At 38.1% G+C, this 72,089-nt stretch overlaps 2 protein-coding genes across 4 annotated transcripts; both read right to left on the bottom strand.

Moving 5' to 3' along the window:
- Window positions 1-3,716: 3,716 nt before the first annotated feature.
- Window positions 3,717-22,763, bottom strand: LOC310726778 (desmoglein-2-like protein). The gene is made up of 14 exons (XM_083542654.1): window positions 22,672-22,763; window positions 22,449-22,574; window positions 17,908-18,054; window positions 16,694-16,835; window positions 15,967-16,133; window positions 14,215-14,364; window positions 13,819-14,004; window positions 11,856-12,121; window positions 11,000-11,136; window positions 10,097-10,318; window positions 9,788-10,018; window positions 7,437-7,558; window positions 5,864-6,124; window positions 3,717-5,740 (listed from the first exon to the last, which is right to left on the bottom strand). The coding sequence occupies exons 1-14, from the start codon at window positions 22,720-22,722 to the stop codon at window positions 4,871-4,873; spliced, it is 3,078 nt and encodes a 1,025-aa protein (XP_083398780.1). The 5' UTR covers window positions 22,723-22,763; the 3' UTR covers window positions 3,717-4,870.
- Window positions 22,764-28,445: 5,682 nt separating this feature from the next.
- Window positions 28,446-54,951, bottom strand: dsg2l (desmoglein 2 like). 3 transcript variants are annotated; one of them, XR_014533828.1, is made up of 15 exons: window positions 54,779-54,951; window positions 53,304-53,429; window positions 47,881-48,027; window positions 45,923-46,064; window positions 45,363-45,529; window positions 44,190-44,339; window positions 43,814-43,999; window positions 41,879-42,144; window positions 39,793-39,935; window positions 37,764-37,985; window positions 37,438-37,668; window positions 35,134-35,261; window positions 32,908-33,177; window positions 29,369-32,780; window positions 28,446-29,119 (listed from the first exon to the last, which is right to left on the bottom strand). XR_014533828.1 is itself a non-coding variant. In XM_083542632.1 (15 exons), the coding sequence occupies exons 1-15, from the start codon at window positions 54,827-54,829 to the stop codon at window positions 31,779-31,781; spliced, it is 3,201 nt and encodes a 1,066-aa protein (XP_083398758.1). In that variant the 5' UTR covers window positions 54,830-54,951; the 3' UTR covers window positions 28,446-31,778. The 3 variants fall into 3 exon arrangements, 2 of the variants coding, with proteins under 2 accessions (XP_083398758.1, XP_083398757.1); XM_083542632.1 differs by having other exon boundaries at window positions 28,446-32,478; window positions 32,509-32,780; XM_083542631.1 differs by having other exon boundaries at window positions 28,446-32,780.
- Window positions 54,952-72,089: the final 17,138 nt, after the last annotated feature.

Genomic DNA, 72,089 nt, shown 5'->3' with positions numbered 1-72,089 from the left:
ATGGTACAGATTGTGCAAATTTAGTGATTATTTTAGCCATGGTGACAGAAATATTTTAGGAGATATTTTTTTATTGAAGCTGCGATTAAAAAAAACTCTGAAAGCATTTAATCAGATTCTTTAAATATTCACCTCCACTTTTTTTTTTCTCACTTTCACAAGTCCCTTCATCTCACACTATTATTATTGCGGTTTAAAATAAGTATCAAATGTTATTTTTGGTGGTGGGATTGATGTATGCCCTTTTCACAAGATAGACAGAGAGTGTGATCAGGATCTACAATAAAAAAAACAACAACACATAATTATGTAAAAAATCTCGAATAAGCCACATTTGTAGTTAATTGGATAAAATGGCCCAGAAAATTAGGAGATAATCACAAACGTTTGTAACTTTTGGCCATGTAGGTGAAGGGAACGGAGGTGATGAGGAGGTGATGGTAGGTATGGTTTTAAGGAGAGGAATGTGGAAGGGCAGATGTTGGTAGATTTGCTAAAAGGATGGAAATGGCAGTGGTGAACACTTATTTTAAGAAGAAGAAGGAGCATAGGGTGACATATAAGAGTGGGGGAAGGTGCACACAGGTGGTCTATATTCTAAGTAGGAGATGCAATCTGGAGTAGATTGGAGACTGTAAGGTGTTGGCAGGGGACAGTGTAGCTAGACATCATCAGATGGTGGTCTGTAGGATAGTTTCGAAGATGAAGAAGAGGAGAAGAGTGAGGACTGAAAGAAGAATAAGATGGTGGAAGCTGAAGGAGGAAGAGTGTAGTGAGGTTCAGGGAAGAGGTCAGACAGGAGCTCGGTGGTGGTGAAGAGATGCTGGATGATTGGGCAACTACTGCAGAAGTGATAAGGGAGACAGCTAGAAAGGTACTTGGTGTGACATCTGGTAATAGAAAGGAAGACAAAGAGACATGGTGGTGGAATGAGGAAGTGCAAGAGAGCATAAGGAGAAAGAGGTTGGCAAAACAGAATTGGGATCGACAGAGTGATGAGAAAAGTAGGCAGGTATTTTGAGCAGCTGATGAATGAAGAAAATGAGAGAGATTGGTGGATGATGTGGAGATGAAAATGCAGAAAGTGAATAGGATTAGTAAGCAGAAAGAGAGAGAATTTGATCAATCACACCAAGAAGTTATGGGAAAGAGTAGTGAAAGTCAGCCTGGGAGAACAGGTGACCATCCATGAGCAACAGTATGATTTCAGGCTGAGGAAGAACACTACAGTTGCAATATTTGCTTTGAGAATGTTGACGGAGAAGTATAGAGAAGGTCAGAAGGAGTTGCATTGTGTGTTTGTGGATTTAGAGAAAGCGTACGACAAGAGAGGAGTTGTGGTATTGTATGAGGAAGTCAGGTGTGGGAGAGAAGTATGTGAGGTGGTTCAGGACATGTATGAGGACAGTGTGAGAATACTGTACAGAAATGTGCAGTAGTATGACAGACTGGTCCAAGTTGGAGGTGGAACTGCATCAAGGATCAACTCTGAGTCCTTTCCTGTTTGCAGTGGTGATGGACAGATTGACAGACGAGGTCAGACAGGAGTCTGGAAAGAGTGCAGGCAGGGTGGAGTGGGTGGAAAAGAGTGGCAGGAGTCATTTGTGATAAAAGGGTATCAACAAGAAGGGAAAGTTTTTAGGACTGTGGTGAGACCTGCAATGTTTTATGGTTTAGAGACAGTGGCATTGAGTAAAAGACAGGAGGTGGAGCTGAAGGTAGCAGAGCTGAAGAAGCTGAGATTTTATTTGCGAGTGATGACGATGGACAGGATTAGAAATGAGTCTATTAGAGGGACAGTGCATGTAGGTCATTTTGTAGACGATGTAAGGGAGGCGAGATTGAGATGGTTTGGACATATGCAGAGGAGGGACATGGGGTATATCGGTAGGAGAATGCTGAGGATGGAGCCACCAGGAAGTCCAAAGAGGAGTTTTTTGGATGTGTTCAGGGAAGACATGCAGGTAGTTGGTTTTAAAGAGGTAGATGTAGAGAACAGGGGGGTATGAAGACGTATAATCTGCTGTGGCGCCCCCTAATGGGAGCAACTAAAAGGAGAAGAAGAAGATTCTAGAACAGGGGTCACCAACGTGTTGCCCGCAAGGAGCACGAGTTGCCCGCGAGCCTTTTCTAAAAGTAGCTGTTACCTACCTTGTTAAATCATTGTTGATAATTATTGAGAGAAATCATTAACATGATCAGTGTCTTTACATAGATTAGGGGTGTCAAACTCAAGGCCCGCGGGCCAAATCCAACCCGACGTATAATTATATCCGGCCCGCGAGATGATTTTATAAAGATCTATTATTATTGTTATTAATGTCCCGGCGATATGAAGCGCTGATAAACACAAACTACAGTTTCCATAATGCAGCGCTTCAGCTGCCTTACCGAACTCTAGACTACCTGGGAACATTCCAGCGTCAATCAAATCGAGCTTCTGTTGATGTATTTAACCCTATTGTACAGTTATTGTGAAACAGCGCCTCACAGTGGTGAAGAGAAAAGTTGATTCTAAAAACAGAGCCTTTCAAAACCGATGGGATTCTGAGTAGATGTTTACTGACACTGCTGGTAAACACGTGTGTCTTATTAGTGGAGTGAATGTGACTGTAATTAAGGAATTGAATCTCAGACGGAACTACGAGACAAAACATCAGGAGAAGCTGAAAAACCTGAATGCAGAGCAGAAGATCCAGAAAGGAGAAGAGTTAAAGAAGAATCTGACATTTCAGCAGATGTTTTTCACCACAGCAAAATCACAAAGTGAAGCTGGTGTGAAAACAGAGGAGAAATCAGAGTCACATCAGCCGGTTATTTACTGAGGGAGAGTTTCTGAAGAGCTACATGATGAAGCTGTGAGACGTCTGGTGTTTGACTGGAGATATTTTTATGGAGAGCAAAATATTTTAAGTAATTAAAATTTTAAGTTTATTTATTCTGGAATAATATTCCTGTCTGTTTTTTTTTTTTTCATATTTATGTTTAAAAAACATTGTTTAAATGTGTTCAATAAATGTTTATCCTATTCGGCCCGTGCCCTAAAGTGTGCTTTGAGTTTTGGCCTTCTGTGCAATTGAGTTTGACACCCTGATGTAGATAAATATTAATTATTAATAATAACATATAATTAAAGGTAAATTGAGCAAATTTGTTATTTCAGAAGTGTGTGTCAAACTGGTAGCCCACATTCACATTAGTCGGTACTCAAGAAGTAGCTCTGTGTCAAAAAGTTTGGTGACCCCTGTTGTAGAATATTCAAACACACTGCAGTACAAACAGATTCCTAATTAATTATTAAATGCTCATTATGTCTTTCAACAAACAGCCTAGCATATGTGCAACATTTTTTTTGTTCAGTTTAATAGAATAATAGAGTTTCGCAAATGTATTGCAACAACTTAAAACAAAATAAAAGCTGTTTTCATGTTTCTGCTTTCTTGATCAAATCAATAACTTTTTTCTGACCGACTGAATGCATTCTTCTAATTATTTTACTCTTTGTTTATAGGCAAAAGCTAAAGCGGGAGAAAGAAATCCAAAGTGCAAATAAACAACCATTCATTGATCCCACAGGCTGATTATAGTATCAAACAACCAAACAAGGTTCTCTGGATTAAAACAATGCATATAAAAGAAAATGGGACCAATTTGTATATATACAACCCCAACTCTAAAAGAGTTGACACTGTGTAAACTGAACACTGATTTGCAAATCTTGTAAACACATATTTTATTCAGAACAGAATGTAAAATGTCAAAAAATGTTTAAACTGAGGAAATGTTTCAAATGCACAAACAAAGAAGGTATTTAAAAAAAAAAAAAAAGTTGGGACAGGGCAACAAAAGTATGGAAAAAAAGTGTTAATACAATTAAACAGTTGGAGAAACATTTCACAACTAATTAGGTTAATTGACAACAGGTCAGTAAGATGACTGGGTATAGTGTATCTTAGAGAGGCAGAGTTTCTTAAAAGTAAAGATGGCTAGAGCTTCACCAATCTATGAAAAACTGTACCTACAAATTATTAAACAATTTTCAGAATAATTTTCCTCAACATTAAATTGCAAAAACAGTTGAATATCTCATCATCCACAATATATAATAGACTTGAAAGTTCAAATAATCTGGAGAAATCTCTGTACACAATGTACAAGGGACAAAAATGAATATTGGATGCCCATGATCTTTTGGCCACCAGGTGGCACTGCATTTAAAACAGTCATGATTCTGTAATAAAATCACTGGGCTTATTAACACTTCCAGAAATGATTATCTGTGAACACAGTTTGCCATACCATCCACAAATTCAGATTAAATCTCTATCATGCAAAGAAAAAGGCATGTGTGAACATGATCCAGAAATGCCACTATCCTCTCTGCCAAAGCTCATTTAGAAAAAATGTGCAGAGAAAAAACTTTTGCAAATAATTGCATTCTTTTTTTATTTACATTTTGCCCAGCATCCAAACTTTTTTGGAATTGCAGTTGTAATCCAGAGGCCAGAGTTATAATAAAGATGTAAAAAAGTTTTACAGATACTATTCCCATACAAATGTATGGGAATACTCTTTTACACACCACACTGTGTAATATACAGCAGGTTTACTGGCTGCGCTATTTTGTGTTTTGGTATTTGTCCTACACTGTCTTGTGTTGTCTTGCACTGTCTTGTGTTGTCTGTCTTGTATATTTGTATAGCACTTATCAATTGACATTGTCCTGAAGAAGCAACTAGGCATATTTTGCACAGATCTACAGATGGACAGATGGCTAAATTCATGAAAATACGTCATGTGTTTGAAATGGGTGTGAGTTTGTGGGTGCATTAGGAGGTGAAGCTTGACTTTAAACTGTAAACCTTTTCACCTACATCTCATTGTGTGTGATACCATTTGGTACAAAAATGAGAGGCACATCTTGCTGGGCTAATGAAAGGGAATTAGGGATGACTGATGAGTTTCCTAAAACCATGATCTCTCCACTTTGATCTTTCACTAGCTCAGTCTGAGTTTGCATTAGTTGGTTTTTGATGACATGAATGGTACCAGATGCAGCTCCTTGAGTCTCAAGGTGACCTGAGAACCCTTGTACCACTGTGCCTTCAATACCCTGATCCACCTCTACTGTGGCGTTTGCTTGCTGCAGCCTCAGCCAGGGAAGGGTGTTCTGGTGAGTGATTGTCATATTGGAATGCCCGTTCTCCACCAGTGCCATGTTTCTTTCACCCATTATTGGACCAGAGGCCAGATACAATGTGGGTTGATGCTGTTGCTCCATTATGTACATAGGGGTAGAGGAAAGGTAAACATTAGGCTGCTGGACAAGCAGGGTTTGACCTGCATTGGCTGTTGTTGTTGCACCTTCACTGTTAATATTCTCTCCATAATTTGTAGATGTGATTTCCGTGGTGGTGGATGAACTGGATGCAGAGACAGAGATCACCTCACTCTGGACACCACCACCATCACTTTCCACTTTGATGCCAACTTGTGAACTGGATGAGATTGTTTTGGGAGGTGTATGAGTGGACCTGACCTCAGGTATGATGACTGATCCACAGCAAATCTCGGCAAGCACCTTGTACTGCGGCCCGAGGTCATCAAGGAAATCCAGATTGTGTTCTTCATATAAACAGCCAAGACAGTCTGTAGAGCTTGTGACTGAACCACACGTTTCATAGTCAGACACCAGCAGCTCATCTGTACTACCTTCCTGAATCATCAGCTCCAGTGTTTTCTGCAACAACACACAATACATTAGAACACTTTTAATACACACCCGCCATCTTGGATTCTATGTTTGTGGTTGTCCCCTTATATAGAGTTTCTGTTCTCCTTCTAGGTGTGAAAACGTACCAACCTTTTCATAGTAGTTGTGAAAGAAAGTTTGCGGCAGAGCCATGCCTGCGAGGGTGCCAACATGTTCAAAAGGTCCTCCACTTAGAGTAGTTGCATTTTTATCAACATAGTCACCCTCATATTGGTTGATTAACAAATGGTTATTTATGTATTCCTTTTGAGATTCCCATCCATATTTCCTCCAGTCTTCACATGCATCTGTACATTGCCTACTGCTGCCAGCAGCTACATTCACAGGCAACTGAGATATCAGTTCTAGTTCCTGAGGAAACAGAAAGAAAAACACTGCAGTTTACTATTTTGGTGGAATTTGAGCAACTCTTACACAACCAGAACAACAAAGTCAGTTCTTTCAAGAGCAAGGGCAGTTGTGTGTTCCTGGACTCCCAGTGATGGATGGCCTTGGCATTGGGGAGATAACAGAAATCTGCTAACCATGGTGCAGCTTGCATCACTCACAGCAACTTTCCCTCAGATAGTGTGGCTGGGTTTAACTGAATGCAAAGTCCTTTATACAACCTACTTGCCCTGTATTTGTTTAGCTTTATTGCAAGGTCTCCTGTGAGCTGAACATAGACACATGCTAAAGGTAGTATAGCACATCGAATGGTCTAACGTAGACACAGACATAACAATTAATGTATCTGCCTAAAATTGTATATCCACCATCTTAAATAATTTATCTTTCTATCTTTTGAGTGATTTGCCGCCCATCCTCTGTGCCAAAACCTGTATGACTTCCTGTTGATTGGCATTTGAAAAATAGGGTAAAATGCTACACAAAGGCATTAGAAAAATAAGGAGAAATACCGTAAAAAGGAGTTCGAAATTTGAACAAAAAAAAAAGTGTCCAGATGTTTAGTTGATAGTGTTAACATTTATAAATTCTTTTCAAATCTTTTCCTTTTTTAAAAGAGTAATTCACAGCTCACTTGGTGGTCACAATATTTTTCTTTTTTTGTTGATCCCTTGATGCAATTACTAGTTGTTACGACTAGAGGGAGCACTGCAATACATATAGTTGAATCTAAAATCTTTCATTCAGATAATAATATAAAAACCAGTCCCAATTCATGTATTTCTATGGGTTCAGAATGTCACTTAAAGCTGAAAGGTTTGGAAATGATCTATTTTTGCATTCTTACTTTCTTATCAAAGGAAAAATAGTTATATTGCACATTTTTTAAGCTATTTATTTCAAGGTGCAGGCAATCTTTAACAGTTATAGTTTTTACTTTTGTTGTCCATGCTATTTTGTTAATTCATTAAAGTTTAGACCACAAGTAGCCACTTTAGCCCCTTTATTAACATTTACCTATTCAATAAAAAACAATTCGGTAGCCATAGGTGTCCTGACTAGAATAAAGCACTAAATCAATAAATACATTTTCTTATTTGTGCCTATAAATTTAACCTTCAGAAAAAAAACTCTTCGTAAACTAAAAAGAATATGCGTAGTTCTAAGTTTAGCTTTCTTGCCAAGCCACCTCAACCTAGACTGCTTGCAGAAAAAGAAGTGCTTTTAGACAGCTGCTCTACTTGAGAGCCTAAAATAAAGTAATAACACACACTACCTGATCTTCTCCTTGACCTTCGATGTGATAGATGATGTGTCGCTGTTCTTCTTCAAAGGGAAAGGCCTGGAATTTCCTAAAACCTCTTCGACAGTCGCACAACAGCAAAATCATCAGAATTGCTGCAAAATCATTGAACAGCTTTTATTGTTTCAGGCAGTTAAAACTTGACTAAAACAGCATACAGTACATCCTCCTTTTCCACTAACTTCCCTTACTCTAATATAGCTTTCTGTCTAATTTTGATTAGTAAAACAGTAGAACTCTATACTCCAATATTAAAAAAAAAATGCAATGGACAATGGACTCACCATATTTCATTTTAATTGTTTGCAAATATATATATATATATATATATATATATATATATATATATATATATATATATATATATATATATATATATACACATAAATATATTTTTACACAGTACACAGACATTTCCAAACCGTGTTTCAAACACATTTCACATTAATGTCTATTTTGTAGACTATGTCTATTTTTATTATCACAAAATCTTTTTCAACTAGGAACCTGTGGGTAAGAGAAGGTAAGTCCTAAACCACGTTGTTCTTCAGGTTGGCCAGTCACCTCCTCCTAAAGGATTGTGGATACCACTGCAATTCAAGACACCACCCAGAGTGAATATGAATGTGTGATCTTCAGAATCATCACAGATGATGAATACATGTAGTGGAATCACTCTGCAGTAATGGCATCTTGGAATAATCTACAATAAGCCAGATGCCAGAAAGCATTCTTGAGTACACAGACCCAAGACATAATTAAAGACACCAAGGAGATGTAGAACTAGGCCTAGATAAGGAAGTGAGCCTACTGCAGTGAAACCCACAATCTACACTAAAAGACTAAATGGGGCTCACTAGCCTGAGAATAAACACTGTGCACAAATGCAAAAAAAGTGGAAGATGAAGTGTCTTTTGTAGATTCTGCCAATTTTTGTTTTTAATAAAAGTAAGGATGTAAAGTGGTCAGAATTCTGGTGTAGTCTCCATTCCTGCTAAAACAAGGAAGTAGGAATAAATAAAAAATTACTTCCAGAGGACACTAGCAATAACAAGAATGACTGTCTATGCCCTGCAGACACTATGAAGGTCCACAAAATACAGCCCCATGATAAAGCTCAAGTGTAGTATCCCCCCAAAAAATTGGAGGTTGAGTTCAATTCCTGGCCACACCAAGCTGCCAAAACTGCTCAGTTGTATGAATGAGATAAAACGTAAGTCACCCTGGAAAAGGACATCTGCCAAATGCCATAAATGTAAACGATGGCCTTTCAGGGATCCACCAGCCAGACCTTCACCTAACCCACCTATCACTTCAAGCAGCTCTCCTACCTACTAATCATCTACACCTGGCACTTACCAGCCTTTACGCTATATAACCTCAGTTTCCCCACCAGTCTTTTGTTCTTCATTAAACATTGTGCATTGCACTTCAAAACAGGGGCCAACTTGTTAAAGGTCCAGTGCTGGGTCCTTCAATTTCTGCTTGCATCTATATTTTGATAGGGTGTTATTGCTTTGACCTATAACTTTGCCTAAGGAAAATCCTAAGACTGCATTAGCCCAGGTGAAGGAGGTACACAGGACACATAATATAAAAACTTTCTTTTGGGTTCTCCCGTTAGGGGTCGCCACAGCGGATCCTCCGCACGTTTGATTTGGCATATGTTTTTATGCTGGATGCCCTTCCTAACGCAACCCTCCCAATTTATCTGGGCTTGGGCCCGGCATTGAAAGTGGCTGGGGTTGGTTCCCTGACCGGGGATCGAATCCAGGCGGCAGCGGTGAGAGCGCCGCATCCTAACCACTAGACCACCTACACAGGAACCTACACAGGACACATAATATAATAATGAATAATCCCAATGGCCAAACTCACATGGACCAGCGGGTTCAAGTACTTAGGTGGCCTCCCTGAGGTTGCAAGGTTGCAGCTAAATAAAAAAAAGTGGTGGAAGAGGGCACGTAGTGGCCTTACGCTTCTTAAAAGCCTGTTTTCTCCTTTTATTGGTTTGCTATCTAATTGCGTCTACCTGTTTTGTTCTAGTTTTTGACTCTCTATATCCACCTTACTCTTTGATGTCGTCGTGCTTACAGTATTTCTATTTTTAAATCCAACCTCTGGTTTACTAAAACACTTGCATCCTTCCTGTCATTGCATATTATTTATTTTATATATTTGCACATTTCTTTTTCTTTGCTGCTGTAACAGAGAGATTTCCCCACTGTGGGACGAATAAAGGTATATCTTATCTTATCATCAAACTCAATGCAAATTCACAGAACTGAAAGGAACATGAAAAAAGCTGAGATGATGGTACTTACCAGAGAGAAGCAGGATTACTAGCAGAAATACCAGAACTCCACCTATTCCCAGCACAGCACTGGTGCCAGACTGTCTCGCATATTGGCACACTTTTGCTTCAGTGCATGTGCACACGGTTATCTGAAGCTTTTGAACTTCACAGGACTTTTCCTCTCGATTTTGTACAACAATTCCCACTGTGTAGTATCCTGGCCACAGGATCTCCTGGCTGTGCAAAATGACTGTTGTTGCTGTAAACAATTATGAGGTGTTAAATTAAGTGTTTCATTATATTAGTTTTACTGCATGAAAAGAGCTTTTTACTTAACTATTGTGCTTCTCACAGCTCCAATTCTCTTTTGTGCCCTTGGAAACCATTTTGTATTTAAAACTGTTTGCATTGGTGTATTTCCCCTCATCCTTGGCTGTGACGTACACCACACTGTCTCCATAACACATTTTTCCATGTGGGCTGATCTGAATAGGACAGTGGTTTTTAAAATCCTGCACCTGAATTACCAGTGTTCCAGTTGCAGTTTTTGGTGAAACATCTGTGAATATGTGTGAAACATGAAATACAGGGCAATATACAGTATTATTACATCTAAAACATTATTAACTAGGTTTCTAATGTATCTCCCTTCTAATGTAGTTATAATGTACTAATGTTTTATGCATAATAATTATAATTGCATTCTCTCCATATATGATTAAAACCCCCAGAAATTTGTTGAATTCTCTGTTCGGATATGGCAGAAAGTGCTAATGCATTTTAAATAAGAGCAACTCCTGCAGAAGTGCAGCTGCCATTCTCAGATTGATATTAATGAGACCAGTCTACAGCAACATTGGGACTTAAAATGATTATCGAAGTAATCAAAATCTAATAATTAATATATTTGATATTGTTTTTTAATTGGGGAAAATATATATTAACTTGTATGTTAAAGTTATTTGTAAGGAGACATTTTAAATGTATGGAAGGAGTCTCCAGTTTCAGAACATTGTGACTAGCAGAAAAAGAGCTGTATGATCAGGATGGAAAGTTTTCTCGGTAACTGCTTATTGGTGTTGTCACTTGAAGTAGAATAACAATATCATTTACTAATAAATTCAATAATACTAACAAAATCATCATTTGTTAATTCTTTGTATATTTCATTTGTATAGTTATAGTCACCCGATCCAGTTATCTATATAACTTGATTCCATGTTACACATTCTGAACTTACCATTGGTGATACATACGATTTTGGCGGTGTATTCTCCATTTTTCAAGAACTTGTGTTCTGGATATTTGTTCAGTCTGACCTCAGCTGTTTGCTCATTAATGCTCACCAAATTGTTCACATCTTCTCCTTTTAAATACCTACAAAAAAAAATAAAATAAGGATTAATAATAATAATTTTGATCATTATTATTATCCTCTACTCTTCTGGGAAGATGGTCCACTAGATTTTGAAGTGCGTTTGTGGAGATTTGTGCTTGTACAGCCACAAGGGTGTTAGTAAAAGTCAGATACTGATGTAGGTGAGGCCTGGTGTGAAGGCAGCATTCCAATTCATCTTAGTAAGATTGAGGTCAGAGCTTTATAGCAGGCCACTATAGCAGATCTTCATTAAATTGGCTTTTTGAACAAGGGTATTATTATGCTGGAACAGGTTTGGGTCTCTTAGTTCAAGTAAAGGGAGAAAGAACATCAGCTCTCTTATCAGTGTCTGAGTAGATATTTATGATTTGGGGTTTTTTTATTTCCTTGATAAACCCGTAATAGTAACAAATGGTTACATAAATGTCAATGAAAAGAAGAAGCTAAAGAAGAAGAAGAATCATTTATCACATACAGTAGATTAATATACAGTTCATACCTTCTGATCTGTAAACCAGAGCTTTTAACAACTGAACCAAAATGAAGTCTTTACATTTTCATTGATAAATTCCACCATTCCCATCAATTCCATTGGAGATCAATAAAGGATATGCTAATGTTTTATATATTGCTTTTAGTAGGTCATGTAAGAATTTTAAAGATACCTATATTTGCATGTATTTAACACTTTCCAGAAATTTGAGTTGATATTTCTCACCTGACATCAGTGGCAGTTAACAGCGTATCACTGTCCGTGGCTGTGAATGTGACGATGACCTTCTTCAGGTCAATAGTGGTGCGGTTTTCAGGGATGGAGATGACTTTCACCGGATGTTGGAAAAAAGGTGCTTCAAGCTCGTTCAACACTTTGATCTTAATGGGGTAGGTCTTCTGCTTGCCAAGAACCACTGATTTGTGATAAGGTGCCTTGTTGTTGACCACCACTACCAGGTCGATCTTTTTCATGGTCTCATAGTCCAGCTCCTTTTAGTAGAGAAATAAATGCTATAGGTATTGGCTGACATTGTGATGAGTAGATTTAGTCATGATTTGTGGTTTTGCACTTTGTATGTAGTTTAATGCTAACAGTTATGGCAAATTTTAATGGTCAAATAAGGTCACACTCCACAGTATCAAGGCAGAATTTTTATAAATTAATCAGTAAAAAGTGAGAATTCAATTAATTTTATATAAACACACTATGATAACTTTTATAAATTGGCCTTATTCTTTGACAATATAATGTTAAAATATTTTGACTTTTATTTCACGTTATAGATTAAAAATCACAATGAAATTAAAGTTGGAGGCAGACAGTTGTGAAGGATTTCCCTTAATGCAGTAGCATTACGTTTTCCCTTCATTTGAACTATGAGACCTGACCCTGTTCCAGCATGACAATACCCCTATGCACAAAAGTCAGATCCAAGAAGATATGCCTTACATGGGTTGCAGTGGAGCAGTGGCACACCTGCTTTAGACCTCAGGCCTCAACCCTACTGAACCCTACTGAACCTTTGGGCTGAACTATAATGCTGACTGCACCCCAGGCCTCCTCAACTCACCTACAAAAACTTTTGTCTATAAAGTATATACAATTATAGGAAAAATACATATATATAAAATATATGTATATAAATATATAAATATACTTATATATTAGGGGTGTAACGATACATGTATTCGTCCCGAACCATCATGGTACAGGTTCATGGTACAGGCGTCACGGTTTGGTTTGTGTACTCCCAAAAATACACTCAGTCACAGGCTCCCAGAAGGGGGCACGTGTGATAATTCAATGTTAACTATCACATCAGGAAAAGCTCGAAGACTTGTTTTAAATCCGTAGTGTGATACATTTTTGGGTACGGCAGTAAAGGAGAGCGAGTCGTAGATAGCACGATAACAGTGCGTCTGCTTTGTAAGGCAGCTGTACAGTACGTGAGTGGAAATACGACCAATATGCTAACACAACGCCAGGTGACGTTGTTACCACCACATAATCTTCACTCACTACTGAAAACCACCTGCATGTCTTCCTTCACCACATCCATAAACCTTTTCTTTGGCCTTCCTCCTCCTCCTGCCTGGTGGCTCAAACCTCAGAATTTTGTTTCTGATCCTAACCTCCACACTTCAATGCTTCTCTTTTCCCTGCTGTCTTTCTGGAATTTAAGTTTGTAATCCACATATTTGATTTACCATGTTTTACACTGGATGCCCTTCCTAACACAACCCTCCCCATTATCCGGATATGGGATTTAGTGAACACTGGCTTTGCGCAACCATAATGGCTGGGTTATTGTATATACATTTAAGTAATGAGCCTTATATTTGAAATGTGTACATTAAGAAAATATATACAGAAAGGGTCAGAATTGTATAACTTTTTTTTTTTATAGTTAAAGGGTTTAATTATTGCAAAAGAAAATCAGAGATAATCTAACACATTCTATGCTCACCAAATTTAGCCAAAATGACAGAATACTTGTACAAATAAAGATTATTATGTCATTAAACCTTCAGTTCCAGCAACATTTCAGTCTTTAATAACTGCAATAAATACCTCCAGTATTTCCAGTTTTAGATTCACTTAGGACTGTCATGTGAAAAAAGGTTTTTAAGGATGGACAGTGTGTTCATCAGTTCTGCCACTGGTGTAAATTGTCTACTTATCTTACCTTAGTGACTATCAGGATTCCCTCATTAGTTTTGGGGTCGGTGGTGATGTTAAAGTAACCATTCTTATTTCCTGAGATGATTGTGTACACAGCCTCCCAGTTTTCCGTGTAGGGCTTATCCTTGTCTGTGGCCTTAAGCCGAATCGCTTCCACATTCCTGATAGTCTCTTTAACAGTACAGTTGTACTGCAAAACACCAAACGCGAATGGTGAGAAGAAGGATTCAACCATTTATTTCCGTGTGAACGGTTGAAACATTGCTGTGCTACAAATGCTTGTGCCAGGATGCTTATATTCAATGAATGAAAGTTGCTGTCAATAGCTGCATGTAAATTTTATTAATTTTTTTGCTAATAGTCATGACACATATGAATTCATAGGAAAAAAATCACTTACAGAGCTCTTCTCTAATTCAGGTACGTTGTCATTAACATCACGAATGTTGATGGTTACAGTTCCTGTTCCTGTCAATGGTCTGTTTTGAGGATCAGAATTATATCCATCCATGTCTGTACCAATGATGATCAGTTTGTACGTTTCTTGTTTCTTTGCAAAAACAGAAAACAGAAAAATAAAATAGATAGCCTGTAAATATTAACAATATAAAATATGATTTTGACTTCTGTTTTGTTTAAATACTCAATTCAAAAATATCAGTGAATCAGTAGAACTTCTGTACAGCCTTGAGGATGTGATTCAGGATTATAATGCTTTTGGGAGAACATGGATTTCTCCAACAGAAAAGGGCATTTAAAGGACTGTCTACAACATTTCCTCTGGCTGTGTGAGTAATACACACTGGGTATTTCTAGTTCTATGTGAAACATTTAGCATAAAATCTATCAGCATAAGGAACCTGAAGGTGTTGAGCTGAAGGAACAGTGCATTGATAATACTTTTAGGTCCAAAGCTACAATTATATACCAACTTTATGCAAAAATAAACCAATTTGGAAGATATACAAGAAGAACTAAAAAAAGTACTACTACCTAGAAGTCAAAGGGCACAGACATTGCTTCTGAAAGCGAGTTGTATGATCAGATGAGACAAAAGTTTGCTTGAAGTCAAAAATGAGAATTAGTTATATTGAAATGAACCTAATTGCAATTACTTATGCAGTTAAACTAATAGGAGCCATGAAAATTTTCAATAAAAATCTGGCTGCAACTGCCGAAACCCGAATCATGATCTCCAAGCAAGGCAATGATACACAGTTACCACGTAAACTGTGAGCTCATACCACTGTTTACCACTGTTGCCCATGAGCTACCAACTAAGCTACCAACTGAACTATCCTATCCTATATCCAAACAATAATGCTTTAATGATGGCAGAATCAAGTTTCTGACATGTTCATTCTAGTCACCTGTGAATCTTGTGGTGTGAAGCTGAACAACCCCCCAAAAAAACAGTTCCCTGGAAGATGTTGAGATATTGTGTATGGAGGTGTGCCACAGATTTCTCACAGTGTTTTTCAATATGCATAAAAATCTTTTTATCTAAGTTTGCAAATGGGCTGTGGTAGTAGGTGTTAAATGCACAGGTTGCTTAATACTTTATTTTTGTCATATAATAAAATAACTTTGAAAGTTTAAAGTTAGATTTCACTCATACCCTCACGTTAGTATGAGATAAAGCCGAACAATTTTAAAAAATTTTTCTTAATCCAGGTAAATCTTTTTCTTCTTCTTCTTCTTCTTCTTCTTCTTCTTCTTCTTCTTCTTCTTCTTTAGGCTTCTCCCATTAGGGGTCGCCACAGCGGATCATCCTTCTCTGTCCTCTACATCTCTTTCACCCCAACCACATGTATGTCTTCCCTCACCACATCCATAAACCTCCTTCTTTGTCTTCCTCTTTTCCTCCTTCCTGGTGGCTCCATCCTCAGCATTCTCCTACTGATATGTCCCTCCTCTGCACATGTCCAAACCATCTCAATCACACCTTCCTCACCTTGTGTCCAAAACGTAATCCAGGTAAATAAAGGTGGAAATAAAACTATATACGACAGATATAAAAAGCAATGTATATTAAACTTCTCGAACAAAACTTGTATTTGATGCTTATTTTTTTCTTTCTAAAATTTTGCACTTTCAACAAGACTGTTATGCGAGTGTGATTTCTGCATTTATTTATTATCGATGCTCTTACCTCACGGTCCAGAGTGTTCATTCTGACTTTAATTTCACCCGATGATCTGTGGATGTTGAACATCATCTCTCCAACGGGCTCCTGCTGTATAATTCGGTAGGCAATCTTTGCATTAGCTGTTGTGTTGTCATCTGCATCAGAGGCTGTGACGACAATTACGTAGGTGTCTGAAAGACAGAGTGTTAACAATTCAACTGAAGCGTATCACGATTCATCAATTGGATCGATAAAATCACAATACAAAATCTAATGACGTAATATTAATGTCGTGATGGACGACATTAAGATTTTTTTCTCCGAGATATTACAGACATGGCCATTCATGACACTGAAAATTCTTTCTATAATTTGTAGCTGCCTGGACAAAATTGAAATAAAACAATAAAATAAAACAATAAAACAGATTGTGAGTCTTTTGTCTTCAGAAGAGGGAGGGCTGATGTTTATATTAAGTGATAACAGGAACTGGAGCATGTCTTTGGAGATGTTCCACAACATTTAATGAAAGTATAAAGCTTAAACTGAAGGACATGTCGTGTCACTATTAGATAATAATAATAACAATAATAATAATAATAATAATAAAAATAATAATAATAATAATAATAATAATTGTTCGCAATATCTGTGTTATAAGATGAAATAATACATTGTTATAAAGAAATAATGAACTTGGAGAAGCTAATAGTAAATTTGCTCCATTTTGGAAAAGGTAAAAATTTTTTACCTTTTTCACTGAGCTCGTCGACAAATCCAACCATTTGAATCTCAAACACAGGGGCACAGTCATTCTGGTCTTCAACTACGACTTTCAAATTGAGGTCCGTTTCAGCACACGATCCATCTGGGAATGTAGCTCTCCCTTTGAGCTGAATGAACACACATAGTCAATATCTGTCTACACCGCGTCAAACCATATTGCATTCGAATTCTAAAAATGTATAATGCAAAACATCCAGAATCAGCATTTGTCAGAAGTGTATCAGACGCAATTTCACGAGTTCATAAGTATAACTCTGGAAATCATGCAAATGAGGGTTTTGTGGGCACTATTTGCTCTATAGTAGCTTAATTCAGTCTACCAAACTTCTTCTTCTTCTTCTTCTTTCAGCTGCACCCATTAGGGGTCTCCACAGCAGATCATATTTCTCCATACCCCCCTGTACTCTACATTTGCCTCTTCCCTCACCACTTCCATAAACCAATCCAGTCTACCAAACTAATTATTTTATATTATGTTTTAATAACCTTAATAATATGAGCACTAAATAAAATGATAGTTATCATGTGCACTTTCAGGTAGTTTAGTCATTATTTCAGGTTTATCAACCACAGTATAGCTTAAAAACATAGCATCATTTTAACCAGGTGGTATGGTAGTACCCTTCACACCTCAGCTCAGTTTACTGTCTGTGTGGACTTTTGCATGTTTTTCCCATATCTGTATAAATTACCTCCAGGTTTTCCATTTCCTCCAACCCACAAACAATGGATGGTTAGTGTAATGATTATAGTAAGTATATAGGAACGCACAGGTTTTCTTTTTAATATTAAATTTTTCTTTTTGTTTATTAGTTTATTTATTCATTCATCCTCAGTGGAAATTTAGAGTGGATGCAGAGATCTCAGGAATGCAGGACGTGAACAGACATACTCCACATATCATCTTAATCACACTTCGGGGAACTTAACAGTGCAGAACTGTCTAACAGCATGTCTTCGTGAAGTGGAAGGAACAAGGTGGGAAAAGGGATGTGAAAAACGTGCACATTTCCACACAGATAGTAGCCCAAGGTTCAGATTAAACGGGGGGGTCCTGGAGGTGTAAAGAGGCCAGTGCTTTTAGTAAATCAATAAACCTCACTGCAATCACTAACTTTCTCAGAAACTGGTCATAATTGTGGGTGATGTTGCTCACAGCCATACATAGAATACACTTACATTATAAACAGCATTTTCCTCTCTGTTTAAGATGCCATGGATCTTGACATGTCCGTTCTTTTTGTTTACGCTGAATAATCCTTCGTCCACTGCATCTCCTAATAGCGAATATTCAATATTCATCCTGGTCTCTTCATCTGAACGAATCTAAAATAAGACACGTATAATTAAACTTCAGTACAGCAATTGTATGTATACATTAGGCAAAAAAAAAAAGGACAATTATTGCTGCTTATTTATCAGGGGTTATAAGGCCAGTGGCAAAAAAATTCTTCCTAAATGTATTATCCTAGTGTCAGAAAGATTATGTCCAAATGGAAAGGTACATGATGTGAGGCCTCTGTAAGCACATTAAATGGAAGAATCTCTCCAAAAAGAATATTGAACTTGACTTAAAAAAATTACACCAAAAATTCAAAATTGCATCCAAACATGTACATAACAGCAGATTGAAATTCCTTTGGTTGACCCCTGGAAGCTGGGATCAGCCCTGATACAGTACCACTACAGCAATAATAGGACTTGAACCCCAGACCATCATATGACTGAATTATAAAGGGTTTATTATTATTTTTGCTTTCTGAACAATTTCATTGTGAAAAAAATGACTATATATGAAAATCTTTTGGTCATTGTTTATTTATGTCATTGAATTACATATTTTACCTTGTACTAATGTTATATTCCAAAGACATTTACTATTAGATTTCAAGAGCTACCTTGAAATACGTATAACATTAGGCCATTTAAAGTGCAAGCCAAACTATATAGCTAACTGTATATATTTTAACCAGCTACAGTAGTGCTCTGATAAATACTTCAGCCAGTGAAGCAATATTTGTTCTCTAGTTATACAAACCCAATTCCAAAACATTAGGGACACTGTACAAATTGTGAATAAAAAAGGAATGCAATAATTTACAAATCTCATAAACGTATATTTTATTCACAATAGAATATAGATAACGTATCAAATGTTGAAAGTGAGACATTATGAAATGTCATGCCAAATATTGGCTTATTTTGGATTTCATGAGAGCTACACATTCCAAAAAAGTTGGGACAGATAGCAATAAGAGGTTGGAAAAGTTAAATGTACACATAAGGAACAGCTGGAGGACCAATTTGCAATTTAATTGGCGACATGATTGGGTATAAAAAAGAGCCTCTCAGAGTGGCAGTGTCTCTCAAAAGTCAAGATGGGCAGAGGATCACCAATTCCCCCAATGCTGCGGCGAAAAATAGTGGAGCAATATCAGAAAGGAGTTTCTCAGAGAAAAATTTAGTTTAAAGTTATCATTATCTACAATGCATAATATCATCCAAAGATTCAGAGAATCTGGAACAATTTCTGGATGACCGTGATCTTCGGGCCCTTAGACGGCACTGTGTTACATACAGGAATGCTACTGTAATGGAAATCACAACATGGGCTCAGGAATACTCTCAGAAAACATTGTCGGTGAACACAATCCACCGTGCCATTCGCCGTTGCCGGCTAAAACTCTATAGGTCAAAAAAGAAGCCATATTTTAACATGATCCAGAAGCGCAGGCGTTTTCTCTGGACCAAGGCTCATTTAAAATGGACTGTGGTGAAGTGGAAAACTGTTCTGTGGTCAGATGAGTTAAAATTTGAATTGTTTCTTGGAAAACTGGGACGCCATGTCATCCAGACTAAAGAGGACAAGGACAACCCAAGTTGTTATCAGCGCTCAGTTCAGAAGCCTGCATCTCTGATGGTATGGGGTTGCATGAGTAAGTGTGGCATGGGCAGCTTACACATCTGGAAAGGCACTATCAATGCTGAAAGGTATATCCAAGTTCTAGAACAACATATGCTCCCATCCAGACGTCGTCTCTTTCAGGGAAGACCTTGCATTTTCCAACATGACAATACCAGACCACATACTGCATCAATTACAACATCATGGCTGCGTAGAAGAAGGATCCAGGTACTGAAATAGCCAGCCTGCAGTCCAGATCTTTCACCCATAAAAAACATTTGGCGCATCATAAAGAGGAAGATTCGACAAAGAAGACCTAAGACAGTTGAGCAACTAGAAGCCTGTATTAGACAAGAATGGGACAACATTCCTATTCCTAAACTTGAGCAACTTGTCCCAACTTTTTTAAGATGTGTTGATGCCATGAAATTTTAAATCAAGTTATTTTTCCCTTAAAATGATACATTTTCTCAGTTTAAACATTTGATATGTCATCTATTTTGTATTGTGAATAACATATTGAAATTTGAAACTTCCACAGCATTGCATTCTGTTTTTATTTGCACAGTGTCGCAACTTTTTTGGAATCGGGTTTGTAGGATTCTCTATTCATTAAGCTGCTATGAGTTAGAGAAAGAATAACACTTAATAGATACCATTAAGCATGTCCAGCCAGAAAAGTCATATTTTATTATTTTTTTGCAAGAATATTCCTGATTTATGAACAAAGGGGACATTACAAAGGGGACACTAAAATTTCACATTTTAGATAAATAAGCATCCTGTAGTTGCCTATTATTAGTACTCGTGTTGAATTTGATCAAAACTGGCAGCTTTTTTTTACTGGTAAATACACAACAACTAAAAAGCTAACTAAAAAAAGTTATTACAAGTTAAAATATTATATCTTAGTTTAATATAGAAATGTATACAATTTGCTCTTTGTGACTTTTTTCCTCATGTAAATCATAAAATAGTTAACCAATGAGACATCATTTCTGTTGCTCATTTGATTCCTGAGAACTTTTTTATTCAGGTACATTGGTAATGGCTCTGATAAAATCAGTTGTTTTATTCTGACAAAATCTTGTAGTGTTTAAAAAAAAAAGATGCCTCTGAGATGATTAAGGAGAAAAAAACAATCTGTGAACATAATTTTCGGGTTATTCTTATAATGTTATCGCTCTTATCTTCGGCCTGGACTAAAGCGAAACTCAGTGATGCATTAACACGGTACTGAAAAACATTGCAAAATAAAACTAAACTGTTCTACTTGACCTGCTAGGAATGCTCGAGGTGTCTATTCTTTGGAATTTTCAATTTGTAAGACATACATTTAATTTAATTTAGACATAAATTTTCTTGTTGAGACTTAACCAGCCCACATTTATCGATAAAAACGATCCATTGTATGCTTCTTATTTCTTATACAGCATGTCCAATTTAGCAGACATCTGGTAAATTTTTTCAAAGACTAATCCAATCTGTTAATACTACTGTGAATGATTTCCAAAAACATAATCAGATCAATGAAGCTCAGTGTCTGTGACAGGAACTAGAACTTGTGATAAACTAATATGGCACAGTAACTTGCCAAAACTTCAATACAGCAATGTTTTTAATATTCATACTTATTATTTAACAGAGGTCAGTGAAACAAGTTCTGTGGCAATGGTATGTTTCCCCTATAGTTTCCACGTCTCACATGGCATGGTGGACCAAATCAAAGATCACTGTAGTTTAGTAGTTTATATCTGCTATATACTATAGACATAAAGTACACTAATCTAAAATCATGTATTGGTGCCAATTAAGGACAAAACATTCAACAAACATTGCCACTATGATATGTATTTATAACTGATTATAGTAAAGAAAATGAAAGAAATTTCTTCAATTATAATAAAGCGATGTAGTTTTTGACTTCCAATTCAACCATTTTGAAACAAAACTTGATAGTGGTGTCAAAGTCAAAATAATAAATAAATTCTAAATTTAATCTGAATTCAACTTCCTTGATGTTCTTGTCCTCAGGTATTCTTCATAAGCTGACTAAATGTCATTAAACTGAAAATAAGTTGGCTACTGTTTGACCGACTCTTTGTCGGGTTCAGCTTATGCTTAGCATTAATAATAATCAAACACGGTAGTAACCAGACGATTATAGTGGCATAAACACAATCCTTAATCCTTGTTAGAAGCATTTAATGTTTGGTAGTGTTTAAAATTCAACCAGGAATTTGAAAAATGGGTGATATATCCACTTTATATGTAATTTAAAGTCAATACTGAGACTGTGGTACTACTTTAGGAACTACAGTATATGTAATAGCATTATTATTATATTATATTATCTTTTTTTTTTTTTTTTTTGCCACAATGATTACAGTGGTGGCTCCAGCGGTTAAGGCGCTGGGTTGCCGATCGGAAGGTCTGGGGTTCAAGCCCCGGTATCGCCAAGCCGCCACTCTTGGGCCCTTGAGCAAGGCCCTTAACCCTCTTTTGCTCCGGGGGTCCCTTACGAGGGAAATATCAAGGTCCTTGACGTCGGAGTGACGTGGGGCCGCCTTCCCGTGGGCTCACCACCTGCAGGAGGGACCGTAAGGGACGGTGCTGTGAGGATTGGGCAGCAGTCGAAGGCGGGGGCCTGCTTGGACTGCTGCCCCCGCAACAGGAATTACGGATAAGCGGGAGAAAATGAATGAATGAATGATTACAATGTCTTTTTTGTGCCCTTCATGAGAAGTAAAAATGTAACAATGTTGTATAGAGATGATCATCCATTGATGGTAATCAATATAAACACTGTACTCACCTTTGCAATATATGTTTTTTTAGTATAATCCTTATTCTCCATCAGTTTCACTGGAGGGATGAACCATTCCCTTTTCTGTCGATGGAGTGTCTGCATCTCTCTATCAACTGCTTCAACAGTGATTACCTGTTCATTTATTTTTAAATGAAGGAAACATTACACAATTCTAATTAACAAAAAGACATAAATCACTTTTTCTCTCAGAGTTAGGTGAAATACTTACTTTCGAACAAAAGATGGTTATAAAAAAACAAAAAGTCAGAAATTGTGCCATTAAAACAGTAATCCACAAAATAACCAGGAGGTTTGAATGTGAGTGTGTTACTGAGAGTGCTGCAGATGGACTTCTCTGTTTTACATCCTGAGTGTGGGTGGAGCCTGGGTGTGGCTTCATCACACCATTGATCACTGCAAGTTAGTGGGTTTTTTTCCTTGTGGAAACATCAACTACCCCGGAGGACTACTAAATTTTTTTTTTTAACATACGATAATGTAATATTTAGCATTGATTTTACTTGCCAGTATTTGAAAGTTTGGTTCTACTTTTTTTATGTATATTTTCTTAACTTATTCTAGGGGGAAGAAATGGCAAAGAAGCTCAACAGTATTTGACAAGGAAACTAAAATAGTGCAAAGTATGCTGTTGTATTCAGGACTGTATTTTCTATATCTTCAAGTGTCCTGGTTTGTGTGAACCTGTGTCTATTATAGCCCTCACAGCTGGGAGAGCGGGTGACGACTAGGTGGCTTGAGTCTGATTCCTCTAAAGGTTTCTTCCTCATACCATCTCAGGGATTTTTTCCCTTGGCCATATCAACACTGGTTTGCTTTTGAGGTATAAACATACAGGCACAAACATGTCTCTGCTCGGGAAAAAGTATGCTGTTGTATTCAGGACTGTATTTTCTATATCTTCAAGTGTCCTGGTTTGTGTGAACCTGTGTCTATTAAAGCCCTCACAGCTGGGAGAGCGGGTGACGACTAGGTGGCTTGAGTCTGATTCCTCTAAAGGTTTCTTCCTCATACCATCTCAGGGATTTTTTTCCTTGCCCATATCAACACTGGTTTGCTTTTGAGGTATAAACATACAGGCACAAACATGTCCCTGCTCGGGAAAAATGATAAAATTTAATTCAATTGAATTCAATATCGTGTGGTTTTGAGATTGTTTTTCCTAATCTGTTCTATTTGCCAATGTTTTAAACCACTGGTTTTGTCCATTTTTCTGGACTGTGTGCTACCTGCATATTGTAAAATAAAGACCTATTTGTTATCTGCAACTGCATTTGTTTTCGCCACAGGATAGGAACGAAGGAAACCTCTTGAATCAAACGGGACACACTGTGCATTATAAACTTTTAATGTTTTATATCGATCCTCACTGTTGACATTAGAAGTTGTTGTAAGTCAACAAACTAGCAGTTTACTGCGGGTAAGTGTTAGGCGAGTGACTGAGGCGGAAGCCGAAGCACCGAAAACAAGGAAGCTTTAAAAGAGAACTTGCAGCAAAACACATAGACACCAACGAAAACAATAACGGACGCAGAAGTGGGGTGAGAGTGGTGGTTATATGGGCATGATAAACGAGAGGCAGGTGTTCGGAATCAGTAGGATGGTGATAAACTCCGAGTGGGCGGGGCATGTGCAGGAGAAGAAGCAGGGTGTACCCTGACACCACCCCCTCCCCCAGGGGCGGCACCAGACGACCTGACCCGGCAACGAGGACGGCTCCTCGCCCGCTCACCTGGGGGGCGAGCAAGGACACATGAAAAGTAGGGTGGATACGATACTTCGGTGGCAGTTCCAGCCGATAGGACACGTCGTTGACCTGGTCGGCGACCCGAAAGGGCCCGATGAACCGGGGGCTTAGTTTGCTGCAGGGCAGCTTCAGCTTCAGGTCCCTGGTAGACAACCACACCAGATCCCCGGGATGGAAGCGCGAGAGTCCAACCGTCGTGCGTCAGTGTGCCGGCGGGTGGTGCGGATGGCCCGACGCAGCTGAGTGTGTGCCGACTCCCAGATTCTACTGCTCTCCCGGAACCAGTAATTCACTGCGGGCACGTTGCTGGGCTCATCCGACCAGGGAAACAGGGGCGGCTGGAACCCCAGCACACACTGGAACGGGGTGAGTCCCGTCGTGTCCTGGCGAAGCGAGTTCTAAGCGTATTCCGCCCACGGCAAGAACCGACACCACTCTCCTTGGTCCTGGCTGCAATAGGTCCTCAGATAGCGACTCAGCTCTTTGATCTTTCGCTCTTTCGGCCATTGGACTGTGGGTGGTACCCTGATGTTAGGTTAACTGAGACTCCCAGGAGTTTGGACGAGCCGGACCGTCCGCCTCTCACCTGGGTGACCCGTTCCAGGTCCTTCGTGGACTGACCTGATGAGACCACGTCTGCAGGAGGACGGGATGAAGACACGTCCTTCTGGACACCCCGCAGGCGTGACCTCGTGGAGGGATGCCGTGCGTATTTCTCATCAAGTGATGTGAAACCGGAACCTGGTGAAAAAGAGGGCCCAGCGTGCCTGTCGTGGGTTGAGTCTCCATGCCTCCCGTAGATACTGGAGGTTCTTGTGATCAGTGACCACAGTGAACGGATGCTCTGCTCCCTCCAGCCAGTGTCTCCACTTGTCTAGGGCCAGCTTGATTGCCAGGAGCTCGCGATTGCTGATGTCGTAGTTTTGTTCGGCGGTGGAGAGCTTGTGGGAGAAGAAGGCACATGGGTGGAGCTGTGCCGGGGTTCCTGATCGCCGGGAGAGAGTGGCCCCCATCCCGGTTGATGAGGCGTCGACCTCAACCACAAAGGGCTCCTGGGGGTCTGGGTGACGCAGAACAGGAGCGCTACAGAAACACCGGCGGAGCTCTTGAAAGGCCTCCTGAGCCTCCTCGGTCCATTTCAAGGTTCGAGCCCTACCCCTAAGAAGTGAGGTGAGGGGGGCTGTTATTTGGCTGTATCCCTGGATGAACCGGCGGTAGAAGTTTGCGAAGCTCAGGAAACGCTGGAGCTTCTTGATCAATTCTGGAACGGGCCACTCTCTCACTGCCTTCACCTTCCTCTCGTCCATCTGGTTCCCCTTGGCACTGATTATGTAACAGGATGCATGCTTTTGTAACCACGGCCTCCCCAGGATTACGCTGACGGTGGAACTCTACAGAACCAGAAACCGGATCTCCTCTCTATGGAACAACCCCACTTGTAGCGTCACAACCGGCTTGCAGTACTTGCAGTACTTCACCCAACCTTTTCCCGAAATGGACGACGTGCTGGGTTGTTCGTCCATCGCGAAGTAAGAGCAGGGTTGATCCTCTCCTATACCGCTTCTCTTCTTAACTTTCTTTCTCTTTTTAAGGTCCGTTATTCTGATAGGCGAGTGACTGAGGTGGAAGCCAAAGCACCAAAAAACAAGGAAGCTTTAATAGAGAACTTGCAGCAAAACACATAGACACCAACTAAAACAATAACGGACGCAGAAGTGGGGTGAGAGAGGTGGTTATATGGGCATGAAAAACGAGAGGCAGGTGTTCGGAATCAGTAGGATGGTGATGAGCTCCGAACGGGCAGGGCACGCACAGGAGAAGAAGCAGGGTGTACCCTGACACTAAGATTAAGAGATTTTAAAGGTATTTGGGTGTGTAGAGTGGGAATGATAGTGAAAATCGACAAAATCAATACTTGATCATGATGGGTCCTGTCAGGGCAGCTCACATGAAGTGCTTTCTTAATAGCACTAAACTAAAATACAATTAAAAAAAATTATTAAATCTGTGGAGAAATAAAACCATTGCGTGTTGACTTTACACAGATATATATATATATATATATATATATATATATATATATATCTGTATATATATATATATATATATATATATATATATATATATATATATATATATATATATATACAGTGAGGAAAATAAGTATTTGAACACCCTGCTATTTTGCAAGTTCTCCCACTTTGAAATCATGGAGGGGTCTAAAATTGTCATCGTAGGTGCATGTCCACTGTGAGAGACATAATCTAAAAAAAAAATCCAGAAATCCCAATATATGATTTTTAAACTATTTTTTTGTATGATACAGCTGCAAATAAGTATTTGAACACCTGAGAAAGTCAATGTTAATATTTGGTACAGTAGCCTTTGTTTGCAATTACAGAGGTCAAACGTTTCCTGTAGTTTTTCACCAGGTTTGCACACACTGCAGGAGGGATTTTGGCCCACTCCTCCACACAGATCTTCTCTAGATCAGTCAGGTTTCTGGCCTGTCGCTGAGAAACACGGAGTTTGAGCTCACTCCAAAGATTCTCTATTGGGTTTAGGTCTGGAGACTGGCTAGGCCACGCCAGAACCTTGATATGCTTCTTACAGAGCCACTCCTTGGTTATCCTGGCTGTGTGCTTTGGGTCATTGTCATGTTGGAAGACCCAGCCTCGACCCATCTTCAATGCTCTAACTGAGGGAAGGAGGTTGTTCCCCAAAATCTTGCAATACATGGCCCCGGTACATGTATCCGATACATGGCATCCTCTCCTTAATACAGTGCAGTTGCCCTGTCCCATGTGCAGAAAAACACCCCCAAAGCATGATGCTACCACCCCCATGCTTCACAGTAGGGATGGTGTTCTTGGGATAGTACTCATCATTCTTCTTCCTCCAAACACGTTTAGTGGAATTATGACACAAAAGTTCTATTTTGGTCTCATCTGACCACATGACTTTCTCCCATGACCCCTCTGGACCATCCAAATGGTCATTGGCAAACTTAAGACGTGCCTGGACATGTGCTGGTTTAAGCAGGGGAACCTTCCGTGCCATGCATGATTTCAAACCATGACGTCTTAGTGTATTACCAACAGTAACCTTGGAAACGGTGGTCCCAGCACTTTTCAGGTCATTGACCAGCTCCTCCCGTGTAGTTCTGGGCTGATTTCTCACCTTCCTTAGGATCATTGAGACCCCACAAGGTGAGATCTTGCATTGAGCCCCAGTCCGAGGGAGATTGACAGTCATGTTTAGCTTCTTCCATTTTCTAATGATTGCTCCAACAGTGGACAAGCTGCTTGGCTCAGAACACAGTTGAGGTGCGTTTTTTCGTTTCCGTTCGGAAATTTAATTGGTCTAATGTTATGGGGTTCAGTTTTTTGGCTTGAAGTTTGTGAAACCGGGAAAAACACAGAAAAAATTCATAAATAAGCCGCTTCCTTGTTTAAGCCGCGGGGTTCAAAATGTGGAAAAAAAGTAGTGGCTTATAGTCCAAAAAATACAGTATATATATTAATTAATCTTTTTTATTAATGTATTTATTTTCTACCGGTTTTCTAGTTCCCTACCACCTTTAAAAAACATGCACACAGGTAGACAGCTTATGCAGAATTGCCCCAAAAAGTGTTAGTGTGTGTTTGTCTGTACCCCATGATTGTGCTCCCAGGATAGACCCTGGAATGATGACTGCAACCATGACCAGGATTAAGTCAATAAATAAACATAATAGGAATCACACACTGTTTAATTGCTTAAAATAATAATAAACTGAACATTAAATCACATTTCACACTGTTGTTTATCGTCTCCAGTCCCTTTTCTTTAAAGCAATTAATGTTATTTGATGAGTTATTTAATGGAATGAATTATTTTCTTATGTGTGTTTTGTACCATCATTATTAATATAGATAAATAAAAGCAGAGGTCCTTAAGAAACCAGTACAGAGGATCCCCAACTCTAAAACAACACTGCACTTTAACTGCTTGTCACATTACAAGCAAATACATATGAATTTTATTCCAGACCATAAAACTATGCAGCTCATTTGCTGGTTCAGTGTTGAGCACAATTGGGGTTTACCTTCGGGACATTTAGCATAACTATACTGCATTCAGCTGTAGACTGTACACGTGGAGGTTAATTAAACACGAAAACGCTACAAAATCGTTATTTATGCAGGCACGATTGATGATTTGGCGATACTACAAGTACGCAAGTAAAAGTAACACTGTTCATACAAATTAGAATGTTTATTTATTTAAAAAAAAAAAAAGGTAATCGGCAAAAAAAACCGTTTTTAGTATTTATATTAGAAAAGAAATTATTCTTAACATCACAATCAAGGCAACTTCATGGTCTTCTGAAAATAAAAACAGGCAAACAGTTCAAATTTGCACATGAAACTGGTGACAATGACATAAATCCACATTTGGCAGTATGTAAAGTGAATATGGACACAATAATGCTCTACATATAAACAGTGAACACCTTCACCACACAGAACAGCAACAACACTACAGAGCAGAGGTGTGTATCAGGAACAAAAATATCCAGATGTTTTTACTTTTTAATTGTGGGGCATGAAAAAATTGTTCAGAATTCCTTCAGAAAACTGTCGGGATTGTTCAAGCTTTATATAGCACCGGACAGAATTGTTGGATATCCCTCAGGAATTGGCAAGATTGATCAGAAGTTCTGGAACGGGAGGATTGAACAAAACTAATTCAAGATTAGTCAGGATTGGTCAAACTTTCTACAGGAATTAGCAGGTCAATCAAACTTTCTAAAGGGTTGGCCATATTTTCTACAGGAATAGGCTGGATTGGTTAAAACTTCCTACAGGAATAGACTGGATTGGACAAAGGTTCTAAAGGAATTAGCAGGATTGGTCAAAATACATAGTAACTGGGCAAGATTGTTGAGAAAGCTTTAAGAAAAAGGGCAGGATTGGTCAAACTTTCTACAGAAATTAGCAGTATTGGTCAAAATTCTAAAGGACTGGTCAAACTTTCTTCAGAAACTGGCAATATTGGTTAAACTTTCTACAGGAATAGGCTGGATTGGTCAAATGTTTTATTGGAATTAGCAGGATTTGTCAAATGATTTAAAAGATTGTTGAGAAAGCCTTCAGAAAAGTGGCAGGATTGGTCAAACTTTCTAAAAGATTTGCCAGGACTGTTTGAACCTCCTTCAGGCAGAACTGATCTAAGTTACTAACGGATAAAGATTTCTAAAGAACTTCTTCAGGAGTGAACATGATTGGTCAGAACTTCTTCAGGAATGGGCACGATTGGTGAAACTAATACAGACATTGGCAGGATTGATGTCAGTTGGATGTAATTTTATCAGATTGATGGGATGAAAAAACAGAGCTGCCATATTTCCACTCTAAAGTTTTTAGAGTGGAAAAAGTTTTTAAAGTTTTACTTTAAATCAGCAGTTAGACAGAACAAATATATATCATTATGCAAAAAAAAAGAAAAAAAAAAAAAAAAAAAAAAAAAAAGGACATTTGCAGTTTCTAGATAAAACAACCCAGAAATGTGGAATAAACTTTTTCTAGCGGTGGTATCTTCATCTTAGAGCCGGTACTACTGTGATATGCAGGTGCAGATCTTTTTTTATTATTTAATTGTACGTTCATAAAAGACAGACTATTATATGTTGAAGAAGTATGCACAAATCTGTCAGCATCACACACTTTCCTCAGGATTAGGATGCAGTCGGTCGCTGACAAACAGAGATGAACGTGGCTGACATAGTTGTTGCCATGTATAACTCAGGTTTAAGAACCACTGGCAGGTCAAATAAAAGTCCCAACAAATTAAATCACATAAAAAAAAAAAAAAACACAGGTTGATGAGAAGTCCCTGTTTTGTGCTGAAAACTGGTTCAACATCCAAAAAAAGGAACAGAAGATTCCTTCCAGTTTGTTCCAACAGGTTAATAGAGATTTGATTCAATGTTACAGCACAATTTGTCCAGTGCTCCTACAAACAGCATGCAATCTTTGTGCAATTTGGAGTGTGTCAGTCACCAGTGAAGAAAATTTTTTTTTGATTCAAGTGCTTCTTTATTCCAGCAGATGGCAGTGCAGTGTCAGGGAGTGCATGAACAAGCAAAATAAGAAATGTGTAATTTGTGTGCCATTATTTGTAATGCAGTGAAAAGCATTCAAAATGAAAAACAGTAATATGAGGGAAATATTGTGCACTCTATTTCCATTACTGCCCAGGAAATAGGAACAAAAAAACAAAACAAGCATACATATATTGTTTCGAAACTCATCTCTGTTGTATGAAATACACAGTAATACATCAAAGCAAATCAACCCTGCCTAATTATTAGTAAAGGACATTCTATCAGATTCCTAAAACACACTGCCACTACTAACAATTTTCCAATTAATTACTCAATAATGATTCTTTTTTTTAAATAATAGTCTGGGACATACACATTTTATGATAACACAAAATCTTTATAAGTATAAAAGAATAAAATAGATTTCTCTGGAGATTCTCCAGATAAAATCATAGCCCAAATGATGTACTTTTTTTCTTTCTGTGAACTTGTTTGATAATTTTACTGGTTATTTTACAAATATTTCCTGCTGCATTGAGAAAAATCCCAGTCACAAAAACAGATCCTGCAGGTTGACTCAAGTGGCAATGGCAGCAATAGGTGTAAATTTACGTTCGATTTACTAATTCAATTCAATTCGTTTTTATTTTCATAAAAAAATGTCATTATAGAATATACAAATGTAGTACATACTTATGTCACTATGTGATGAAACTTTTAGTCTTCCACTAATGAAGCAAACAATTCAATAACAATAACATGTACATAAAACAAAACATGGCCATGAGTATTGAAAACATCTGGTGTGTAGGAACAATGGATGTCCGAGATTAGAGGTCAACCGATTCATCTGGTCAACCGGTGGTTGTTTGCTGAAACTATCGGCTATCAACAAAAATCAATACCGATAGTTTTTCCGGCTTGAGTTCTATACTGTAGCGGCTGTGAAGAATCATTGATGCCTCGCACCGACTGATCTCAGACTGCACGCTGCACGGAGAGTGCTACGTTATATTTATTTCTCGTTTATTAATTAAATATTTATTTTTATGAAATAATATATTAATATTCATTTCATTTTTATGATTTAGCCCTTTCTTTTGTAATAATGTTCAGTACTATTTTACATGGAGTGTTATGCCTTTTTTTTTTTTTTTTTGCCAGCATCCATTTAAAAAAACTATCATTTAATTAATCGATTATTTGCAATTGCAGTCCAATCTAGCTATCGGTATCAGTAAAATCTACATCTACCTGAGACACTACCCCTATTCAAATATGGCGTTTAGGAGGCTAGATAACAGGGTCTTGATTAATCGAATGTGTATGAATTAGTATGAATTACAATAATGGATCTTCAAAAAGTCTTCTCTTTTCTATTTGTTGGTTGCTATTCAACTGGGATCTCAGTTTTGGTGCATATGCTTCACACCACAAATCTATCTATCGGCATGGAGAATGTGCGAGTGTGTTTGCGGCTGCATTAGGAGGTGGAGCTTGATTGGAAACTTTTCTTGACAACCGAAACTCTTTCCTCTAGCACCTGAGTGCCACTGCTTGACTTTGCGAACCGAGGCACATCTTGCTGTGACAACGAAAGCGCACTCGAAGTTTTTCCTGGAGCCATGACCCCTCCAATTTCCCCTTGAGCTTGCATACTTTGACTTCTGCTAGTGATGGAGATTGGGGAGCTCTGCATAACATGCACAGGTTCTGTGCTTTCTAGTTGTCTGCTCTCTACATACTGAACGTTAGTAGAAACAGCGCCCTGAGCCTCAGGGTGACCTGAGATCCCATTTACCACTCTGCCTCCAAAACCCTGGTCTACCAATACTCTGGTGTTTGATTGCTGCAGCCCCAGCCTGGGAAGGGTCTTCTGGGCAGCGATTGACATGTTAGTATGCCCTTCCTGAACAAGGACCACGTTGCTTTCCTGAACACCCAGCACTGCACCGGAAGCCAGAAACATTGTGGGATGTTGCCGATTCTCCACTAGGTACATAGGGGCTGATGAAAGGTAGACAGTAGGCTGCTGGACGAGCAGAGTTTGGCCTGAAGTGGCTGCTGATGTGGTTTTGCCACTGCTAATTTTCTCTCCATAACTTGAAGTTGTAATTTGGGTGGTCGAAGACGAGCTGGATGCGGAAACAGAGGTCGCCTCACTGTGGATACCAGAAGCAGCAGCAGCAGCAGCAGCAGCAGCAGCAGCAGCACCATCCACTTTGATGCCAACTTGTGAACTGGATGAGATTATTTTGGAAGGTGTAGAAGTGGAGCTGAAATCCAGTTCAATGGCTGAGCCACAGGAAATCTCTGCAAGCCTTCTGAACTGAGGCCCCAGGTCATTGAGGAAATCCAGATTGTTTTCCTCCTGCATAAAGATGCTCAAGTCCTCTAAAGAACCTGTGACTGAGTTGCAGGTCTCATAGCTAGATATGAGCAGGAGGTCTTGACTAGCTTCCTGCATCACCATCTCCTGTGTTTTCTGCAAAAAACATACAGAACATCAGAACTCAACACTGTTAATTCCAACAAGATTAATTAATATAATATATGTTGTCATTCTGTATTAAGATATATTTGTTCTCCATTAGGCTGTAAAAAAAACTAACCCTTCCGTAGTAGTTGCCTAAATAAGTCTCGGACAGAGCCATGCCTTCAAAGCTGCTTGTTGTAAAAATTCCTGCATGTTCTCCAAAACCATTTTTTTGTTTTTTCATATACTCATCATATTTACTAAACCACTGGCTGTTCATGTATTCTTCATAAGATTCCCATCCATATTTTCTCCAGTCTTCATGTGCTCCCAATCCAGTTGTCAATTGCCCACCGCCGCCACCACCATCTACATCCACACGTGGCTTCGACAGCAGTACTAGATTCTGAGAAAACCATGAGATAGAACAGTTAACCATGTTGGTAGAATCTTATGCAATATAACTGTAGAGATTTGCACCAATGAAAGTCAAACATAAGATTTCCCACAGAATGCAAAAATGGACCTCACAAAATTATTGGCACCTTGTCAAAATGCAAATAATAATTGCTTTTCAAGCATTTGATGCTCCTGTAATTTGTATTTCAACACACCCGCAACCAGTTCAAATGGAGAAAAGATGACAACCTTTGTGTTGTGTGTGTCACACTGAGCATTGAAAATTAAAAGAAGTGTTAGTGGAAAAAAACAGAACTTATGTGAATAAAAACACAATCCTTCTGGGAGAACATACTGTGGACAGATAAGACAACAGTATAGCATTCTGGTAAAGGACATCAGCACTCTTTCCAGAAAAAAAATAAAGAGGTTATGGGTCTTCCAGCAGGACAATGAGCCGAAACACACTTCGAAAAGCACTCGGAAATGGTTACAAACAAAGTGCTGGAGAGTTCTGAAATGGCCAGCCATGAGTCTGAATCCCATAGAACACCTGGGGAGAGATCTCAAAGCACACAGCAGCTGGGAGAAGGCATCCTTCACATCTAAATGAGCTGGAGCAGTTTGCAAAAGAAGAGTGGTCCACAATTGCAGTAGAGAGGAGTAATAAACTCATTCATAGTTACAGGAAGCGATTTGACCCAAAGGGGGTGCTACCAAATATTAAGGGTGCCAATAATTTTGTTCAGTGTTTTTTTCTGATTTCTCTGTGGAATTGTATCAGATTTGACTTTTCTTCTCTGTTTTGTTGTTGTTGTTCCAATGCAAAAAAATTTTAAAATTAACATGTGAGTACCAGTGGCATTTTCTGGGAGAATTGCAAGGGTGCTGATATTTTTGGCCATAACGGTACACGTACAACGTCCAACTCTGAGTTCCCTCAGGAACATATTAGGGCACTTTGAGTGCATTATTATTATTATTATTATTATTATTATTATTATTATTATTATTATTATTATTATTATTATTAATCTTGAAAACTTACAACAATGCCAGCGGTATAAAAAAAAAAAAAAGCATCTAAAGTTAGCACAATGCATTAAAACGCTAAGGAATCCATGGTGCTAGCATTAGCCTCTAACCAGGAAGTACTATGCTAGTGACATGGATTCTTTAGCTTTTAAGATGTTGTCTCGAAAGCAAGAAATTCTGACAATTCCACTTATCAAGGGAGTGAATGAATGAAGGATATTAAAGTTTGCTGACACAAGTAGAACCGTTAAGAAGATCACATATATAAATATATATTTCAATTATCCTCATGTACCCTGAATCTGAACTTCTTGCCAAAACGTGAGCAAAGCATGGTCATGTGGTTGGGGCTAAAAATGGTCTATCATAGCCTGGGAAGTAGTGATTAATGTTGTGAAATCTCATATCCGCTATTCAAAAGTTCCTTCCTCTTTTCAAAAGATTTTTTTTGCGAATTCAAAAGGCAACATCTCAGTGCTAAGCAGCCATTAAATGTTTAGTTTTTACTTCTTTACAAGAAAAAAAATAGGGCAAATACCAAAATGGCTTCTAATTTACTTTGATTGTGCCATATAACATAATGGAGCTGCTCTACCAAGTGTCCTCATAAATATCATAGAAAAGCATTTGTTATTCAGTCCCAGATACACGGTTTTAACTGAAACTTGCTGTCTCATGCATGCATGCTCATTACAGAGGAAAATTGCAACCATTTTCCATTATCACATTGTAGTTTACTATACAGACAGCACTTGCAGCAAAGAAAGTAATGTTGCTACCGCTCAGCAGGTGCTCAAAAACCCCTTGAGGAGTGTCTGCGTAGTTCCTTTGAATAGACTAGTGTTTGAATCGGAAAGCATTCCTGCTTCACACCCTGTGTTCCCAGAACAAGCCTGATATCAAGCATAAAGCAGAACACACACACTACCTTATCCTCTCCCTGGCCTTCAGTGTGATAGGTGATGAGTTGCTGTTTTTGTTCAAACGGAAAGGCCTGGAAGTGTCCAAAACCTGCAGCTCCTCCACACTCGCACAACAGCAAAATCAACGGAATCACTGCAAACATATTGAACAATTGTTTTAACAGCAAAACAGAAAAAACATACATCTCCCTTCCCATTACTCTCATATAACATTAGGGCTGCAACTTCCATTAGCTTTTTATAGCATGTCTACTACAACAGTACTTACTGTACTTGCTTACGAAACTTACTGAGGCTTTACTATGCTCAAATGCTTGTTTTGGATGTTTGTATATTTCATTTACGCATATCGTTTCATTATTAAACAAATTTAAATTAATTATATTCTAGATGCTTATATCAGCACAGCTAAACAAAATGTCTTTTTACGCATGGTTGTCAATTTGCCGTCTGCAGTTATTATAAAAACAATACAAATGTTGATTTACACAATTTACACCTTGCATACTCGAATGCTTCTTTTGTTTTACAGAAAGAAACAACATGAAATAATTTGTTTAAAGCAGAAATCCTTCATACACTCCTCAACAAGCAGCCACTATAAGCTTTTAAATGTCAAAGTTAAAGAGATTTAAACTCAATAACTGGCTTTTGCATTTTTTTTTAAAGTACACTTTTATACATAAATACCCTGAACTATAATCACACTCTTGATATCACCCAAATGAGGATGGGTTCCCTTTTAAATCTGGTTCCTCTCAAGGTTTCTTCCTCATAACATCTAAGGGAGATTTTCCTTGCCACAGTCACCATGGCTGCTCATCAGGGATAAATACACATCGTTCACCTTAACTGTTAAATTCTGTAAAGCTGCTTTGGGACAATGTCTGTTGTGAAAAGTGCTATAGAGATAAACTTAACTTGACTTGACTATCTGTACATCTCTGCTTTAGTTGCTTGTTTTTTTTTCATTTGATTTTTTTACTCTATTGCCTGTCCCTTCAATTTTGATTATGGAGGTCTCTGGTGTGACCTGCCTCTTTTTTCTCAGATGGACTTTACTTATATTTATGCCCACCCTCCAAGTACGCTATACATCCAGAGCGAGAAAAAGAGCTCACTCTGGATCTCTCATATTCAAGCCATCTCCTTTTTGAACTTTTTGGCCGGTGCTACATATCACCGAACACCAGGAGAGCCAGGCACAAGAAAGGTTTTTACCCAGGAAGTCTACCTCAGCAGTTAAATTCTCTCCTTATTGCACAATAAAATATGTGCAATACCACAGTTTATTGATTGTATTTTTTTCACGTTTGAATTTTTTTCAATTATTTGTGTGTTGTTGTTGTCCCCAGAACAAATTCCTTGTATGTGCAAACACTCAGCAATAAAGCTTTTTCTGATTCTGATGACTGGATTTAAATGGACCAGACTTTGTTTGGATCAGACTCAGCAAATAGCTTAAAAAAAAAAGATTAGAGGTCAGCCGATTTATCGGTTTTGCTAATTAACAGGCACCGATAGTTAATTACTGAAACTACCTGTACTACATACCTGTAGTTTTTCCGGGAAGCGTCCGATGCTGGGGTGGCTATGAAGGTCCGCTGTCATTACGAGAGCGGCCTCTAGAGGCGAATCACTAAAGTCAAGTCAAGTTAAGTCAAGTTTATTTGTATAGCGCTTTTCACAACAGACATTGTCTCAAAGCAGCTTTACAGAAAACAACAGTGAAGGTGAATGGTGTGCGTTTGTCCCTGATGAGCAAGCCGTGGCGACTGTGGCAAGGAAAAACTCCCTTAGATGATATGAGGAAGAAACCTTGAGAGGAACCAGACTCAAAAGGGGAACCCATCCTCATATGGGTGACATCAAGAGTTTGATCATAAATCTTTCAACAATACAGAACGATTTGTGATCATCATAGATGCCAAGTGCTGTTTGTTTTTACACGCAAGACTGTGCGTTATGATAATGAATAATTTAGATATATTAACATATATATTTATTTACTCATTAATCTAATTGATATTTAAATGTTTTTTTTATTTAGTGCATTTTCATTATTTGGTACTGTTTTTTATTTTGTATTTTTGTAATAAAGTTCAAAACTATTTTACATGGACTGTTATGTTTATTATTATTATTTTTTTTAATCCCGTGTCAATTTTATCCATCAGTTGATTAATTGTTTATCGACAAGTACAATCCAACCTAGCTATCGGTATCGCCCAAATCCACTTTCAACTATCGGTTGACCTCTAAGGGAGAACGCTGAGGAGCATGAAAATGGCTAAGGTAATGCTACTCACACAAGAGAAGCAGGATTCCTAACAGCAATGCCAGAACTCCACCAGCTCCCAGTACAGAACTGTTGCTGGTCTGTCTTGCAGCTTGGCACACTTGTGCTTCAGTGCATGTACACACAGCTACCTGAAGTTTTTGAACCCCACAGGACTTTCCCTGCTGGTCTTCCACATCCAGTCCAACTGTGTAGTATCCTGGCCACAGGATCTCCTGGCTACGCAAAATGACCGTCGTTTCTGAAAAAATATTTCATTATTTATTAGAAACACAAAGAAAAATTTTGTGGTGTTCAGTTTAGCTTTGACGTGGTGTTAAGTGTGTTAAACTTAACCGTTCAGACGCTCGACACTCCAGTTCTCTTTTGTGCTTTGGGAAACCACTTTGAATTCAAATGGTTCTGCATTGGGGTATTTATCCCCATCTGTAGCTGTGACATACACTACGCTGTTGCCATAACACAGCTTTTCGACTGAGCTCGTCAGAACGGGACAGTGGTCGTTGAAATCCTGCACCTGAATTGCAAGAGTTCCAGTCGCAGTTTTGGGTGAAAAATCTATGAAAAGGTTTGAGACATTACAATATTTAGGACATTATATACAGTGAGGAAAATAAGTATTTGAACACCCTGCTATTTTGCAAGTTCTTCCACTTAGAAATCATGGAGGGGTCTGAAATTGTCATCGTAGGTGCATGTCCACTGTGAGAGACATAATCTAAAAAAAAAATCCAGAAATCACAATATATGATTTTTAAACTATTTATTTGTATGATACAGCTGCAAATAAGTATTTGAACACCTGTCTATCAGCTAGAATTCTGACCCTCAAAGACCTGTTAGTCTGCCTTTAAAATGTCCACCTCCACTACATTTATTATCCTAAATTAGATGCACCTGTTTGAGGTCGTTAGCTGCATAAAGACACCTGTCCACCCCATACAATCAGTAAGAATCCAACTACTAACATGGCCAGGACCAAAGAGCTGTCCAAAGACACTAGAGACAAAATTGTACACCTCCACAAGGCTGGAAAGGGCTACGGGGAAATTGCCAAGCAGCTTGGTGAAAAAAGGTCCACTGTTGGAGCAATCATTAGAAAATGGAAGAAGCTAAACATGACTGTCAATCTCCCTCGGACTGGGGCTCCATGCAAGATCTCACTTCGTGGGGTCTCAATGATCCTATGGAAGGTGAGAAATCAGCCCAGAACTACACGGGAGGAGCTGGTCAATGACCTGAAAAGAGCTGGGACCACCGTTTCCAAGGTTACTGTTGGTAATACACTAAGATGTCATGGTTTGAAATCATGCATGGCACAGAAGGTTCCTCTGCTTAAACCAGCACATGTCCAGGCATGTCTTAAGTTTGCCAATGACCATTTGGATGATCCAGAGGAGTCATGGAAGAAAGTCATGTGGTCAGATGAGACCAAAATAGAACTTTTGGGTCATAATTTCACTAAACGTGTTTGGAGGAAGAAGAATGATGAGTACCATCCCAAGAACACCATCCCTACTGTGAAGCATGGGGGTGGTAGCATCATGCTTTGGGGGTGGTTTTCTGCACATGGGACAGGGCGACTGCACTGTATTAAGGAGAGGATGACCGGGGCCATGTATTGCGAGATTTTGGGGAACAACCTCCTTCCCTCAGTTAGAGCATTGAAGATGGGTCGAGGCTGAGTCTTCCAACATGACAATGACCTGAAGCACACAGCCAGGATAACCAAGGAGTGGCTCTGTAAGAAGGATATCAAGGTTCTGGCGTGGCCTAGCCAGTCTCCAGACCTAAACCCAATAGAGAATCTTTGGAAGGAGCTCAAACTCCGTGTTTCTCAGCGACAGGCCAGAAACCTGACTGATCTAGAGAAGATCTGTGTGGAGGAGTGGGCCAAAATCCCTCCTGCAGTGTGTGCAAACCTGGTGAAAAACTACAGGAAACGTTTGACCTCTGTAATTGCAAACAAAGGCTCCTGTACCAAATATTAACATTGACTTTCTCAGGTGTTCAAATACTTATTTGCAGCTGTATCATACAAATAAATAGTAAAAAAAATCATATATTGTGATTTCTGGATTTTTTTTTTAGATTATGTCTCTCACAGTGGACATGCACCTACGATGACAATTTCAAACCCCTCCATGATTTCTAAGTGGGAGAACTTGCAAAATAGCAGGGTGTTCAAATACTTATTTTCCTCACTGTATCTCAAAAAACTACTACAAATAAGCACTGAATCTATAAATCTGATTTTATACAAGAGAAACATTATGTACTGCTAAAGCCTTTTTATTGGCACATATACATGCACAACTGAAAAAACAGCCGTGTGGCTTTTTTCGTCATCGGCTTCCCAACTTACCTTTAGTAATGCATATGATTTTGGCGTAGTATGTTCCATTGACCAGGAACTTTGACTCATGGTCTGGATATTTGTTGAGCCTGATCTCAGCAGTATGTTCATTAATGTTCACCCAGTTGTCTACATCTTCTCCTTTTATATACCTACAACAAATAAGTAATTAAAAAAACACCATAGTAGAAATGTGGCCAAAGATACAGTATACTTCACCTAGATGTTTACACCTTATTTCCTATAATAGTACAAATTGAAGTGTTTTACAAACCCAATTCCAAAACATTTGAGAGCAAATTTTATAAATCCATATTCTATTTACAATAAAACAAACAAAAGAACAGAAATGTTTAAACTGAGAATATATGCCATTTTAAGTCATTTAATGGCTGCAAAATGTCTCAAAAAGTTGAGACAGGACCATGTTTACCACTGTGTAGCATCACGTCTTCTGTCCGTATACATCTAAGTACTGAGGACACCAGTTTTTGGGAGAGGAATGTAGTCCCATATGTGTCTGATACAGGATTCTAGCTGATCAACAGTTCTGGGTATCCTTTGTTGTGTTTTTCATTTCATGATGCACCAAATGTTTTCAAATGGTGAAAGGCCTTGACTGCAGGCAGAAAGTTCAGTACTTAAACTCTCCTACTACGAAGTCATGCTATTGTAATATGCAGATAATATTGTCTATAAGATACTCTATTTAATTATTAATTAATAATGAATATACACATATTATGCCATCAAATTGAAAATACCCTTCTTTTTTCCTTAAAATGGTCCACATTCTCAGTTTTGCGGCTGCAGATAGAAGAGGTGGTGAAGGTAGAGGAGTTCAGGTACCTGGGGTCAACAGTGCAAAATAATAGAGAGTGTGTTAAAGAAGTGAAGAAAAGATGGCAGGCAGGGTGGAGTGGGTGGAGAAGAGTGATAGCAGGAGTAATTTGTAATAGAAGAGTATCTGCAAGAGTAAAAGGGAAAGTTTATAGGACTGTGGTGAGACCTGCGATGTTGTATGGATTAGAGACAGTGGCATTGAGTAAAAGACAGGAGGTGGAGCTGGAGGTAGCAGAGTTGAAGATGTTGAGGTTTTTGTTGGGAGTGACGACGATGGACAGGATTAGAAATGAGTTTATTAGAGGGACAGCGCATGTAGGACTTTTTGGAGACAAGGTCAGAAAGGCGAGATTGAGATGGTTCGGACATGTGCAGAGGAGGGACATGGGGTATATCAGTAGGAGAATGCTGAGGATGGAGACACCAGGAAGGAGGAAAAGAGGAAGGCCAAGGAGGAGGTTTATGGATGTGGTGAGGGAAGACATGCAGGTAGTTGGTTTGAAAGAGGCAGATGTAGAGGACAGAGTAGTGTAGAGACGGATGATCCGCTGTGGCGACCCCTAATGGGAGCAGCCGAAAGAAGAAGAAGAATTTAATAATTTTATGTTTCCTATGTTCTATTGTTAATATAATATGGGTTTATGACATTTGCAGATCATGAAATTCTGTATATTGTTACATTTTACACTAAATTTTTTTGTGTTTATTGGTTACATGACCACTGTATACTACAGATAACGTACAATCATTTAATACATATTATCTACACTTCCTTCATGTTCTATTTCGGTGTTAAACATGTGAGTGTGAGGCGACTGCAAAATTTAGCACCGCTTAGAAATTCCGGGTTTATGTGATTCAACATGAAACAGAAAGAATATTTCTTTCCACAAAGCTGTTGGAATAAATTATTTAAAATGTAAACCACTATTATCGGAAACATTTTCTAACTCGCTCCTCACACCTGTTATTAATTAAATATTAATGAATTCTATTTTTTTCCATAGCCACTGTTTGGAAAAATGATTCGAAACATTTTTTAATTGTACATTAGTGTGTGAATGTGTGTGTGTGCACTGTGTCCTGCTGACCTGAATGGTAATTTATCCAAGAATAGGCTTCTTTTAGAATAAAGTGTTTTCTAGAACTTAAGGAGTTAATTTTAACCCTTACTGTGCTCCTGATATTCTACTGAGATAAGAAAGAGAAACGACCAAACACTTTCAAATCTGGAAATCTGAGTTGATGTTACCTGACGTTAGTGGCGGTTAACAGTGTATCACTGTCTGTGGCTGTGTAGGTGGTGATGACCTTCCTCAGTTCAATTGTGGTGCGATCTTCAGAGATGGAGACAACTTTGACAGCGGGGTGGAAGTGAGGGGCTTCAGGAATGTTCACCACATTGATCTTAATGGGGTAGGTCTTGGGTTTGTCAATCACCACTGATTTGTGATAAGCTGCCTTGTTGCTGACAACCACTGCCAGATTGACCTCTTTCAGCTGCTCATAGTCCAGCTCCTTTAATAAATAGAACAATAAGAAAGAAATCAGGAAATCAGTATAGAAGCCGTAGGTATTGATAAAGAATTTGAATAATATGGTCATGAATAAAGAGGTTGATATGAATAAAAAGTAGGAAGATTTTGCTTTTTTTGACTTTACTCATATGCATTTAAAATATAATACTCTGGCATTATTCAAATCCATCTATACTTTGGTCAATTCTGAAGTGCAAAAGTGTGCATTTGAAAAGAAAAATCATGGTGAAACTGATTATTTTTCAAGGCTGTCATGCAGAATTTTTAGCATTTTGGACATTTTCTTTCCAGTCTATTGGGAATTAAATGTTGACCAATATGTACTACTTTACTGAAACCCTGCACATTAGACTTATTCAGGAAAACAGAACATCGTACTGCCCACTTACATCATCATTTGCACTGCCTCACTTTACATAACCTGCACAAACTGTATAGTCAAAGTCTTTAGATTTATTTATTATTTAGTTTTCCTTGTTTTTATTTATTTATTTATTTATTTATTTATTTATTTATTTATTTATTTATTTATTTATTTATTTTCTATATTTTATACCACCAGCACAACATGACAGATTGAGATTTTGATTAAAGTACAGAGATGTTTTTTTTAGTTCTAAGCAATTTTCTGCATTTGCCATTTTAATTCTAAAATGTTTAGCTAACATTAATATGACAGGAATTGATAATACCAGCTAAAAACTTGTTTACTAAAAGTAGAAATTACCATAAATATAGAGCCTTGGCACCCTTAAGGAAAAGGCAAGAAGTTGGTAATATTTTCAGTTAATGTTTTTACATTTTTACAATCATAATTTTTATAAAAGTTAAATTAGCTTTGTGACCGAGTCTTGAATTAACTTTGCAACCTGTTTTATTAAATCGGATGGGTTGAGTCCGAATGATTACAATATATAGGTTTGTAAATAACATCAACGTAATTCTAAAAATATTATATAAATAGCAAAAAAGTGTTATAATTATTACAGGTTATTATTATAATTTTTTTTGTTTCAAGCATTGACAAATTTGTAATCTAAACAGTAAATGGCTACCTCTATATGCCAGTGGTAAAATGAAATAAATTTGGAATGATCAGCCATTATAATTCAGATTGATTAAACCTGGACCGAGTCATACAGCGGCTTTACGGAAATCTGAATTTAAATTCCAATCCCCAATAAGGAATTCAAAGATAAAGGATGTGAGAAAAAAACAAAACAAATCGAGTCACATAAGACAATGGTATATATGATCAGCAAAGTAATAGCTCAGTGGTTAAGATGTTGGTTTTCTGGCCAAAAATGTCAGAAGTTCAAATCCCAGAATCACCATGCTCCCATTGCTGGGCCCTTAAGCAAAGCCCTTAACTCTCAACTGCTCAGTTAAGTCGCTCTGGATAGAAGCGCCTGCCAAATGCCATAAATGTAAATGTAAATATAATAAATAAGAGAATTATAAGTCACTCTGGACAAAGGGCGTCTCCCAAATGCCATAAATGTAAGAGTAAAATATGGAAAAATACACGAACGTAGAAACGCAAAGACAAACACTGCTAAGTGTGTTTAAAAAAAAAAAAGACGAATCTGTTTGGAATAAAAGAGTGTCTGAAGAATGATTGTTTCTAATACATTTGTTTGCCTGCTTACCTTAGTGACTAATAGGATGCCCTCATTAGTTTTGGAGTCAGTGGTGATGTTGAAGTAACCGGCTTCATTTCCTGAGACGATGGTGTACACGGCCTCCCAGTTTTCCGTGTGGATCAGATCCATGTCTATGGCCTTAATCCGGACGGCTTCCACATAAATGGTGTTCTCCTCCACGCTACTCTCGTACTGCAAAAAGAGTCAGAAAAGGTGTTTAGCTACGAAGATTATTTTATGTTTTGCTAGCATAATGATTGGTAACCTTGTGTTAAGATTTAGCCTAGGTATTCCTAGATTTTTTTTTACTACAAACTGCAAACAATAGCAATTCACTGCAATTTTAGACAAATAACAAATGAAGGCACAGAAAAACACTTACATAGCTTTTCTCTAATACAGGGACATTGTCATTAACATCGAGAATGCTTATGGTCACAGTCCCTGTTCCAGTCAGTGGTTTGTTTTTCATATCTGAAGTTTCTCCGTTCATGTCTGTCCCTCTGATGATCAGTCTGTATGTGTCTTGTGTCTGCACAGGGAAAAAATGATTTGAAATAACCATACACAATAAATATTAACAATATAGACAATTTTGAAGACTGAACTGTACCAAAGGAGTACTCAATCAAATACTGCATTGATATGTAGTAGATCAGTAGAAGGTTTTATAAAACTCTGAGGCACTTTGAACACTGTGAAAACCCTCTCCAGATGTTGAAAGTGGAAGAGATTTTGACAAACCTTTAGGGTGGTTACACATTAATACAACAGAGCATGGATTACTCCAGCTGAATGACAATTTTTTTCCCCCCAAAGATTGTTGAAAACTTTCCAGATGTACCATTAACATTTTGAGGAGGTGGGAGCTTAGTGGTGAAGGTTTAGACTTTAGATCTGAAGGTCATCAGGTCCAATCCCAACCACACCGGCTGCCACTCCTGGACCCCTGTGGGCCCTTACCTTACAGCTGTGGATAAGGGTGTCTGCCAAATGGCATACATTTTTGGGTGTACACAAACACAACATATGACAAATTCTGCCTGAGCACTGAGCCCAAGAGGTTTTCAAGAATTTTTCTTTCAATCTTAGCAAATTTTAAAGCCACGATAATCGTGGTCTTTCGGAAATACCAATTCTTCAAATTTATAAATTAGCACCCTTAGCACCCTTTCTTTCCCACAAACGTAAGCACCTCGCTAGACACCACTTGACCCAGGTTATTTAAGGTAAAGGTAAATTGACTCCATGTTTTTAGTGGTATAATATATATATATATATATATATATATATATATATATATATATATATATATATATATATATATATATATATATAGCTAATCCACAGCTACATCTTCATCAGGGGTGCCAATATTTCTGAAGCTGACTGTAGCAAGCCCTTTATAGAACTGATTTACTAATTTAGAACAGAAACTCTATCTCACATCACTTTCCTTAAACACGATCCAGTTTCTGTAATATTTTGCTTTCAGCATGACTTATGACACATGACTGCAATCCTCTGTAATATCTGTCGTGATTAACGCACTCACCTCTCGATCCAGAGTGTTCATTCGGACTCTGATTTCGCCAGTTGACTTCTCGATTTGGAACATCATCTTTCCAGGCGGCTGTTGCTGTAAAACTTCGTAGGCGATTTGTGAATTAGGTGTGTCCGGCTCGTCCGCATCGATGGCTGTGATGACAATTATGTGGGTGCCTGGGAGAACGAATGATTACAAGCTGATGCCATATATTTACTAGGGAATATGTGAGCTATAGAGCATTTCCCTTTTTCCAAAGAAAATGATGCAACCCCAATTCCAAAAAGTTGGAATACTGTTTAAAATGTACATAATAAACAAAATGCGATGATTTACAAATCTTATAAACCTATATTCCATTTTAAATAAAACAAATAAATTCATGACATTAAAATGTTTTAAAACCTATTTAACTCATACAAAAAAAAAAAAATATCTTCAAATTGCTGTGGTATAAAGGTTTGCCAATATGATGAAACCGGTCAAATACGGTGAACCTGCTTCATGTCTGCTTTATGCTTCATGTCAGAAAGCACTGTTACAACAGAAAATCTAAAAAATCCATGTACCTTTCTCACTTAGCTCATTGACAGAACCAACCACCTGAACGTTAAACACAGGGGAGCAGTCGTTCTGGTCCAGAACTATGATTTTCAAGTCGAGATCTCTTTCAGCAAGTGATCCATTTGCCCATCGAGCTCTCCCTTTGAGCTAAACACACACACACACACACACACACACACACACACACACACACACACACACACACACACACACACACACACACACACACAAACAAAGCATAGCATTTGCAAGAGAAAAAAAAAACAACTAATATCATTTAAAAGGACACGTTTACACCATTAATAACAATCTATTTAGTGGATTTAAGGTTGCACAGTGTCTGGGTAAAAGTGCACAAGAATTATATTGCACATACGTAGATGCTTATAGAACTCTACTTATACAGTGGGGTGAAAAAAGTATTTAGTCAGCCACCAATTGTGCAAGTTCTCCCATTTAAAAAGATGAGAGAGGCCTGTAATTTTCATTATAGGTAAACTTCAACTATGAGAGACAAAATAAGAAAAAAAAAACAAATCCAGAAAAATCACATTGTCTGATTTTTAAAGATTTTATTTTTAAAGAAAGTATTTGCTTAATAACAAAAGTTCAACTTAATACTTTGTTATACCCTTTGTTGGCAATGACAGAGATCAAACATTTTCTGTAAGTCTCCACAAGGTTTTTACACACTGTTGCTGGTATTGGTGGTAATTTCTTCCAAACACAAAAAGTTCTATTTTGGTTTCATCTGACCATATAACATTCTCCCAATCCTCTTCTGGACCATCCAAATGCTCTCTCGCAAAATTAGATATATATAATTTGTGTTTTCTAGTGGTAAGTGAGAGGAATGATAGAGGAATAAAGACTTATGTTGCATTCAAGAAATATTTCACATATTTGATGACGGTAAGCTCAACGTTTTGTCAGCAGCCGCATTGCAAACAATAACAGCTGAAGTATGAGCAATAAATAATTATATGGCTGATACTCCTAACGTAATCACAGTTTATGATCAGAACAGGCCTCAGCCTACTGCCGGAATGAACAATGTGGCAGGTATTAAAATATTTATATCAATATTCAAATATATAAATAATTATATAAATATTTATTATCGACTCCTTATTGTTTGCAGTCTGTTTCACTGCTCATGTGAATATAATGGGTTTTTAAATTACAATTTTAAAGTCTCTGCCTCACACTTTTAGCGCATTTTTTTATTATCTAACTTGAAAACATAAACAAAAACGCCAAGAAACCAGAGTTAGCGCAGTGTCACTGTGGTTAAGTACCACGTTCTGGAAATAAATTTAGTTTTGCGCATGCGCGAAAACACTAAAGAATCTATAGTGCTAGCATTAGCCGCTAACCAGGAAATGGATTGCTGCTAACGTTAGCGCTATGGATTCTTTTTGGATTCTTTACACACACACACACACACACACACACACACACACACACACACACACACACACACACACACACACACATCTGTATCCCAAAAATGGGCTCGAACAAATGTAAACTATTTCATTACATTTTTAAACTAATTTAATTGTATTTTATCAATTTATTTTGTGCTAATTTAATTAATGACTCAAATCAATGAATATAATAAGTTTACTGCATTCATTCAATTGATTCTATTTCATTTTTATTCAATATTATAAAATATTCTTTTAGATCTTTTTTTAATTAAGCATTTAAAAATGTAAACGATCACAAAGGTCAATAATAAACTGTGTTAATAAAAAGGAAATTTAAAGGAATTTTATGTTTTGCATTTCTTCCCCCCAACCGTACCGAAATTAACCTGAACCGCGACTTAAAAAAACACCAAGGTACACACCAAACCGTGAATTTTGTGTACCCTAATAAACAGAACCCTGATATTGTTACAAAAAACTGAAATATTCACAGGTGATGTTGCTCACATCCATACAGAGAATGTACTCACTTCATAACTAGAGGCTTTCTCTCTGTCCAAGATGCCATTGATCTTGACAAAGCCGTTCTTTCTGCCTACGGTGAATAATCCTTCTTCCGCTGCAGGTCCTAGTAGAATATAATCAATATTCGTCCTGATCTCATTATCCGAACGGATCTGAAAACAAACACATGCATTTTCAAATATTAATAAGTGAGACGTTATTTAACTGTTAACCGTTTGCAACTGTTAAAGCATTTTACTGACATGCTGTTCTTTCATAGGTCAGGGGGTATTAATTATTTATCATTATCTATAGCAACCAAAGTGCACACAGCTTTATATTTGCATCCTTACTACAATACATTACAAAAACGAATATTTGTTCGCTGAGTACACTTTCTGCCAGGGGGAAAGCTTCAGGACAGAGGTGTATCCATTTTGTGGTTTTTCTATAACATGATCAGCTGCATTTTCTTGTCTTATTTAATTCATATGAGAGGACAAAAGAGAATCTAGTAATGCAGAGATTGCTTATGGGCTTTATAACATAAAGTAAAGATCATAGCAGGTACTAACTCGCTCTTTGGGCGTTCTGTGTCATCAAAAGTAATTAGAAGTGGATTAAAGAAAATCTTTTAATGCATTCAAAATTGTTAGCAAATTATTGCGGTAAAAAGACAATGAATCTTGAGGTTAGTGAGGAAAATCAACTCTCAATCATGGCCCAAGCCATGCTTCCACCAAGCACCACCAGAATCTTGGGTGATCACAAAGTTAGACAATTGTATAGGATGTCTTTGGATGGGTTGGAGACGAAGATCTTGAGTGGGCTGCTATAGAGCTCTGTCCTCACCCCTATTGAGCACCTTGGGATGAATTGGAATGCTGACTGCACCCCAGGCCTCCTCACCCTACCTGACTTTGAATGCATTAACGTTACTAACTTTACTAACTCCCTTGTGGCTATAGGAGCACAAATCTCTACAAGCCCACTCCAAAATCTAGTAGAACATCTTCCCAGAGGATCGGAGGATAGTTTTAACAGCAAATGTGGACTAAAGGTGGAATCTGAAATTTAAAGCACATATGATTCTTATAGTCAGGTGTCCACAAACCTTTTTCCCATATAGTACATTATTATAAAGACAATGCCTTTCTACTGAATTGTTTTGTTTGCACATGTGTACTTCATGTAGTTCTGTATGTAGGTCCTAGTGAGATTTGTGTTATCGAGTGTACATTCGTGTTGTCGTAATGTTAGTGTTAAGATGATTCTCACACTGGTTCACACACATTCCTTTGTCTGTTCAGTGTCTATAGAATATTTACGATGTTAGTATGTAAGGTATACAGGGAGTCTTTATCTGGCCTCACACATCTCAGGCTAGTATATCCTCTTATCTTAACAGGAAACAACTTTAGGTCAGGCTTTCTTTCCAATGTGTATATATACGTGTCTGTTGCCTGCAATAAACCGAAGAAGAACATTGCTTCATTCTGTGTGCTGTGTGATTCTTCCCTATTATTATAAGGAACCACGGGCATCGCAGTCCATACGGAAAACCTTTCCAAGAATTAAGTTTCGTTTGGGCATGAAGAAAAATCTAACAGTTCATCACCTTGGTCCTGGAGGAACATTTTTTGTTTTCCTGTATCAACTGTATACGGCTGAAATTAAAATGAAAGCCACTTGACTTGAAAATACTTCGGGTAATTATACATTTGTGCTTCTTAAGAAACTGATTATCTCATTAACGCCATACTGAAGTGTATCAAATGAAATAATAATGGCAAAATGTTTTGCTGTATCCGTTTATAAAACAGTTTTACACTATTAGTGAACGTTACTGGTGAATTTAATTTATCATTGAAGTCTATGAAACTTCTGCCGTCTGAACATGTGTATTGGGGTGAAGGGAGATTTCAGTTTGCAAATTCATAGGCTGTGGATTTCAGGTTTAGGCGTTGTCAAATAACATGTTCTGTTCTACTGGCATGGTGAGCACTTTAATTATTCTATATTAATCAAATTTACCGATAGCAAAACAAGTCTGATATAACTGCAAGTCTACACTTGCCTTTGTGTATTTGTTCTGAAGCTGGCTTACTAACATAAAAGTTTTGGATACGCAGAGTTGTTCTGTACCGAGCCTGAAATTCAACACTTAGTTGCCAAGCTAGCCAAGCTACCTTGACTAGAAATATTGATGAATGGAGTTCTATGAGAATAGGAATGTCTTTGCAGGAAAACGCTGCAATATCTTTTGGTGGACATGGGGGCGCTTTGCGCCTGTGCAACCTGGTCTTAAACGATTACCTTGTGATGTGAAGGTGTTAAATCCAATGTTAACTCTTTGATCCTCTCATTATACACTCTGGTGTTATAACAACCAACTCTGATCCGATGAGAAAAAGCAACTAACTAGATCAGCTTTTTTGTGTCAAATTCGCTATTTTCTTTTTTTTTACCTGCAGGCAAACCGATACAGTTTTGCAAGTATTTGAAGGGAACATTACAAAAACTTTTTATCTTGTTGAACCAAGTAATCCAGTAGTTTGTGAAGAAAATGGTCCATTTAATAGGATTTTTTTGTACGGGAACCCTGCTTAGTCACTTGTTCCGCGTTTTCAGGCCAAACACACAAATACATTCCTGCGAAGAGCGCTAATTTTGTTTTTATACTTACTTAAATCTCAGCATGGCTTCGTCTAATTTGCATTTAGTAACACATTCCACAAAAGGCAAAGCTCACAGAGAGCGTAAAACAAACAAATAATAACTCAACAGTGACAGAGCGCCTCTAAAAGGTAGCGTACTTTAAATCCACCACAATCTTCCAATAATGCAGCTTAGCCCTTCAGATCATCAGCTGCCATGGACACATTAAAAACCATCCTCCTTTTACAAGGAAGAATTGTTTTTAGTTTGCGTTTCAAGGAATGTTCCCTGATCTAATGTGAGTAATTCAAACAAATAAATTATTAACACTCACGTCAAGTCATGTCAAGTTTATTTCTATAGCGTTTTTCACAACAGACATTGTCTCAAAGCAGCTTTACAGAATTTTAAGAGTGAACAATGTGTATTTATCCCTGATAAATGCGACTGTGGCAAGGAAAATCTCCCTTAGATGTTATGAGTAAGAAACCTTGAGAGGAACCAGACTCAAAAGGGGAACCCATCCTCATTTGGGATCACTCAACAACATAATCTGGTATACTGTATATCAATGAAGACCAATTCTATGATTTTTTTATATTGTACAGGTTTGTTTATTAGTACCTGCATTTTTACAAATCCCATATTTTCTCAAGTCCAAACACAGGTCAGGATATCAATAATGATGCCTTCGTACACTGCTGGAGTGTTTTCGTATTTTGTATCAGAAGATATAATCCAGGCTGCGATTGATAACACCAATGAGTACAGCTAAAATAACAGAGCATCCATGAACACCAATATAAAGGAAATAGAGCAAAAGTTTGGAAAATGATCCCAGCCAAAAGGTACACAAACCATCAGAGATATGCAAATAAATGTATGGATATTACCTCATAAAACAAATGGAAAACGCTGCATTCACTGTGGTAAAAGCTGCACCAATGCACTCTGCAGCAAGTGCAATGTCATTGTGCAAGGACTAGACCTGGCTTTGGGAGTATCACAATTAGTGAAAAAATCTGAATAATATATATATATTTTTTTTAGATAAAAATATGACCTGTCCATTTATTAGTATTGCGTGATTTTATTGTATAGCTCTATAGGCTACTGCCATGGGGCTAATTAAGCAGTAGTTCAGACAATCATTTGTTTAGACAGGGAGTGAAATCATTGAAATTCTGCCTGTTGATAGGCCCAATGTGACAATATTACAGTTCCCTAAAAACGTACCAAAATGAAAAAATAAAAACGTGAAAGCCCATTTATTTCTAAATTAAGTTCCTTCTACAACAACATATAAATGGTGAGAACATTCTTTTTCAAGTTTTTTTTTTCTTCCATATTTGGATCTTTGACGGTTAACATACATAAAGAAAGCATATTATTCATCGTTGTAGAAACGCGATCCAAACTGATATGACGCAGTGACAATCTGACAATAAATCACCACAAGTTTCATTCTTAAACCTACCGAGCCTGATATTAATAACACATCAATGTTAAAACTAGTGGTTATTATATAGACATTAAGAACACTATAATTTAAAGCGATTTCTTGTAAGCAAACAGTTTTCAGTGGCTTCAATATCGAAGACGTATAATACGAGTGAATATTCTTGTATATTCGAGCGTATGCCTAGAATCCATAATGGTAAAATCCTTTTACATTTGTTTAAACCTCAGTAAGTGTGCTTTTAAGTTTTTTTACCATTTCATCATTTTGGCATATGGCTGAGCAAGGTTGTTTTTTTAAGGAAACAAAAATAGATAATAAAAATCCCATGAAGTATCTATATACAATAATATTTGGCACAATGCTTTACTTGGCATCAATCATTTGTTATTAATCATTAGTTTGTTTGCATTAATCAACATACTTCCACTGTCAAAGTACAAAAGGATCCTGAAGAACCAGAATTCAACCCACTTGATGTCACAGTTCTCGGTTAAATGCAAATAAAGTGTAAATAAACAGGCCGCTTTATCGTTGTGTTAGCTGTATTGACCGGTTCTAGGTTCTGCATGAATAATAAAAAACACGGAAATGATTGCGTGATTACAGTGTACAGCACTACAGCTTGCCCTACTTTTAACTTTTACTGAGATAGATTGAAGGGGCTTATGGCGTTATTTCAACAACGGGAAATTCCGTGTGGGAAAAGGGTGCACGTTCACTTTTATTATCCTATTAATTACTCTCAAAAGCAGTGAATTATGATTTTTCTAATCTTACTTTGAAAAACAAATGTCTCTCTGTACTTTGCGTCTGTGAGCAAAAAAGGAGGGATATTCAGCTGGATGCCACCCTTTATGTTTTGTCTCAAATATATATATATCAATGTCAAAGACACAACTGACAGCATTGATAATATAGTTTCTTCTTTTCGGCTTCTCCCGTTAGGGGTCGCCACAGCGGATCCTCCGCATGTTTGATTTGGCACATGTTTTACGCTGGATGCCCTTCCTAACGCAACCCTCCCCAATTTATCCGGGCTTGGGACCGGCACTAAGAGTGGCTGGGGATGGTTCCCTGACCGGGAATCGAACCCGGGTCGCAGCGGTGGGAGCGCTGCATCTTAACCACTAGACCACCAGGGGACCTCAGCATTGATAATATAGTTAATCTGTACTTAATACTAATATTATTATATAGTAGTTTTAATATTGTGCCTTTTAAAACCATGTATTTTAAGAATACCAGTGCAGCATGTTTGCCTCTTTGGAAGTACTTTGTAATAACAAAATGTTATCAATGGAATTACTATAAACAACCATAAGTACTCACTTTGGCAATAAATTCATCGTTGGTATAATCCACATTCTCATACAGCTTTCTTGGAGGAATGATCCATTCTCTTTTCTGTCGCCGGAGCGTTCGCTGCTCTCCTTCATCAGCTTCAACCCAGATTACCTATGCATGCACAAGCACAATCACATGTTCACAGTCATATCCATAAACTTAAATCACACTGAACTCGACAAAGTAAAATCCTGGTTCTTAGGAAGCACAGCCAGTTCTACTGATGTGACTAACCAATTAATAACTATTATTATTGACTAATTACAGTAATTATTCTATTAGACTGACTAAGCATTCAATCGACCTTGCACATAAAACGTGACCAAACATGTGCAAACACCCTGAATCTACAATTTTAATGAAAAATACTGCTAAACAACCACAAGGCAGCTTATAAATCTCCATATATAAAGGGATTAAACACTTTATTTTCCCAACATATAATTGCCATTTCTCTGTAAGCAAACATTGCGTCACTACTAACGATGAACTCCTGGTAAGATGTCTACTGTTATGCATGTAACTGTACTTGAAATGCCATCATTTGAAAGCTTTTGATGTATAATATCTTGGTGCACAATTAAATATATGTGGCATTTTAAAAGGATATCTGAACAAAAAAAAGCAACATAAGCATAAAATATTGTGATCATTTTGGCTGCAACCAATAGTTTTGACAGGAGATGCATGATGGGAGGTCTAGGCACAACAAACACACATACACACACACACACACACACACACACACACACACACACACACACACACACACACACACACACACACACACTGTATATCACTAACAATAAAAAATGATACATTTATTTGATTAACCCTTTTGAATTAAATCTATAAATTGAATTTGTGAACGAATTGTTTACAGGTTCGGATGTTAGTGCATAAAGTGCATTAACTAAACAAACAAACAAACAAACAAACAAACGCACAAACGAAAACTGCAAAACTGAAAATACTCAAATAAATAAATAAATAAAGGTAAATAAATAAGTCATGCAATTAAAACCCAAACAAACAAACAAACAAAAGTGCAAATGAAAGGCGCAAAAACAAAACCCCCTACATATTTTAATAAGTATATTTATAATGATTAATGTGTTATAAAATAAATAAAAAAAAAACACATTTTTTATGGTTTCTGGGGAATTCCAACCAAACAGTATCCTCCTCCCCTTCAAAGTAAACTCCCTAAGGCTTTTAACATGACCGCAACATTTCAGCTCTGATACAGAGAAGATCACAGCCCAGATAAGATCACAGCTATCTGTGCTTTTATGGTGTCAGCAAAAAATAAAAAATATCAAAAAGCTACAGTAAGAAGACCCACAACCCCAATCAAACCAGACAGATATGAATAATGAAAAGAACAACAGTTTTTTTGCTCTTCTCTTTTCTTTCCCTCCCCCAGAATCTACTCTTTCATTCTCAGAATCAATACTTACATTAGAACAAAAGCCGGTTATTAAAACACAGAAGATCAGAAAAGTCGCCATTTATTCCACATAAGCAGCAGGGTGTGTGTGTGTGCGTGTGTGTGTGTGTGTGTGTGTGTGTGTGTAACTGTGTTACGAAGCGCAGCTGGAGAGTTCTCTGCTATACTTTGTTTCCTGGGAGTGGGCGGAGCCTGGGGACGGCTTCCTTTTAACGCTATTGGTCACTGCATGAGAGGGCGTTACTCTCTGGGTTTCTCGAAACTCTTCACTGCCCTGTACGCATATTACATGCACAGGATATAGATGATATCACATTACAGCACATAATCCAGCTTGTTGGGGTCAGCCATGATTCAGCACCCTTGGAGCAAAGAGGGTTAAGGGCCTTTCTCAAGGGCCCAAAAGTTGCAAGTGGCATAGAGCTTTTACCGCAGACCTTCAAATCCGTAACCCAGAGCCTTAAACTTTGGGCAAAGCGATTCTAATACTTCAGAAATATTTAATTATTCATTAATTTAATCATTCGTTCATGCACTCATCTTTAGTATATGTTTAAAATATTATAGAATATAGAATATATGGTATATTATATATACTTGTATGTAGTGGATCCGAGGTTGAATTGAAACAAACATATGTCACAATGTGATTTTTTTTTTACTAAAGGGCAACTTACAGCACCTATAAACCCCACATGCATGTCTTTGGGAAGGACTTAGATGCTGAAGTGACTTGGACATACAGCATCAGAGTCCTTGGTTCAATCCTGATGGGTTACTGTCTTTGTGGGATTCCTCCAGGTTCTCAATTTTTCTTCTAGATTCAAATTCTGGTGGATCCGAGGTCAAATTCTGGCCAGCTGACCAAGAAGATAGAAGAAAGAAAAAAACATATTTACAATCGTACTATAATTACAGGGCAACTTACTCTACCTATTTACCCTACATGCATGTTTTTGGGAGCTTAATGAGATATAGGGAACCTGGAGGAAAAGCACAAAGACAGTAAACCCAGGCTCAGGTTCACACCAGGTGCTGTGAGACGGAAAAGCTCAACGAAGTGACTTGGACATATGGCATGTGTGCTGAAGTAAATGTGTGTTTATGATATGTCTTAATTAAATAAATAAATCTGATCACACAGAAGGTGTTTTTTTCTAATAGTTTGAGGGTTTACACAGGATGCTTTCTAATGTTCTTCTAGGAAGAAAATTAAATGAGACAAGGTGAGTGAATGATGGTTTATCACCTGCTTATAATTGATAATAGGAGCTAATGTGTTTTCTGAAGCAGGAATACATCCTGTATGGCAGTGGTCCACAACCCCCAGGCCCCGGACTGGTCAATTGGTACCGGGTCGCAGGGAAAGAATAGATAACAACATTATTTTCATTTTATTTATTATCTGATGCTAAACGATGTTTTATTTTGGAAAATTCCCGGATTCTCCCCGCCACATCTGTCTATGACTCACTCTTGATGCACGTCAAGATGCCTCAGTCACATGTCTTACATGATGCAAAAATGAACAAAAAACAACACAGTGGATTCACGTTTATTATTATATTTAGAAAATACTGTATCATTTTATTTTGTTGTATTTGTCCGCCACACCTTAAAGACCGGTCCGTGAAAATATTGTCTGACATTAATCCTGTCCTTGGCGCAGAAAAGGTTGGGGACCTCTACTTTATGGTACACCACTCATCCATTGTACTATCGAGTTTTTGAGAGTTTGAAGAACAAAGGAGAACCTGGAGGAAACCCATGCAGAAAGTATCCCAAGCGCAGGATCAAACAGTCGAATGCGTCTCGTCATAAGTATGTTCAGATTGAAAAGAAACATAATAACTTTGTCTCTTTATACCACAGGCTGTTGTGTTGATTGATTTTCTATAACAGTAGCTCAGAAAGTAGTTTTGGCTGTGAGGTAGAATCACAGATAGAGAACCTCTCCTGTAATTAAACACACTCGTTCTTCTTCTCGTTCGATTTTTATAGCAACAATTTACAAATAGATTTATTGATAGTGTGGGGTTTTCTTTCTTTTTTGAATATCCCAAATGCAAACACAGTGCAGTAAATTTTAATTTGCAATAGGGATGTCTTTAGTTGGGACTCGAGCTGCGTCAACAACGCCGTGGGAACGCCAGTGTGTGTGACCGTGTTTTGAACCACGTATGTAATCTGTCCAACGAAAAAGCGCGATATCACCAGTGGGGTGACGCCATGACCAGGGAGCTATAAAAGCACATGCCATGGAGACCGTGCTAACTTCTGTTTGTTCAGGAAGCAGGTAAGTAAATTAAAAAAAGAAGCAAGCAATCTTTCAGGCTGTGTGTAGCTTGTTTGTGGGTGGAGCATGCGCTGCCTGTTCTCGAGGAAGCTGACTGCTCCTCGCGGTTTTGGCAAAGAGTTGGTTTAGGTCGTGGGGCTCGCAAATGGACCTGGACCTTCATTTCTTTGAGAGAATATCTGTTTATACTGTATATGATAACAGGAGTGAATGTTTTGTGAAAAACATAACATAATGTTAAAAATACTGTAACTACTCTAATGTTTGCAAATTGCTAACTGATGTCTTATATATACAAAGTGTAAAATAAATTAACAGTCAGAATTGACAAAAAAATTACATTTACAAAACTAAACTGATCATAGACTATAAACAAGACTATGGCAGGCAAAGCAACAAACTGACATGCTATCAACAGAAGAAGATATGCACAAACTGGAACTGAAACTGGTGCTGATTAAAGGTGAAAGAAGAATCAGGTGTGTGTGGTTAATGACATGTGACATGAAAAGTCTGCTGGGACATGGAGTTCCTGTGTTCTACCTGCTGCATTTTATATTTTCATTCATAAATAGAAAGGAAGGCAAAGAGACATGGTAAAGGAATGAGGAAGTGCAGGAGAGCATAAGGAGAAAGAGGTTGGTGAAACAGGATTGGGATCGACAGAGTGATGAGAAAAGTAGGCAGGAGTACAAGGAGATGCGGCAGCAGGTAAAGAGGGATGTGGCGAAAGCCAAGGAACAGGCATATGAGGAGCTGTAGGAGAAGTTGGACACTAAGGAAGGAGAAAAGGATTTGTACCGATTGGCCAGGCCAAGTTAGAGCAATAAAGGATGGAGTTAAAAATGTGTTGACTAGTGAGGAGAGTTTGTTGAAAAGATGAAGAGAGTATTTTGAGCAGCTGATGAACGAGGAAAATCAGAGAGAAATAAGTTTGGATGGTGTGGAGATGGTGAAGCAGGATAGGATTAGTAAGGAGGAAGTGAGAGCAGCTATTAAGAGAAAGAAGAGTGGAAAGTCGGTTGGACCAGATGACATTTCGGAAAAAGCATGGGGATGTTTAGGAGAGATGGCAGTGGAGTTTTTAACCAGGTTGTTCAACAAGATTTTGGAAGGTGAGAGGATGCCTGAGGAATAGAGGAGGAGTGTGCTGGTACCGATCTTTAAGAGTAAGGGAGATTACCACAGACATGTTGTGGATTTAGAGAAAGCGTACTACAGGGTGCCGAGAGAGGAGTTGTGGTATTGTATGAGGAAGCCATGTGTCAAAGAAGTATGTGAGGGTGGTGCAGGACATGTATGAGGACAGTGTGACAGCAGTAGGAACAACAGACTGGTTCAAGTTAGAGGTGGAACTGCATCAAGGATCGGCTCTGAGCCCTTTCCTGTTTGCAGTGGTGATGGACAGGTTGACAGACGAGGTCAGACAGGAGTCTCCGTGGACTGTGATGTTTGCGGATTATATTGTGATTTGTGGGGAAAGTAGGGAGCAGGTTGAGAAGAGCCTGGAGAGGTGGAGGTATGCGCAGGAGAGAAAGTCAGTAGGAGTAAGACAGAGTAAATGTGTGTGAATAAAAGGGGGCAGTGGAGTGGTGCGGTTGCAGGGAAAAGAGGTGGAGAAGGTGGAGGAGTTCAGGTACCTGGGGTCAATTGTGCAAAGTAATAGAGAGTGTGTTAGGGAAGTGAAGAAAAGAGTGCAGGCATGGTGGAGTGGGTGGAGAAGAGTGATAGCAGGAGTGATTTGTGATAGAAGGGTATCTGCAAGAGTGAAAGGGAAATTTTATAGGATTGTGGTGAGACCTGAGATGTTGTACGGTTTAGAGACAGTGGCACTGAGTAAAAGACAGGAGGTGGAGCTGGAGGTAGCAGAACTAAAGATGCTGAGATTTTCGTTGGGAGTGACGAGGATGGACAGGATTAGAAATGAGTCTATTAGAGGAACAGCGCATGTAGGACTTTTTGGAGACAAGGAAAGAGCGGCGAGATTGAGATGGTTTGGACATGTGCAGAGGAGGGACATGGGTTATATCGGTAGAAGAATGCTGATGATGGCGCACCAGGAAGGAGGAAAAGACAAAGACCAAGGAGGAGGTTTATGGATGTGGTAATGGAAGACATGCAGGTTGTTGGTTTGAAAGAGGCAGATGTAGAGGACAGGGGGGTATGGAGACGGATGAGCCGCTGTGGTGACCTCTAATGGGAGAAGCCAAAAGAAGAAGAAGAAGAAGATAATTAAAACATTTATTTTTACACTGACATTTTGTATTTTGAGGTAAATCCTTGAATGAGTCCTTCTAGTATAGTGCATACCTCTATTCACTTTGTTGATGATAAAAGCAGCACGTTCTTGTCTTAGAGAATTAATATGATAATAGAAATTGTCTCATTTTAGGAGTCCACAATAAAAGCTGCACTAAATTGGTTTAAATCATTGATTGATTTGTAGTTATTAACATCTGCTGATATTTCCTTTTCTTTGTTCACTAATTGATGTAAACATACTGTATCTTCAGTAAACATGATGTTCTTTAAAGGGTTTACTAACTTCTCATCTTTGATTGTTATTTATCCATGTTTTAATGGCCTGCTAATCACATTGTTGCTAGCATAAATTGGCAAAAAAAATTAATTAAGGAGATACATAAATTTTCTGTATTGGCTGTGAATCAAAACCACATTTAGACAACAGAGTCTGGTTTAGCTGCCATTGCTTCATTTGCCCTGATGTGTAAAAGCAGAAAAAACTTGCTATAGCATGTTCAAACAGTAAAAACTTTATTTACATTAGGAACATACTGTCAGTTATGGTGAGGGGAAGGACCCAAATGCAGGATGCGAGCAATTGTAAGGTCTTTAATAAAGAAACAGGCAGGGGGGAAAAACACAGGTCAAAAACAGTTCTAGGCTTAGAGCCAATAGTCAGAGAAATGGGGGCAAGGCAAAAACAGTCTGAAAAACAGTCCAGGGTTAAACACAGGCAAACAGGGCAATGCAGACAAAAGCAAATCCCCCCAAAAAACAGATCAAAATTCAGACAGCAAAACAGGGCAACAAAGGGCAGAGCAAAAAAAACAAAAAACAAAAACAGTCCAGAGTCCAAGGGTACTAGGGAGGCAGAGCAGAGCAGAACAGGGGTCAGGGGTCAGGATCAGGTTCAGCGTCAGGAACCAGAACAGGCAGGGTGGCAAGGGTATTCTCAGGGATTTAGGAAGCCGGTGAGATAATCTGGCTTGAGTAAATTTATTTGTTGTCCTTAAATAACCGGTGACAGTTATTAGAAAGGGCAAGATGGCCGGCGAAACGGAAGTGGGCGCCTCAAGCCCCTAAGACACATATATACAAGATTGCTCTTCACATTCATTATTCTTTTTGTCAACTTCACTGAACATAAGTATTTTGGGTGTGTTTTTTTTGGAGCTCCACTGGCTGTTGTGTAACGCTCTGAAACAGCTGCTTGTTATGAAAGCGATGTTCAGTTGCTAAGTTGCAAACTTGACATCTCTAAAAATGATATATGAAACTTTTGCTTTTGTGTCTTCACTGTAACCCTAAATGTACGACTGTGTAATTTCCTCATAAGTCCAGCTTCTGATTTATTTTATGACAACTTAAAGCAAATGTTTCATACAAAACTTTTAAAACATTAAGTAATGAATAACAGATTTGTACACATGTACCTCTTTCTTTCTTTCTTTCTTTCTTTCTTTCTTTCTTTCTTTCTTTCTTTCTTTCTTTCTTTCTTTCTTTCTTTCTTTCTTTCTTTCTTTCTTTCTTTCTTTCTTTCTTTCTTTCTTTCTCTCTCCTTCCTTTTTGGTACTCAAACACTGGACGTGTGGTCATGTCAGGGTAAAACTGACCCAAAACTTCAAAAACAAAGTGAAACAATGAACAAGTGAAACAAGGCGGTCCTTAACTCAGACCCTTAAAGAGAGAGAAAGTGAAAGTTTGAAATACCCCTATCTCTTTTTCCCTTTATTTGATTTAATGTCTTTCACTTCTTTCACACACAAGCACACAAATCACATACTTACTACCCCTTTATCTATTATCACTCTGTTCCGAATACCCTTAATAGCTTCTCTCTAGTCAATCACTCCAGAATCCTGTGCTCAGCCTGAGGAGGTATGACGTTCAAATCCTGTCTTTTCATGCAAGCTGACTGTAAGGTTGCCAAAAGACAAAGGCGGATTTCAGGCAGAGTGATACAAAAGCAGCAATAGTGAAAAGTTTAGTCATCGAATCCTCTCACAGCCAAGTGAGAATATGTGTATTTGTGTATGGGACAGGAAAAAACAGGATAAGAGGGAAAGAGAGAGTGAGAGGACAGAACAACAGTGTAGGAGAAGACTTTAATTATTCACTGCTACACTGCATTTGATTGATGATATTTATTTCGGCAAACGTCAGTTTGACAGTTAAAACTTGTAGGCCTTTCTACAACTTCTCCTTACTTCAGTCACAACAGCAGACCTCACAGGTTAATAATTATCCTGACTGCAGCAGTAAATGCAGAGTCACTGAAACATTTGTACTGAACAGAAACACGTAAGCATGCCTGCCTTTACAAGCTCCTTCAAACCTTTTTTGTTTTTGGAACTGTCATACATGTTTGGTGTTCATGGGTCTGAATGAGAATTAATGTGCATAAACAAATAAATTACCAAGAAAACATTGCTCTTAAGGACTCATACACCAAGCGGCCTGAGATCTGATCTCAAGCTATGCTAGATCTTATCTCTGTAGTTTCTGGGTGGTTATGAGTTGCTGTTTGTTGGCACTGGACTTTCTAAGTTCCCACGACAAATACATAAGTCATTGAGATAACAAGGATCTAAAGGAGTTCCTTAAAGGTGTGTTCATGGTCCATTGGCCTATTCTGTGGACCTACTGTACTTTCTGGGAAAGCCTGGTTTGGGAGTTGCTCTGACTCAGATTGCAAGACCCTACAGAGGATAGTGAATATTATCAATAGCAACTAATTCAATAGCAAGTAAATAAATAATCAAAATAAAGTTCAGGATCCAGGTTTGTGGTGTCAAAGAAGAAGAAGAAGAACAATAATAATTTCTTGGAAATCCCCAAAAAGCACAGGCCACACACGATCCCGAGAATCCCTCTTTAGCCATCGGTGTAACGCCACATTCCTCCTTATTTTCTAAACAGTAGCATTTAAATCACATATGGCTGCTTAATGACCCTCTTTCCTGGCCACCATTTCATCTGGCTATTTGTTCTTTCTGTCACACTTATTCCTCTTGACAAAACACCCCTCAAGAACAAGATATGTGTTGCTCATTGCTGCTTATGTGTGCTGATTCTAATCACCCATTAAGTGTTCGATTTTGGACCAGAGATAGTATTTTTGATGCATGATAGAAACGCACAATAATTTGAAAAGGTTAAATGGTTCAAAGCACAACACTGGAAAGATCAGCAGCATCTCTCTTCCCTCCACAATAGACGTTTACACCTCGTGCCACATCAGCAAGGTAACCAGCAACGTGGTTGACCACACACCTTATACCCACTCTTCAGTCTCTGTGTAACATTGTTGTTCCACAAGCCTTCTGGCTCGTCAATGCAAAGGGACTGAACTAACACACACACACACACACACACACACACACACACACACACACGCACGCATACTCAAAACATCGTGTGTGTACATTATTTATTATTAACTATTTTAATTATTATTACATTAATTATTATATGGACAATTTATTGTATTTATTTATTGTATTTATTCATTGTATTTATTGCACATTGTATTTACTGAACTGGTTGATGTAGCAATGTCACTGTGTTTATTATTGTCTTTTATTATTTCATAGAGTACCTTGGTCCAGGGGGAACATTGTTAAACGTTGTTTTACTGTGTACTGTACTGTAAATGGCTAAAATGACAGTTTAAGCGTTCTTTTCTTGACTTAAATGATACACTCTTGAAAATGAATGTGCCTGGAAAAAAAAACGCGACAATGGCAAAAAAATTCTATTTTTTTTCAGCAAAGAACCACCATTTTTCTAAGCGATTCTTTTGATGCACTATAAAGAACTCATCCCAAAGAACAATTCATTCCCACAAGAAGCAAAATTTACAATAATCATTTAAAAAATTATTTAACTCCCTTCTTTTACAGTATTATTCACAACTTAGGGGTCTCCATGGTGGCTCATCTGTCTCCATTCCACTCTGTCCTATACATCTGCCTTCATGTCTTCCCTCACCACATCCATAAACCTCCTCCTCGGTCTTCCTCTTTCCCTCCTTCCTGGTGGCGCCATCCTCAGCATTCTTCTACCTGGGTACCCCATGTCCCTCCTCTACACATGTCCAAACCATCTCAATCAGGTCTATTTTACTTTGTCTTCCGAATGTCCTACATGGCCTGTCCTTCTAATAAACTCATTTCTACTCCTGTCCATCGTCATCACTCCCAATGGAAAATCTCAGCATCTTCAGCTCTGCTACCTCCAGCTCCACCTCCTGTCTTTTACTCAATGCCACTGTCTCCCTTACCTGAACTCCTCCACCTTCTCCACCTCTTCTTCCTGCAACCGCACCACTCCACTGCCCTCCCTCTCATTAACACACATGTACTCTGTCTTACTCCTACTGACTTTCATTCCCCTTTTCTCCAGAGTGTACCTGGTAAATAGTAGAATTTATTTACATCTCTTGGGTCAATGAATGAAGTTTTCTTTCCAACCTTTTCAGTCCAATTTATTGAACCTGAATGTGATTATTGATTGTTAAAAACTTTTCTTTACTCAAAAGAACCCTTTTTCCCTCCACAATAAACCCTTTGTGAATAGGAAAGGTTCCACAGATGTTGAAGGCTTCTCAGAGAACCTTTTAAGAACCTTATTTTTTAAACGAGTAGGTGATATTGGGACGCATTAACATTGACGCAAGCGGCCAATTGTGTTCTTTACACTGTGTCACATTATTACTAAATGACGTCATTTGGTATGAAGATGATGGTGATCTCACAGAGTTCCTCAGGAATGTATTCTCGGTCCAGCCGTTTTTGCATGTTGTTCTATTTGCTACCTTTAGCATTGTGAGTGTACCTTTATGGTTGCTGTCACACTTTTATGAATAAACAAACTAATAAACAAACTATTTTGTCACAGAGATAAGATCTTTAGGAGTTCCTCAGGGGTGTGGTCATGTCAACGGCAGAGTTACAGTGTTACGTTCCACTGGGCAGCGTGCAAACATGACTCCGATTACAACTCCACAAATGCCATCGAGAATGCCATTCTAGCTGCAAATTAATTACTTGTACTATCGCTACTACTACTCTTTTTGGGAAGAAAACTAATACTTTTGAGTGTGTAATGAAAGAGCATGCAAATACTTGGCCATACCATTCAAAAGACAATCATTAAAAAAAGCCACCTGGTTACAAAACAAACCCCAAAAACTGTAGACTGATTTATCTTAAGTTTGTAATCTAGAGTTCCAGTGTAGATTTATTCATCGATAGAGACTGAAAGCACATCGCTCTGTACAAGGGCGTCTGTAAATGTAAATGAAACTCCTTCTTGGCTGCACAAGGCATTGTGAGCAGCTGAAAAAGGCTTCACGGATCCACACTTAAAAAAATAATCTCTTGGTAACAAGAGCATTCAGAAAACTTTGAGATACTCATTTCAACCTGCTATGATTTGTGGTACACTAATTCTAATCTCGGATACGAGTCATGCATTTAATCTATTTGGAGGAGTTTTTCTGATAGCACTCATCCAGCTTTGCTCAACATTTACTCATGACTCAATTTCCCACAGCTCGTTGCGAAGTATGCACTCAGTGTCTCATACCTGCATGTTGAACTAAAACAACTTTTACCAATGACTGCAAAACAACATGCTTTTTACCTTAAGGTGGGACTTTCCCACTTAAGCAGTCCACATTTTGCCAAACATTTCAAAATAAAGAAATAAAGAAAGGACTGCATCACTACTACTGTGTCTGTGTTTTATTCAAGAAAATGCATTGTCATTTTAATTCATTTTCAATTAAACTACTTGCCCTAACACTTATCTACAAGTTGCGGTTCAGTAGTTCAATCCAGACATGCTGCCTTGTACTGTAGCTGTTCTAGCTAGCTAGCTAAACTAGCCAACTAGAAAGTGTATCTTAAGAAAATGTATTGCTAATGTTAGCAAAACGTATAGCTGATATGGGTTAAATGTTCTGCCAGTTTAAATGGAATCAGAAAGAAAAGCATGCTTTAAAATATGATGTTTTCCAGAAGAATGGGCTTTAGTTTTATTCAATCTTTTTCTAGTGCCACTACTAGACAACATCCACTTCATGTATTCCAGATACACATACACGCTAGGACTGGGGTGTCAAACTCATGTCAAACTGGGGTGTATGTGTATCTGGAATGTATTATATTTAGCCAACGGGATCATATCAAATGTGTATTAGATCTGGCCCGCCAGTATATAGCGCATACACCGCTAATACTACAAATCCCTGAATGCTGAAAAACTCTGCCTACTCAGTGCTGAATTTACCCGGTGATTTGCCGACTTTGAAGCCCAGAATTGCAGATTTGAACTGCTCAGTAATCCGTTTGTGGTTGTCGTGGAAAGCGCACCAACCAACTTCCAAATGGAGCTGATTGAACTCCAGTGTAGAGACACGCTCAAGTCAAAGTACAACTGCACAGTTTAGATGTTTCCTCCCTGACACACTGCCCCAACTCCGTGCCCAAGCTGCTAAAAACTCTCTATGTTCAGCAGCACATATCTGTGTGAGCACCTCTTCTCTTTAATGAAGATGAACAAAACACCACTCAGGAGTCTCACTGATAAACACCTTCACTCAATCCTGAGGATTTCCTCAGCTCAGAGCCTAAACCCAGACATGATGCACTTGTATCTAAGAAGAGATGCAGGTATCTGACTTCAACTAATGTGCATCAGAGTAAATCAGAGTGTAGCAAACAGAGCTTGAATGAACGTTGTCTTTATGCACTTTTTCTACATCAAGTCATGGACTGTTAATGGTTGAAAGATTGCTTTTTTTAATTAAAGGAAATAATTATTTTTGGTTGTTTTGTTGTTGCCCTGTGAAAAAAATATTTACATTATAAAGGAATTCGAAAGGCTATAGAAAGGCTATTTGAGTTTGACGCCCCTGCACTATTGATTCAATGCGGAAGCATGAACCTAGTAATGTTTATGTTGATTATGTTGACGGCCTTAATGTCATGCTCTTTTGAAATGTGGCTTGATTGAATAAAAAATAAAAGTAAAGTTAACACATTCTAAAGGGTGATTTCACTGTTATTTCCTAATAATGAAACCACCCAGGCCAACCCCACCCTTACCGGAGATCATGTGCTGTCTTTTACAGGTGAATGAAGGTGGAAATTCAAATGAATCTGCTGGTGTACACTCACCATTCACTTTAACCGGAACACCCCGTACGCCAACTCGTTAATGCCGATATCTAATCGGCTAGAAAATGTGGCTGAAACACAATGCATAAAATCATTGGTGGGCGGTCAGGGTCAGCAAAGCCTTCTCTGCTGGCCTAAACACTTTTAGAAGCAATGACCTACATTAACAACATATATGTCCATCTAATATTTGTTCCATCAAATTATATTAATTTATTCCCAACAGTTTATTCTCTTCATTTCGTAGCGTTTCTCTCGGCTGCACTGCTTCCAGTATGTGTATGTGGATGTTAGATTTTTTGTCCAATCAGATTTCAGCCTCTATGTGCTGCCATGTCAATCTAATCTGCCCAGGGCCTTTAAAGTCTGTCCTGCTGGCCCTTTTACCATAGAGAATATTATGAAGGGGTCTGTTTTTTAACCAATCAGATTTCAGATTCGCCTCACAGGGCAGCTAGCTGGCCTAGAATAGCGTCAGCTATTTCTGTCCTCTGATTGGTTGGTCAGAGAAAAACTCTTACAGCCAAGTTCGACTGGCAAAACACGTGTGTAGCTCTGCACACATTAATACATATATTGGGTTTTTGTATAGTATTGATGGTTTCTATAATTGTGACATGATAGTGGTGATATTAAGAGGTGGATTAAGTCGGGTAAGTTCCCACTGAAGTCCCAGGTACCAAATGCACTGCCCGCCACTGCATAAAATCATGCAGATATGAGTCTAAAGCTCTAGTTAATGTTTACACCAAAGGTCAGATGTGGGTTTTGGCAACAGAATGGCTGGTTTGATTTCAGAAGGTGATAATCTCTTTGAAATTTCACACACAATAGTCTGAGTAGTTTACTATTGACAAAAAAAAACCCAATACAAAACAAAACAAACAACCATTAAGTCTTCTTGATTATAGAGGTTACAGGAAAATGGCCAGATTGGTGCATGAGGCTTGGCAGGATATAACAACTCATGTAAACTCTCTTTAATTTAATTCATTTCAATAACATTTTATTTGTATAGCATTTTTAACAACGAACATTTTCTCAAAGCAGCTTTACAGAGATAAAGGTTATAAAATTGTATAAAGAGTGTATAAGTTTAGTGCCTTACAAGTTTGTTCCTCCTTTTAAGATCAACCCTAATTAGAGATCCAGTGGTGACAATGGCGAGGAAAAATTCTCTGAGATAGCATGAGGAAGAAACTTTGAGAGGAACCAGTTTTAAAAGTGAACCTTTCCTCATCACTCATGATGAGGACATTCATTATAGTTCTATCATTGTTGAGAGGTGATTGAATGCAGAACTGCTCTTTACAACTGGGGTGATCAGAAAAACATTTTAGCATGCATGCACAAACATCACCCCATATAGTGGACAAGCTACAAACAAACTACAAGTTCTGCTTCTTTCATTTGAGAGCAGGAAACTGAGGCGATTATGGGCCCAAATTCACCCAAGTGGCTGTCTGACTTTTCTCTCACGAGTCAATAAATAATAAGAAACTATTTGAAATCTCAAAAACCAATGACTATGTGGAAATCTACACAGAGCAACAAAACAATGTGTTCAAAGATTTTCATGAACACCACTCATTTAAAAAAATGTGTAACAATTTACGCAATGTTTCAGCCCTTTTACCTTTAGAAGAAATTTCCTTTCAGTGCTAATGTCATGGATTAGATTACAATGATCCTTGCTATGGTTGTGTGATTTGTATGTAAAAATGCCAAGTTTCATGATGAAACATCAATCAATAGTGATGTATTACTTAGAGGCCACCCTTCCCGGCAGCAAGTAAAGACTGTGCAGGAAACTGAGCAGTCCAAATTCTGAAAGCTATGAGGTGGTTGATGACGATCATTTTGATACTCTTGCAGTGGTGAATTTCCTCAGAAGCTAGTATTTCACAATGTCATGCTAGGGAAAACTAAAAACACAAAGACAAGAAAAAATGTAATGACACATTTTACTTCCATGGCTACTGGATAAATACCATGTAGCATGGTGTCACTTTTCTTAAGAAACAAGGTAGGGCAGAAAGACAACGTGTGGTCAAAGTGTAGTGTAGCATGACATGCCACACCCAGAGCATGAGTGGATTCCTAATGCAGGTCGAGACAACCCAAGCTATTGCATTAAATCCTGGGAGATAAAGAAGAAAACTGATCATTGTTCTCCAACCTACACTACAATTATACCAGCTCATTCACACACCTCCAGTGTAAATTGTTTTTCCCCCCATCTTTTTTTAACACCAGTGTTTGACCAATATTTACTACCAGCATGTGAGAAGTTCTCCCACTGACCTCATGTCACATTTATATTTATAGCCTTTGACAAAACCCTACAGAAGTGCTATAGTGGAATAGTGGAGTCTTTTTTCAAAAATAACTCCTCGTCTTAGTGCTTGGTAAAGAGGTAGCTTTTGGTCTTAGCGAATACAAATATCGTAAATGCAGCCAAGCTACAATTTTCTTTATAAGATTAGGTGTTATTAAATATTTTTATGCTACAGGAAAACTTTTTGATTATTTCAACTGGAAATTTACCTCTTGGGCTCTATAAAGTCTTACCTTTTTATCTCCATTTATTGATATTTTACTCAATTCTTTACTTTTGATGTTTTATGGTGTATGTTTCTTAAAAAATTTTATAAAACACAATTTAAATTCAGATAATTTTTCCTGTATCAAGAGATTTTTTTCAAGAGAGCTGACGCACTACCATACCATCAGAGATGCAGCTTTTTGAACTGAGCACTGATAACAAGCCAGATGGTCCCACTCCTCTTTAGTCTGGAGAACGTAGTGTCCATGTTTTTTATTAAAAAAAGAAATAAACATTTAATTAATCTGACCACTGGAAACTTTTCCAATTTAGAATTTCACCCTTGTGCCTTGTGTACAGATATTTCTTAAGATTTGTGAACATTCGATAATATTATGTAATGTGAATAATGAGATTTTATTAAAATGTAGAAAACGTTTTCTTTAGTCAAATTATCATTTTTCGAGAGATAATTGCAAAGCTGTCATTTTTAAATGAAATTTAAGGGAATACAGAACATATATGAAAAGTACACACTACCTCTAGACATGTTTCAAGCTTGATCAATTGGCAGATCAGTTTGCTTCTTTCTAGAAATAAATTTGTAAAATGTAAAAAAATGACCAGCCAAAAGAACAAACAATTTCATGCCTAAATAAGTCAAAATGTCTAGATATACTGCACTTAATAGTTGACTGTACTGTTGAAGATAGAAAATTCACCTCAACAAAGAAACAAACTGTCAAGTTTGGGCAGGTTTATGCCCTGGATAGTTTAACAGGATTGGAACCCAGTGTGTTGGAGTTTCATGTCCCAGGCATCCCTTTTAACCCTTAACGTCTTCATATATATATCAGACGGGGCCTCACAGTCTACATTTATATTGGGTCTTCATGCTTAAATGTCTTCCCTCATGACCCAAAAGACACTACACAGGACAGTCCTTTGGTCTCCCTACCTCTCTTTTTCTCTTTTTCTCTTTCTCTCTCTCTCTCTCTCTCTCTCTCTCTCTCTCTCTCTCTCTCTCTCTCTCTCTCTCTTTTTCTCATTATTTTCTTAATTCCTCTTTCTTTATATGTATGTTTGTGTTTAGTTTACTTCTATGTCATGTTTAGTACCATTAATTAAATGCTTTATATTCACAAGTGATTGTCTCTGCGTGCTGCTCACAATTTAAAGTCATTGAATACTGATTCTGCTACATGCTAATTTACAGCTAGTATGGTATAAAGTAGGGCATTGTTTCTTTCTTGGCTGGGGGGGATAACCTTTCCTAGAATGAATACAATATTTTACTGTCTGCTCGGTGGACGAACAGATCAAATAATTGTAACATTGATTCTATTACCAGTTAGAATTACTCATAGAGGGTTCTCTTTTTGCGAGCTAATTCGCTACTCTGCTGTTGTAGATCATCCACTTCAAGCTTTGATTTTGTGTGTTCTTTTCTGCTCACCATAATTGTAATGAGCGATTATTATTTGAGTTACTATATCTGTCCTGTTAACTCAGATCATTCTGGTCTGCTTTTTCCCTCTGTTCTCTAGCTCTGATTTGTCTCACCAGCTTGTATAAAACTCCACAGACTGTTGATTCCAGGAGATCCGCATTTTCTGCATCACTCAAACCAGCCTATTGGAGAGTAATAGCCATGCCAAAGTTAAAGTCTCAGAGATAAAATTTTTTTGTTAATTTCTGATGTTCTAAACAAGAGCGACTTGTACTGTATATATAAGAATTTATGCACTGTGCTGCTGGATAATTAAATAAAAAGGCAGGTGTACAGTTAATCCTATTGATTAAGTACATGGGTGGATAACACACAGTTGAACGTCTACAAAGAATACATTGCAGTGGTCCTCAAAAGATGTAATACGGACATGCCAACAGCCTGAACAAGCACCCGATTGGCCTCGGTGTAAAAAAGCACAATTTTTCTGACTTTCATTTACCACATATGGCAGATGCAATTATCCAGTGTCACTTACAATTATACAACTAAGCAGTGGAAAGCCAATGGCCTTGCTGAATGGTCCAGCAGTGGCAGCTTGGTGGTGCTGGGATTTGAACTCACACCTTTCCAAATAGAAGTTAAGCACTAAACTCTCACTTACTGATGTTGAAAAGGACACAGGAATGTTAATGAAGACAGGTGGTTTTTCAGACATGCTTTTTATGTAGTACCCAGAGTGTGCTGTTTGTCTCTGATTGTCATGTTAGTCATTACCAAGTAATGATAAATGTAGTAACTACTGATAATAATTCACGTGTAATGATAAAACCTTTAGTATACTATCTGAATGTGTAATTTTAGACTAAATTAGACTGCAGATTTGTGCAGATCTCACTCATTATCATTATCAACAAGTCATATTACCCATTCCAGTGTCCATTTTGTACTCAGTTGCAGTCATCTGGACCATTCCTTGTGAGAAAAATGAGTATGGCCTGGTGAAACAACCCATTTAGCGGCATAGTATTATTGTTTGTCTTATCTCCAGATATTTGTTTTCAGGTAACAGCTCTTGAACAAACCAGTCATACTCGCCCTTCTGCTATGAGTTTTGAAATATTTGATGAGCAGCACTGACAAATTCACTTCACACCAGTGGCGAAAGTGAAAAGTTCATGCCGCTCTCATCATGACCTTTATAGTGTCTTGCATGGATCAGATGCAAATGTAAAAGTTTCTCCTCAGAGTTCTTAGCTGTTTAACAACCAGAAAACACAGGGAAACCCTGGTTTGGATTAAATCAAAGTTAAGCAGATGGATATGCCCCTAGCATTATTGGTTTCATGTAAGGGCTGGTTGTTTAGAAATCATGAAATCAAACTGTTTCATGAGTGAACATGTTTGAAGACCCACAGTCAGTAGTATTAATTGCTAGGTAAGATAAGGTTGCCTTGGCTATTTTTTTTTCATATTTTAAATTAGGATTATTTTCAGAGAAAGGCTGCAGAAGTCAGACCATTGTTTCAGGGCAAAAAATTATATTCAATTTCTGCTAAATAAGCTAAGAAATTCAAGTGCAGTGTATCAAAAGCAGGGTAT

This window comes from Silurus aristotelis, assembly GCF_946808225.1.
Source record: "Silurus aristotelis genome assembly, chromosome: 5".
In the NCBI taxonomy this organism is placed as follows: domain Eukaryota; kingdom Metazoa; phylum Chordata; class Actinopteri; order Siluriformes; family Siluridae; genus Silurus; species Silurus aristotelis.
This window is presented reverse-complemented; position numbering and strand designations above follow the sequence as displayed.

Coding starts and splice junctions, on each gene's coding strand:
- LOC310726778 (XM_083542654.1), bottom strand. CDS start 22,722: ATGGCACAATTTCTGACTTTTTGTTTTTTTATAACCATCTTTTGTTCG. Junction 11,137..11,855: donor TTAACTGCCACTGATGTCAG/GTGAGAAATATC, acceptor TTTTTTTTGTAG/GTATTTAAAAGGAGAAGATG. Junction 6,125..7,436: donor AAGGTCAAGGAGAAGATCAG/GTAGTGTGTGTT, acceptor CTGTTTCCTCAG/GAACTAGAACTGATATCTCA.
- dsg2l (XM_083542631.1), bottom strand. CDS start 54,829: ATGGCGACTTTTCTGATCTTCTGTGTTTTAATAACCGGCTTTTGTTCT. Junction 44,000..44,189: donor CTGTATTAGAGAAAAGCTAT/GTAAGTGTTTTT, acceptor CTCTTTTTGCAG/TACGAGAGTAGCGTGGAGGA. Junction 33,178..35,133: donor AAGGCCAGGGAGAGGATAAG/GTAGTGTGTGTG, acceptor TGGTTTTCTCAG/AATCTAGTACTGCTGTCGAA.